Raw genomic sequence first — 52,477 nt, forward strand, 5'->3', positions numbered from 1 at the left:
CATTTATCAACATCATGTTATCTGTGCAAGAAAACATTTACAGCGGATAATCATAAAGTGCATGATCACGACCATCTGACTGGAAGCTACAGAGGTGCTGCATGTAACGCTTGTAACTTAAACTATAAAATTCCTACCTATATTCCAATTGTAATGCACAACTTAAGCGCTATGATGGACATTTATAATACCTGAATTAGGAAGGGACAATGGTAAAATTGATGTATTAGCCGTAACGATGGAACGGTTTATTAGTTTTTCAAAAAAGGTTGGTAAAATGAAACTCAGATTTCTTGACTCCTACAGATTTATGCCTTCTAGTCTTATGAAACTATCAGAAAATTTGACAAGAGAAAATTTAATAGAAACAAGTAAAATAGTAGACAACAACAAATTGGATTTAGTTCTTCGAAAAGGAGTCTTCCCTTATGATTACATCGATGGATTGCACAGATTTGACGAGACATCACTTCCTCCACCAGAAGCCTTTAGCAACAAGCTGAACAATTCAGAAATATCACCAGAAGATTACCAACATGCATGCAGAGTTTGGAACGAACTTGATATGGAAACATTAGGGGATTATTCAGATTTTTATGTTAAACTCGATGTAACTCTGCTTTGTGATGTGATGGAGGAATTCAGAAACACCTGTTTGGGAGCATACGGATTAGACCCTCTTCATTCTTACACCTCTCCAGGATTAGCTTGGCAGGCGATGTTAAAAGAAACCAATTGCAAACTTCAACTTTTAACAGATATTGATATGGTGCTGATGGTTGAGTCGGTGTCAGAGGAGGATTGACTCAAAGCGTTGTAAGACATGTAAAAGCCAACAATAAAGATCTGCCAAACTACAACCAGCAAGAGCCATCAGTTTATCTTGGGTATTTTGATGCAAACAATTTGTATGGATGGGCAATGTCCAACCCCCTTCCATACGATAACTTTAAATGGATCGACCCAGAGTCAATTGGAGATATAGTTCAAATCCAAAACATGGTGACACAGGATATATATTAGACTGCGATTTCGAATACCCAGAACATCTACACGACCTTCACTACGATCTTCCTCTTTTACCAAAAACAGAAATTTCACCAACTGGAAAACATCCCAAATTAATGATGAATTTAAATAAGCAAAGATATGTAGCGCACTTTTGGACTGTACAACAAGCACTTGAATTAGGACTTCGTCTAACTAAAGTACACAGAGTTTTGGAATTTTCTCAATCTTGCTGGCTGAAACCCTACATCGATTCCAACACTACAAGAAGAGCAGCAGCAACGTCAGCCTTCCAGAAGGACTTTTTTAAATTAATGAACAATGCGATATTCGGTAAAACTCTGGAAAATAAAAGGAAACACAAAAATGTAAAACTTGTAACAGATGCTAGGAAATTGGAGAAACTTGTACAGAAACCTAACTTTGGATCATCAGTAATCATTAATGAAAACCTTGTTGCCGTATCAATGAAGAAAACCAGTATAAAAATGGATCGACCTATGTATATAGGAATGTCAATATTAGATATATCGAAAACGCACATGTATGATTTTCACTACAACAAGATGGTTGCACATTATGGAAGAGAGAACATAGTTATAACTTACATGGATACAGATGCATTTATTTACAAGATAATTACTCAAGATATGTATAAAGATCTTCGCACATTTGTATATAAAGATGAATTTGATTTTTCTGACTATCCTAAAGATCATCCGAACTACGATCAAGACAGAAACAAGAAAGTATTAGGGAAATTTAAAGATGAGGCTAACGGAGTGTTACTTGAAGAAATCGTAGCACTTATATCAAAATTGTATGCTGTGAAACTACATGATGACACGTTATAAAAAAGGCAAAAGGTGTAAAGAATTTGTATTTGAAGAAAAATGTACTTTTTGAAGACTACAAGCAAGTGTTGTATGAAGATAAAGTTATAACTGCACACTTCAACACAATCAGGAGTTATAACCATCAACTGTACAGCGTGACAGAAGTTAAGAAGGCGCTCTCCTGCAACGATGACAAACGACACATCCTACCAGACCGGATCCACACACTTCCATTTGGTCACTATTCCCTTAACCCTATCGACTAATTACCTTTTCATCGTCCTACACCACTTATCCTTTCTCCTTTCCGTAAAATTGGGGGAACACAGCATTGTCCGCTGTGTTCCCCCTTTTTTACACAAGGTTAGAATGACCTTGACCTATATAAGGAGATGCAAGAAAAAATGAAAATCATTACTTTGCCAACATTGACAGTGAAAACAACATAATGGCTTTTAAAGAAAACATTGTAAATGAGCTACACAAACCTGCAAGAGTAAACTTTCCAAGAAGAAATACAACTGTTAAAGGAATAAATGATTTGTATCAAGCAGATTTGATTGAAATGCGACCATATAGTAAAATAAATAAAGGACATCATTATATACTTACAGTGATTAACTGTTTTACCAAAGTTGCAGATGCATTACCATTAAAGGATAAAACTGGTAAAAGCGTAACACAAGCCATGGAAATCGCTATAAAGAGAGATAAAACAAAATGAAACATTTACAAACTGATGATGGCAAAGAATACTTTAATAAAAGTTTTTCAAAGTTAATGGAAAAATACAACATAAACCACTACTCAACCAAATCTGAAAAAAAAGCGGCTATAATTGAAAGATTTAATAGAACGTTAAAAGGAGCGATGTATAAAATGTTTTCAAACAGAGGAACCTACTTATGGATTGATATTTTACCAAAGTTAATAAGTGATTACAACAACAGGTTTCACAGAACTATTGGGATGACACCAAATGAAGTAAACAGTAAAAATGCTAAACTTGTATTAAAAAGAATAAAGCACAATACAAAACCTAAGGTTGAAATAAAGAAGCCTAGAAAATTCAATGTAATGATAAAGTTCGAATAAGTAAGTATAAAACGATATTTACTAAAAAATATCTACCTAATTGGACAAATGAAGTATTTACCATATACAAAGTGCAACCAACTATACCAGAAACATACATATTAAAGGATAATAAAGGCAATTTGTTACAAGGTGCGTTCTACGGACATGAACTATTAAAATCTACAGTAGGTGATGTATATCTTGTTGAAAAAGTGTTACAAAGGAAAAAAGACCAAGTTAAAGTACGATGGTTAGGTTTTAACAAAACAGAAGATTCTTGGATACCTATAAAAGACCTAATTTAACGGGAACAGCTCATTGTACTATTGGACTTCGAATAAGATGGAGATTGTTTGTCATAAAGATCAATTCAACATTAGTAATATTGATGATTACACTGTTGATAACGACACAATCAACACTGGCAAACATGGAAGTTTACTTCCAAACACAGTCAGATGTATTATAAGTGGTCCTTCAAACTGTGGAAAAACTAATGTCGTATTTAATTTGATTACAAATCCTAAAGGATTGAGGTTTAATAACTTATATATTTTTTCAAAGTCACTACATCAGCCAAAGTATCAATTGTTGGAGAAAATCATATCGAAGGTGTCAGGTGTTAACCTTTATAAATTTAACGCCAGTGATAAAGTTTTGCAACCAAACCAAGCTAAACCATATTCAGTATTTCTATTTGATGACGTTTCGTGTGAAAATCATGATACTATTAGGAACTATTTCGCCATGGGAAGACATAATAATATCGACAGCATATATATAGGACAAACATACAGTAAAATTCCAAAGCAGCTTATCAGAGATAATGCAAATGTTATAATTTTGTTCAAACAAGATGAAACCAACCTGAAACACGTATATAACGATCATGTAAATGCTGATATGTCATTTGATAAGTTTAAACAAATTTGTGGAAAAGCATGGGCAGAAAAGTATGGATTTTTGGTCATTATGAAAGAACAAGCCATAAAAGACGGACGATATAGAATAGGGTTTGATAAATACGTTCTGCTTCACTAAATATCACTATTTCAAATCAACACTTCGTACTGTAAACATGGCAAGTCAAGAAAAGCTCTTAAAAGAAATAAAATCACTTAGTGATTCTATTAGACATAAAAACAGAGCTCTGAAGTTAGGTATAAGTGAAAGAGAAAAGTTTATAGAATCAACGTTTAAACCCGTTACTGATCCTTTAAACAGATTAGTTAAAAATATTGAAAAACCTTTCGAAGGAGATGCTATTCTACCGATTTCTAAGTATGAAAAAGAATCAAGAGATTATGAACAATACAAACAATTTCAATCAACTGAAGAAAGTGGTGAAAGTGAAGAAACAGAAGAAACTGAAGAAACTGAAGATTCAAGAGAAAAAGAAGGATTTTCCGCAGGTCAAGAAGAAGGATCTACTAATCCTACAAATCTAAGTACATTAAGCACAAACATAGCATTCAAAGGGAATTTGGGCAGAAAATATTTATTAAAGATGTTACATTCAACACAGGCTAATCGAAGATATCATATTTATGGAGCTAGACTAGAAGACAATGGTATTATGATTGGAGACAGTAATTTGGATATTGATGAAAACGATAACATCCTTATTGGTAACCAAAAATATAAAGGTACAACAGGACTGTTTGAACTTATTTTTAAAAACAAACCTGGTAAATATACCAAAAAAGACCTATCAGTGTTTAAAAATATACTAAATGATACAAATGCACATAAAAAGCAGTATTCCAAAGATTTGCCCATTTATCGAAATCGATCAATAAAATACACAAGTGTCATAGCTGATCTTTTTCCAACACAAGTGAAAAAATCTCAACTTAAAAGAAGAGCTATATCTACAGCTGAATTAAATGTGTTACACAAAAGACCAAGAACCAACGAACCTACATCTTCAGGGAAAGGATTATTAAAAAGTCTATACAATACCAACATAATATATTATAATGATGTCAATAAGCTGGTTGATCGAATGAGATTATTATATGAAGCCATGGAAGCCGGTCATACCGGATTGGACAATGAATGGGTAGCTTTAATCGATGAACTACGAAATCGAAGGATTATTGCTTAATCATCGCATATAAAAGGAGGACAAGAATCGAGGGAACTCAGTTGAATCATGAGCGTGGACAAGTTTGGAAGGTATTCCAATTTTGGAGAAAAACCAAAACCCAATGGTAAAAGATATAGTTTACCATTAACAGCTGAAGGAGATTATAACATAAGCAGCAAACGATTGAAGTTTGTAAAAGATCCAGAAGATGATAATGATGCAATAAATTTGAAAACTTTAAAAAGTGAAAAATTGTTGAGCTTACAACTTCAAAACGACTCTTATAATGCCAAGTCTCATAGAATAACAAATGTTGGTGAACCAATAGAAAACTCCGATTCCGTCACCAAAGATTATTTACTTTCAAAACTGTCAAATACTTTACAAGTTAATAATGAAGTTTACGATGTTAAAAACAGAAGAGTTACAAACTTAGCTGATCCTGTCGATAGTCAAGATTCAGTCAATAAAGGATATTTACATTCTATAATCCCTGAAAGAAAAGAAGATAGATTCTCTTTTTATAACTTTGTTATAAATGATATAGGATACCCTAAAGAAGATTCGGACGCAGTTAACCTCAAATATGTTAAAGATAATTGTATTATTCACGATAGTGAACAAATTGATTGCAAAGGTAAAATATTACATAAGGTTAAAGAAGGATTAAAACCAACAGATGCTGCCACTGTAAGTCAAATCATGTTACAAAAGAATGGAAATTGGCATGCTGAGAACAAAAAGATAACTAATGTAAAAGGTGGAGTAAATCCTGAAGATGTGGTAGTTTTTAAACAAGTTCCTGTAATAACCGATGAATATAAACATAATAATATAAAGACCACCACTTTTGATTGTAAAAACTTACCATTAGCAAATGTTCATAATGCAGTTTTACCTCACGAAGCGGTAACTTTGGATCAGATGAAAGATCATATAAAAAGCCAGTGTATAATAAAAGATGAACAAAATGAAGAAATATACACATGTAATAATAAAAGAATTACAAATCTTGAAGATCCACAACAAATGGATAATGCTGTCAATGTAAACTATCTTGCTAGACTTTTGGGTACTGTAATGTTTGATTTTCACAATATGATACCAGCATATCCAGGACATAACAAAGTGCATCCAGATCAAAGAGATCAATGGATTGATAGGGTTATTATGAAGCAATATTTTATGTCTAGCAGAACAAAGATGCTTAGAACTAAACCTGTAGAAAGATTTCACCATTAGAAAAATGTTTACAATGCAGTTTTACCTCACGAAGCGGTGACTTTGGATTAGATGAAAGATAATATAAAAAAGCAAGTGTTAATAAAAGATGAACAAAATGAAGAAGTACACACATGACGTAATGATACAACATATTCAAAATATAACAAAGAAGATGAAAATACAAAAAAGTATAATATGGATTGATAAAGGTACATAATAAGAAATCAATTCGTAAATGAAACATTCATTGTCAAACACTTGAGGAGTGAAGCCGATGTGGGTACATTCCCCTATAAATAGAGATGTTAAAGGTTAAGCACATCAGTCGTGATATAGAGAGCTTGAAGAGAGGAAGAGGATTGACATCATCAGCAGTTTCTCTATTATCTAAACCAATTGGAGCAATTGTTAACAAAACAATAGATTTACTACCAGTAGAACTGCATTTGCCTGGAGGATATCAATACTGTGGACCTGGAACAAAATTGAAAAAACGTCTGGAAAGAGGAGATTCTGGAATAAATAAACTAGATCAAGCTTGCAAACAGCACGATATAGCATATTCAAAGTTTGCAGATACAAAAAATAGATCCATAGCGGATAGAGCGCTTGCTGAAAAGGCTTGGCAAAGAGTAAAATCTAGTGACGCAAGTTTTGGTGAAAAAGCAGCAGCTTTGGCAGTAACAGCAGCAATGAAGACAAAAACTACGTTTGGAGGAGGAAAGAGGAGGAAAGGCCGAAAACGAACGGTTAAAAAGCAAGGAGGTAGTATTAAAAGGAAAAGAAGGAATAATCAAAATAAAAAAAACAAGAAACCAACAATATGGTCAATGATAAAAAAAGGAGGAGGATTATACTTAAGACCATACCGTGTGTATTAAACAAGAAAAAACAAATACTAATTCCAAACAAAGAGTTGACAAATAAAGAATTAATTATATACGCTTCTTGTATGAAAATACCATTTTTTAGAGGAGTGTTTATGAAAGATGCATTGCCCGGTAAAATATGGAAAAATGAGACTGGAATAGTTAATTTAGAAAACAGTGAAGGTCCTGGCACTCATTGGATATGTTATAAAAAACTTGATCGAATTATTTATTATTTCGATAGTTACGGTAATATGCCACCACCTAAAGAGCTTCAACGTTACTTTCGCACAGCAAAACAAGTATTTTACAACTATAACAGAGAACAACCTGACAATACAACAATTTGCGGACACTTATGTTTAGATTTTTTAGCTAGAAGCGTTAGTCAACTTTAAGATGTCTTCCTATACGGTCTCATTGACCGGCACTTCATCAACTCTGCGCAGTATTCTATTTCCAGCTCTACGATTGCAAAAAGGAAGATTATGGGAAGCTGCATTATTGGATTTAACAACATACAATTCTATTCCAAATATTTCTGAAGGAGTCAATAACAAATTACACTATTACAAAAGCAAAAATAATTTGGGAGAATTAACACCAATGAAAGAAATTAGTTTACCGACAGGATCTTACGAAATAGACCATATTAACGAATTTATACAAAAACAAATGAAAAACGAAGAACTTAACGAACTTGTTCAAAAGGAATCAGAAAAAGAATATATAACAATAAGAGGAAATAACAATACCATGAAAGCTGAAATAACTTCTTCCTATTATATTGATTTTACTCAAAAACATTCAATTGGAGGATTATTGGGATTTTCTGAAACAACTCCAATACTAGAACCTAAAAAGACCTATTCTGGTGATAAAACTGTAACAATACTGAAAGTTAATACGATAGACATTACATGTAACATTATACAAGGATCATACAGAGATGGAGAGAATAGTCATATATTGCACACATTCTATCCGACAGTCGCCCCAGGTTTTAAGATTGTGGAAAAGCCACAAAACTTGGTGTACCTTCCCTTAAACACCAGTGTGGTTTCAGACATCGTGTTGAACATACTAGATCAAGACGGAAACCTCATAGACTTCAGAGAAGAACGTATTACGATCAGGATTCACATAAAAGCATCAACCTAAACCATGGGATTGTCATTCAAGAAGAGAGAGTTGTCGGGTAAACACCTAACTAGCTCATCATCTGCAAAAGGATTAACTACTGAAAACATTCGGTTTTTACAGGATATTGGATTAAAACTCATTGAAAATGGAAATACTGGATATAGCACAAGGACCGACATTCGACGAGACTTTATGGGAAAAGGAGTATCACACGCACAACCCCTACGCTTCGTCAAAATTGAATAATAATGATGAAATTAGAATTCCTATACAACAACAGGATATTTACACTCTTCCGTGTGAAAGTTATCTATATATTGAAGGAAGAGTAACAAAAAAAGATGGAACAGTTGGAACCACCGTTCCTTTTATCAATAATCCAATGGCATTTTTATTTGATGAAATTAGATATGAAATATCGGGAGTAACTGTGGATTCTACAAAGAAAGTAGGTTTAACAAGCACATTAAAAGGATTAGCATCTTTGACACAAAACGAGAAGAATTTGTTAAGAATTGGAGGATGGGTTGCACCCGATGAAGACACAATCACCCCTGATTCTGCAGGGAACTTTGATTTCTACATACCATTGAAATTATTTCTAGGCTTTGCTGAAGATTACAGAAGAGTAATAATAAATGTGAAACAGGAATTAGTATTATTAAGATCATCAAATGATAAGGATACTATTTGTGCAGCAGCTGGAACCACTGATGCAAATTTAGACTGGAATTTAACTTTGGACAAAATCGTTTGGAGAGTACCACATGTGCGATTAAATGATGAACATAGAATAACACTGTTGAGACAACTGAAATCAGATAGAGATATTGTAATACCATTCAGAAGTTGGGAATTTCATGAATATCCAGTTTTACCTAAAACACAAAGACACACATGGACTGTAAAAACATCTACTCATTTGGAAAAAGCAAGATATGTAATATTTGCACTACAAACAAAAAAAGGAATAATATACTAGCTAATGCCAGTCATTTCGATCATTGCAAACTAACAAATTGTAAAGTGTTTCTTAATTCACAATTTTTCCCTTACGACAACTTTAATATTTCTTTCACTAAGAAGAGGTACACCGTTTTGTATGATATGTACGCTAGATTCCAAAGTTCATACTACGGGAAAACAAACACCCCGATACTGTCTCCCGAGCAGTACAAATCAAAAGCTCCAATAATTGTAATAGATTGTTCAAAACAAAACGAATCTGTAAAGTCATCAAGTGTGGATATAAAAATAGAAATGGAGTTTGAAGAGAACGTTCCTGATGCAACATCTGCATATTGTTTAATTTTGCATGATAAAATTGTAACGTACACACCATTGACGGGATTAGTCAAAACAGTGTTGTAAATGAGTTTCACCACAACCACCAGTCGGCTATAAAAGGAGGAGCTTCGCACACCACCAATCAGTCTTTGCTCGTTCGTTGAATGGGTAACATCCTACACTACATCATGAGTAAAATGAGTTCTCCATCAGTCGTACAAAAGGATGCAGAGGAAGCAGCATTATTGGAAGAAGAAAACCATGAAGAAATCGTAAATGAAATAGAAGAATTTTTAAAGTTTCGAAAACAAGAAGACAAAGAAGACAAGGAAGAAAAAGAAGAAAAAACTAAAAAAAATGGCACTAAGAGGAAGCGGAAAGATGAAGATACAATACCAATTAATATTTTGAAAGAAGTTTTCCTACGCATTTACTATCCTATCTCACTATGTTTGGGTAAAAGTGTAACAGCTGGACTAATGAAATCATCGGAATATACACCCACAGTAATCTTGCAGCATGGTACAAAAATGGTTTTATTTTCTGAAACGGCATGGGAATCTTTTCTAAAACATTTAAATCTAATTGAATGTTACTTAAATACTAATGTTTGCGGAAGGAAAACTAATATTCGACTTTTGGATTCTGACAATGAAATTGACATAGTAAAGAATCGTGGAACACTACAAGTACGATTTAGAGATTTAACTCAACATGAAAGTAAAATTTTACTCTCACGTGAAGAATTCTACATTTTAATGCATGCAACGTCTCCTATCTCTAGATATATGAAACAACTTGTATTCTCAAGTTCAATCATCAAGGAGTATTTAATTGATACACTGGAAAAACAACCGGAAAGCACCATATTATACGGACACGTGGATACATCTATTTTTAATAGATTGCCTCATGAAGTTGGTATGTGGAGACAGTTAAGGAACTTCGAATCAATTGTTGAAGAAGCGATAGAAGCTGTTGAAGAATATGAAACTATAAACCAAGAAGAACCAGCAACCCAAGAAGTGTAATTAAAGAAAAACAGTATAAAAGAGTGACCAAGGCGCGGTGTGAATTCAGTTGAACACTATACATGGTGGTGTGTAGATAGGGTTAAACATTATGGATATAAAACCCTGTGTAATAGAATTTCAAGCATTTCGTGATAACAAAGATGAATTTGTGATAAAAGAATTAGTGATTTTAGATTTGATTACACATGTCGTATACCCGTTTATATTTGAAGCTCCATTTTCAGTAAACCAATTGAATGACAAAGCAAGAAGAACAAACAAATGGATAACCAAACATTTTCACCATATTCAGTGGAACGAAGGATTGATAAGCTATAAGCACTTGAACAATATCATGTATCATTTTTCTAACAAGTTTTCCCATATTTATACAAGAGGATCGGAAAAAAGACAATGGATACAACAATACACATATCACGATGTTTTCGACATAAGAATGGACAAGGATCATCAAATTAATTATGGACCTATTTGTACTTTAACAGATCACTCTTATCGCACAGTAACACAATGTGCACTACAAAACGCATACCGATTAGCTAATTTTCTAGTTCTTCACTATTGGGACAAAAATAAATTCAAACAGCAACAGTGGAAGTATTACGAAGGAAATAGCAGTGGAGGGGGGGAACGTGTGCTATAAATACAGTGGACAGTCTCAGGATCCTCATCAGTATTACTCCAGACATCGCAGAGGCAACATCTCACAGGGTAGTCCTAATCAAGAAAATGGCTTCACAACAGTTTCTCCAGTCTTTGGTGGATCAGTTCAACACCCAGTCCAAATCCAGCATTCTAAGTACTAAGAAATGTCACGAATTGAAGGAACACAAACACTACATCGTTCACGAGCTGAAGAAGACAGAAACTTCACATGGAGACGCAATTTTAGCATCACTGAGCGAGGCACCGTTTTCACCAGGCGATGAACCAAAATTTCAAGTTTATCTTCCAAGACGATTTGTGCAGCAGCTACAAAACGAAGACCTGCGAGGTATTCAACCAGGATCCCTATATTTGGTATCACACGGAGTTTGCGGAAACAATTCCACTGAACTATCTCTACACATCACCCATCAATGTTAGTTTTAAGTTTTTTTCTGTAAATAACCGCCTATGTACATATGTTTGTAAAATGTTTATGTCATTAAAAAAATAAATAAATTAATAAATAAATTAAAAGAGGAAACAACATATCAGCATATAATTAATTCTATATGCTGATATGTTGTTTCTTTTTTTAAAATTCAAACAAATGACCTTGAACTTTTTTACTATAAATAACAGGTCTTACACGCAGTTGCTCTCAGTCTTGTTTCAACAATTCACCGAGCATCATGTCACAGCGTAAATATAATTTACCTTTTGTTTACAAATCCAAATACGATTTGGATAACTATTGTTGTAATTTAAAATGTTTTAGAAAGCCTGAAAGTAAAGTTGATGGAAAAGCTTGTAAAAAATGTGAGTCTGTTGGCTATTGCAAATGTAGGTGTAAAACATATCAAGACAAGCATCAAAATTACATACACGATCTAACACAAATGGTTAACCTACTATGGAAAAATGTAGACTAACTTGTGGCAGATGCATGAGAGCTGCTGACTCTTGCACTATAAATAGCAGCTCACAACACATTGCTTTTCATTCTTGTTTTAGAATTCAGTCGAGCAACATGTCACAGTGTAATTCAAATTCATCTTTTGATCCCAAATCGGAATACGATTTAAAATACTATTGTTGTAATCTAAAGTGTTTCAAAACACCTGAATGTCAAGTAGATGGAATGGCTTGTAAAAAATGTGAATCGTTCTCCTATTGTCAATGTAATTGTAAAACGTATCAAGAAAAACGGAAACATCACTCACAAGACAAGGGACGTAGAATCAAAATACTTTTAAAACGGATGGAATGATACCCTCATGATGCTCTCCCCCACCTCTACTACTTTCCCCCACCCCTACTGCTTTAGCTCCGCCCACTTCGTCAGGGACCTGCACTTCTTTACACGCAACAGTCATTTCGCATCCAGCTCTTCACCAGTCAACTCAACCTTTCTCCTTTACTTTGCACAAGATGGCCAACCTACAACAACAACAACGACAGTGGACAAGCGATATTGAAGACTCTGACCTACACCAAGCATGCATCGAAGCAGAAGAGCAAGAGCGAAAACGAAAGGAAAAAAAACTACTTCAACTGCTAGAGGAGGAGAAAGAGATTCGCCGCAAATTTGATCGTGTTTGGTGCGCTCAGCCTCGAGACAACATCGAATGGGCCGAGCACAATGCAGACATGGCAAGATGGAAAGAGCTCCATAATACAATAGAGGAGTTGAAGAAGTAAACATCCAAATACACAAGCGTCGCCGAGCTACACAAAACGGCCTTTATAAAGGCCACCAATAAACTCATTCGTTTTACACTTTAGCAGACGCTCACTCTAGATACGTACGTTCGCACATGTTTTCCTTATTATTTGTAATAGTATGTAAGTTATTGTCATTCCTCATGTTTATTACAAATAAACAATAAACAGAACAAGGAAGCTATCCTACACTACAACTGTAGGCTAGCTTCCTTTTTTAAAAACACAAACAAATGACCTTGGACATCATATGATCATCCATCGTGACGTCACCTCAAATCCAACGCCATTTCCGGATTTTTACGTCATTTCCTCCGAATGCCCTTTAAACTAATTAACTTTGTAACATCTGCCCGACAGCTGTTGGCGATAGGACCGCTAATACAGCACTACTGAGTTACAACATTTTTTTAAATCTAGTTTCAATCTTTTGCCATATTTATAGTTAGTTTTAAATTGTTAATGGTTTTATTTTATTTTTTATTTTTACAATGGTAGGCTATTACTATTACTCTTTGTAAGACCGAGATAAAGAAGAGATAAATATACATGTTTTATATTTATAACCAGACTCCTGGTTGTACGAGTTCCCAAATTATAGAGCAAATTTTACATGTTTAATTTTGAAATGCCTATCATATCTCTAAGTATTATACAACGCTCCAGTCTAGGATTGTTTTTACACATTACTTTAGGTTGCGGTGTTATCATTTAGATCAAATCCATTGGTGATTGGCAAGATCTAAACCCGGGGTGCTCATAGATCAACTCGCTCCCCAATCTATGTGACAGTAAATATAGCAAAGAATTAAGTTTTTTTGTCGTATCCGACAACTGCCTATTGATATTTTCTAGCACATTTTTTTGTTTATTATCATTAGTCTTGTAAATGAAAAAATCACTACCCCTCAAGGAAAACATTTTGCCTTTCAGAATTTGGGAAATAAGAATCATCGATTAAGAACAACGAAATCCTCAACAAACTTTCAATTAGTAACCAGCTCGTCACAAACAAATATATGATGGGAAATTTCGGGCAGAAATTTCATAGAAACTGGTTGTATGACAAAAACAGCACCGGATGATTTTGGACATCCGGAGAAAAAGTTTAAAAAGACCGTAATAGAAAAATTAGTAAGAAAAAAATAACAGGCAATCATCTGATACTGATACGTCAGTGAAATTTAATTCTTTGTCTATAAAATTTAATATAAATAGTCGACTAATAGTCTTCTCTTTGATTTTGAAACTCCCTGTATATATACATGATGTAAAAGGTAGGATTATGTGAAAGCTAGTAGTTTTCAGCTAAAATTTCCAATCCACTCTCAACTCTAAGGCTGAAGCGGAGTGGCATGAGTTTGAAAGGACTTGGAGCTCTAATGCCGTTAAAACCGACTGTATAATGAGTTCGTAGTGAACATGCCTTTGAAATCTCTATCTCATCACTTAACACTCTGCTGCGCTTAGGCAATTTTATATTTAACGATAGGTTTTGACATTTTTATTCGCGCTTCTTTAAATTGTTTAAGAAAGCCAGTGGACTAAACGAGTGGTGTTTTTTTATTCCGAGAATAATTATTTGTTTACAAACAATATCCAATTTTTTCGGGAGTTGATTTTTAAATAGAATTTAAAAGAACAACAGGAAATCGTTTGAGCTTCATTAGGAGCTGATGGATAACATTTTGTTCTTTGATATTTTGGAACTTTTTACAATAATTTGTCCTCGTCATTAGGATGGACTGTTGAGATAAAACGTAAGTAACTTTTGACAGTCAGATAAATTCGCTTAAACATATTATGTGTATTGCATCGATTGGGGATGTAGCTTTGGAAACTGTTGGTAGATATGTAGTTTACTGAAAGATAGTCATTAAATAAATTCCTTTTTCATAAAATATTGAATTAATGCATAACGGTACAATACTACAAAATATATTCTTTCACGTGAAAGGTTCCAAAAATCTTAGCAATCAAAGCATATCGAACAACGAAACAAAAACAAATTTTGTTCGGTTGTAGCTCCTATATACTTTACATGAGAAATACTTATGTAAAGCAAAATTAGAATATTTCCAGAGTCTCTTGTGATAAGGGTAGTGAAAGTGGATAAAAATGTCTCAAGAAATGTGATGTCGTGTTTAGTAGAACTAGGAAAACCATCTCATTAAACACACGTGTGGATGGAAATGATACATTCTTTGGTAGAATGGGAAAAATGTGAAGCTAGTGACTGTGCCGTTATAAGTTTTGATGAAACACAGACGGAAGAAATTGAAATGGAACAAAACAAGAAAACGCAATGAATCGTGTTGGAACCGGAAAAGAATTATTACTCATTAATAGATAAATCACTAGAATATAGGAATCTTCCCCTAGGCTGCAAAATGGAGTAACCTATCCACCCCAACCTTGGCTTGGGAAGTATTTCAACAACCAAGACCTATCTCGATTTTGAATCTCTAAGATTTGGTAGGAAAATCAGATATCCGTTTATATGAAACGTATAGATATTCTATTGAAAAAACAAACTGAAAAGTAAATGATAGTTAATGCACTGCCCTGGTGAAATAATAGATGCAAAAGATTATTGAGGATGTAACTTGCTTGTGCTATTAGATAATTCACAGGCTGAGTCGATAGTCATAGCGCTCACAAACCTAAGTACTCATTAAAACTAATGTTATTTTTAAAAGGAAATAAATCTCACTATTTTAGGTGAATGTTTTTGTGAAAATCTAACCAAGTAAATGGAAATTCACTTAGTGTGCAGATTTGCTGCGGTGGGGGTATTTTATTATAGTATATTTTTATTCGTGTTATAAAAATACTTATAGGTATAGGTTATCTATTTAAGATTTAAGATGGCAAAGGACGATACATAAGATAGGGAATGCAGAAGTTTGTGGGTGTTGTGGGGGGGGGGGGTGTAAGAGAGGTTGCTAGTGGGATCACGCTCAATTGCAACCCTCTAGGGACCAGTAATATCTGAGCTGTCAACTCGGAGATAGCGTTAGTGTTTTGCAAATTCCTCAAGGAGTGCTAAATAAGTTAATCCTACTTATTGGTTAAGTAATTAACTATATGGTACACTGTGATTAATTTTGCTGTTATAATACAATTTCCTGTGATAATAACGGAATAAGCTATTGTCATATGTCTAAAAGGAAGACCTAGACCAGAGACTTTACGTTTTGATATTCCTAGAGACCAAAAACGCACTTAATTCAAACTCAAATTGTTCTATACCATGTTTGTTGAACCCAGGACTAGGCCTCAACATAGAAATATGGAACGGAGTTTTACGGGGATAGGAGGGGGTAAAAACGAGTTTTTATTACGGTTAACTCCCTAAACATGAAACTGTCCGATTTCTTTCCAAACAATTATGTAGAGCTTAAAAATGAATCAAATAGTATATCGCGAAGTATTTTCGTACGCTTGGTTGAGGAGGAATTCCAAAAAACTGTAAATACAAAACAACCATTTTATTCTTATAGAGGATAATAAACGTTTGTAGATTGATTGTTCATAGCCATATTTTGATTAAAATCATTTATTCCATTCCAAGCTTTTAACATTGAATTAAAACAAAAATGTTATTACCTTCTTGTAGAAGCAAACCTAAGTACCTAACTAATCAAATGTAATTTAAATTGGGAATGAATCTAACATGCTTAATGTAATATTTTAGTAAAAATTCAATCAGCCAAATGGAAATTCGTTAGTCTGCAGGTTTGCTACGGAGGTGTTTTTCTATCGAAATGGTTCTTTTATTATTAAACTGAATATGATTGAAAGCAACACAACACAATATTATTAACTTTTCGCCAAAAAAAAACTTATTTACTTTTACAAGATATTTCCACACGGATTTGGACGTAGTGGCTCATACATTGAAAGCCATTATAAGTGAATGAACGTAAACAAATAAAATAAATAGATGTAAAAGAATAAAAATGAAAATTCCCAAAAATAATACCCTTATTGTCTAAAAGTTTTAAAGAATTTAATATGAAATTCAGAGTAAGACTTTAGTCAGCAAAATCATTGTTATCCTGTAATAGAGCCCGAAACTGCTCAATTTATACTCCATTTACAGTCGTCTAAATTTAAATTTTCATCAGTAACAGAAATCATGCAGTTATTTCAATTTATTTTGCTTCAAAATTTAGGTTTGATAAAGTAATACATGCTTCATTGTCATATCTGAATTTGTAGTTATTTTTTCTTCGTTATCAATAATTATCGCTTAGCAATCATAGAGATGGTGACACCTATGTGCTTATGTTTACCCAAAACATGAGTGAAGGAAGAGTGTATAATGGCCTTCATTTGCTTTGTTACTGACTAAGAACAGCTGTTTCATTAGTCAGGATCATTCATCATTAGTCAGGAACCATCAAAAAGCTAATGACTTTTCTCAGGATCGACCCGACAATTTTTTTGCTTGCTAGGTGATCACTATAACTATTCAGCTACCAATCGCTGCACGTCGGCTTCTTGTTTCCAAAATTTTAAAATTCAATAAAGATTTGTAAATGTCAAATATTTTATTGATTTGCACCTTCGTTTCTTAATTTATAGCAGATTTACTAAGTGCAGAGTCTGCCATATAAAGACATTTGGGTTTACTGAACGGCAATACCTAAATATCAGACTCCATTGATTTATTGATTATTATAATCGTTAAAAACATGGCTTTTGGTTAGACTAAGTTAGTTATGAGTTGAATTAATTACCTATGTTTGATGGTAAAAAAATACATTCTATGTACCTTAATCTGCTTATTGTTTCAACGAGATTCTAGTTATTCTTCGATAACTTGGGAAAAAAACAATGTTCTTTATAACAATAATACTACAACGTCTCTCGTCCCGTAGTGGACTAAAAGTCTAATAATATTTTTCTAAGTTTATTGTATTAAATGTCACTTTTAATTAATACAAAGTCGATAGTAATTGAAATAAAATGAACACCAATAAAAATTGTGCAAATATGTCCACGACAATTCAACTGTTGTACACAATTGTTGAGCGAAACACTGATACTAAAATACTGTACATGATTATAAAACTGAGTCAATATTTGCTTTTTGGGTAATTGCCTCTTTAGTTTATTACAGAGGTGTTTAGTAAGTAAACACTTACTCTAACGATCTAATTATATTACGATTGTATGGACAGTTTATGTTTTCATGTACGATACAAATTAGTGGTCAATATCGTATTAATATATCGGCAGTAATTAACTATACAATAAATAATTCTAGCATGCGGCAACCTGCCAAAACAAAATATATTATAAATGATATAAAGGAAAAATCGTTTTACCTGCGACCGTTTTTTTAAAGTAGCCATTTCAGTTCAGTTCTTAGAATTGAAAAGTTTCACTTGACAGCTGTTTACTTTCATATTAGCATAGTTTCATTTCATATCAGCATAGTTTCATTTCATATCAGCATAGTTTTTCTCATATCAACACAGGTAACGGACCATAGAGGTTCAAGTATTGAGAGAAAAGAATTAAAATTGTAATGCTTCGAACGTCAACTAATCAGCAGATCAGCTGATCAGTTGACAATTTTAATTGTTGATCTTACTTGTTCCTGTTGATACTCGCGTATTCTTAACCTAAGTTGGTGGAAGTATACTAGGAAGGTAGACTAAACTGTTTTAAAAATGTCATATAGTGAAAGTGAAGTTGACGAGATGGAAATGAGAGCACAAACTGCTTATAATATTCTATAATATTCGATGCTGAGATCTAACTCTTTCACTATAATCATTCAGCTGTCCAAAAAAAAATTAAATGTAATATTTCCCTAATTGTACCTGATACAGTATTTATGGTAAGAGTACTGCTAGCAGAACCTATTGCCTGAAAAAGGTAACTTATTATTTAACGAAGTTTTACAAACACGTGATTACATGAAATCAGCTGATTATACAATAAGTCGTTGCATCACTTTCAGTTGCACTGACAATAAACGAAAACATAACCTCTCTAAAAAGTTATCAGTAGTGATTGTTAGTAATTAAATCCAGATTGATAGTAATTAAAAAACGGTGGTAGGTAAAGTAGTGTACGCAACTCGCGTTAATAGTCTTTACGACACTCGTAGAAGTTTTTAATGCACTCACCAAAGCTCGTGCCTTAAATTTTCTACTCGCGTCGTAAAGACTCACTTAACGCAATCGTTGCGTAAACTACTATTACCTAACAGCCTTATTTTACTCTGTTACCAATTAGTTTTTTTTTCAATTAATATTTTAGTTAATGAAAGAATATTTAGTTGATGTATCAAATTAAAAAACAGACGGATAAGTAGAACATACCTACTGTTAAAACCAAAATGTGTTCAACATGTTTATGGCCCCTGGACTTAAGACGGAAACAAATGTTACTATTTATCCGTCAAATAATCCAACATTTTGTAATCTCGCAGCTTCGACTACACATAATTAACTTGTGCATGTTTGTGTACGCTGTGAAAGTGTTGACAAAATATATGTTTAGGACAGTTGCTTTCGCAATACACCTCGTAAACTGAATCTACTGCATTGTTAGACTAGAAGTAAACCCTGTTTAGGTCAAATAATATTACCATGTTTGAACTATTAAAATTACATTATATGATAAGCAAGTTACCTAAAATATGGAACGGTTTGTGAATACAAATAAGTATACAATCAAACGATTAAAATTTATAAAAAACCAAAAGAATACGAATTTAAGGTTTCTGAAAATCCTGTTCCCCTGTGGAAGTTGTTTTGTTGGTTTGGCTGGATTGAGGGATAGGAATGTTAAAGGTAATATACACATTGCTAAAGCTACACTTTTATGATAAATGAACCTTTTATGATAAATGATTGAATGAGTTAAATGAACAACAAGAAAAAATTTGGTTTAGGTATACAGTAGATGTTTTTTTATTGACACAAAATCAAATTGTTTTATAAAAGAGTATAAGAGAAACACAAATGTATTGCATTAGCTATTATCAGGTTATCGGGTAGGTTTTTATTGTTTGTTGTAATAAATATAATACAAAATTACACTACAAAATTAATTATTCATATTAAATCTTGCAATTTAAAAAAGAGTCCGATATAAAAGTGATCTTTATAGAAGGATCTTATAGAATGTAATTTATACTAGTTTTAGCGAATTTCCCATATAATAAGCTATAACCGTAGGTCTCATGGTAAGACCTAGACCCGGGACCGATTTACTTTTTCGTTTTGAGGTCCCCAGAGGCCAAAGACACCATCCGTTCAAATTCACATATATTATAAATAATAATAATAATAAATCATAAATTTATATTACTAAGTAAATCATAGTAGCCCTCATTGATGTATACAATAACAATATATATATATATATATATATATATATATATATATTTATTTATTTATTTATGTGTCCATTAGCGCGATAACTCGAGCAAAAATGATCCGATTTTGATGAAATTTGGTACAAACGTGTAAACCTACGTTTATTCGAACGAGTTCGCGAACCAGCATAATCGGACCATGAGAATAGCGGTTTATGGCGGTTTTATGGGGTAAAAATGGGTTTTTCCCATGTTTTAACCTAAAAACAAAAAATTTTGTATTTTCTTTCTCAACCATTTTGTAGAGCTTAAAAAAAATAAATAATTTAGTATATTGAAGCACTGTTGTATGCCTAACAGTCACAGAGAAAATTCAAAAAAAGTGCAATTTAAAATTCCCATGTTATTCTTATGGAGAAAATTAAAACTGTTGTAATTTACTTGTTTATGGATATAATGTTGATAAAATTTGGTAAATTTATTTATTTCATCCAATACTAATGACATATTGTCAAAAACACTTTTAACCTTCCCCGTAGCAGCAAACCTAAGCACTCGTTAAATCTAATGTTATTTTAATTGGAAATATATAACTGATGTTTTATTTATGGAAATATTTTGGTAAAAATGTAATCAGACAAGTTGAAATTCGCTTAGTCTGCAGGTTTTCTGCGGCGGGGGTATTTATAATTCAAGTAAAGTGAGTAAACACATCTGAGCCAATATAGATTTTTTTAGAGGTCGAAGAGAAAATCTCTGCAAACTCAGGTGATGCTTTGCAAGTGCAGTTGTTGGATGTTGGCAACGTCATACCGGTTGAGAGATCAAGGCACTAATGCCTGACATAGTCATTAAAGCTGGCTCAGTAATGAGAACTCTTATACGCCCTTGTGCAAGGGAAGTTGGTTTTCGAACATCTTTATATAAACATTTATAATCTAACACAAGGAATTGACGTTTGAAAAATCCAACGTTAGTTTCTTTTTGATTTTTTAAACAGAGCGCGAGTAGAATTTTGGTAATCTCTGAAAGTATGATATTTTAGATATATCTTTTTAAATTAAAAATTTAGCAATTAATGATTAGATTAGTTTAAGAACAATGATGATAAAAACATAAAAATGTTATTCAGTGGCAAATAATATTATGGACGTTTCTTTTTGCGACCAGCCAATAAACAGTTTAGCATATTCCCTCCAAGTTTTGCCAAGGGTTTACCCAGTTTAACACTTCAACAATTCGACGTAGGCTAATACTTAATAGAAATTAAAATCATGCATTTTAAAACTGATTGCTACAAATGTGTAAATAAGTTTGACTTTGGTTTTAATTAAATGTCGTTAATGTCAATCGAGTTCATCTATTCATCTATTAAACTATCTATTAAACTATTATCTATTAAAGGCCCGATGTGTAACTAACTCACAGACTGACTGATCAGGTATACGAATGTTTACCCACTTCTAGAATAGCTAACGATCTGAAATTTCATACAATTATAGGTATTGGTCCTAAACCACCCAGAACCTTAAGTGACATTGTAAAATGTTAACCCCCACCAAAAAAACAAAATTAAAAATGGCGGATAAAAAAGATGGATTTAAAAAGACACGTATTCATAAAACTGCTATAGCTCAAAAACGGCAAGAGCTAGCAAAGATTTGAAGACAATCTTTTCATGGTCAAGAATTAAATTTTCTACAAAACCACTTGGGCGTTTTCAGAAAATTAGACCCCTTCATCCCCAAAAAGGCCCTACTTTTAAAATTTGTAAATGTCTTTAGATTGTTATCAGGTTAATTAATTACAGCAAAATGGTGTTTCGAGTTGGGACTTTTCCCCTTGGACCCACATTGAGACGTCTACAGATTGCCGTTGAACAGCTACACAGGAATTGCCACTTAAAAAAACTCTTCCACTACAAATGCATGGTGCTCAGCTGCCCACAGCTCCATGGCTAAAATGTCCCCACGTCCGCTTTGGATCACCCCTATCCCCAACACCCTCCGCCACTCACTCGCTCCGGGCGGCAAAGAAAATCGTCAGATAATTTTGCCACTCCCTGTATGAGGACACAACTTAGATGTACCAACGCATAGTATAATAGTACATACACTATACATACACTATAATGAAAACATAATATTCACATACCTTCGGTTTTGAGACTCCTAATCTGCGTTTCTAGTGGGCGGAATGCATTTAGGGGGAGGTTCTCCAGGTAGTTTCTGCTGAGATCTAACAATCGGAGCTTCTTTAATGGTTTGAATGATTCGACAGCAACAAAAGATATCCAGTTGCCGTAAATGTGGAGTTCTGCTAAATTCAGCAAATGTTTGAGTGTCCCTTTTGATATTCTTGTGATTTGGTTATACGATAAATCCAACACTTGCAATGACCTAAGATCACTCGGGAAGTCTTCAAGATCTCTTAATCGGTTATGGCTCAAGTTAAACAGCCTTAAATGACTCAAACCCTGCAGTCTCTCTTGTGGTATGAGCTCTAGCTCGTTTATTCCTAGGTCAAGGGTCAGTAGATTCGGTAGAGACTTGAATGCTCCCGGAGAAACCCTAGATATCCGGTTTTTCCTAAGGTATAGATGAAGTAAAGAAGGAAATGATTCAAAGTCCTTACTGGTAACTATAGTAAGGTTGGTACCACTTATGTGAATCTCTTCTAGCGATGGGTAAAGACGCGCGGAAGACAGATCGTGGACTTGTGTTAAAGGATTCTGCGTCAGGTTCAGCCAAGCTAATGCAGGTAGGTTTTGCTCCGAGAGAGCAGTTGTAGGAATCTGTCTAAATTTGTTTTGAGATAGGTCTAATCTTCTTACTGTTGAACCAAAATGTAAAAAATTTGCAGGTAATGCTGAAAGACTGTTTTTGCTCAGATCCATAGACACAAGATAACTCCAATTGGCTGCTGCGAAGCCAGTGAGCGATCCTATACGATTTTCTTGAAACTGGATTTCTCTAATTTTAGTTAGTCCAGTAAGTTTAGAGACGTCAACTGTTGATAGCTCATTGCTTGATATAACCAGGATTTCAAGAGCATTGCTTCCGTTTATCGCTACATATGGAACCTCACTGAAAACGTTTTCGTTTAAACGTAATTCTCTTAGGTATTTTAGAGACGTAAAAATATTATCTGGAAGGTTTTGCAAGTGGTTACCTGCCAAAGATATACGCACTAGATCTTTGTTAAAGTCAAATACATCCCATGGCAAGTTAAAGATCGAGTTAGTGTCTAAAGATAAATACTGCAAAAGAGGTAGCCCTCTCAACGTGTTAACGTTAATGTCTGATAGGTTGTTTCCAGAAACTTTAAAAACCTTTAATCCTGGTATGTCTAAAAACCTTAAAGAGTTAGCATCCAATCGGTTGTTCTCTAAGTTTAGTTCGTTTAAGTTATTTAATCCTCTAAACGCACCCTTGTCAACTTTTGAAACTGAACAATTTTTTAGGTTTAATACTCTAATTGGCAATCCCTCTTGGAAAATATGTTCGTGTAGAACAATTATCTCATTTTCAGACAGGTCCAGGATCCTAAGTTTTTTTAATGATGTCAAGGCTCTAGCTTCGATATGTCTTATCCCGTTGTTTGACAAATATAATTCTTCGAGCTCATGAAGATCCCAAAATATTTTAACGGATATATATTTCAATTTATTAAGACTTAAATCCAAAAATAACAGTGCTTGCATGGGTGCAAATGTGCCGTCTTCTATTTGCGATATGCTATTGTTAGTTAAATAGACGCGCTGGATAAGCAATAAGTCTCTGAACAAAGTTCGGTCTAGCTTAGTTAGCTTATTGTGTCCTAACCACATAATCTGCACACTCGACTGTCCTTGCAGAGAGTCGTTGTGAAGCCAAGTCAATCCGTTTGAATCAAGTTGAATAGAAACCAACGACGGTGTTTCATGAAGAAATACGTCTCCTAGAGTAGTGAGCAAATTTCCCTGTAAATTTACATGCTGAAGACTTTGCAAGCTGTGAAAAGCACCTGCTTCTATCCTCGTTATCAGATTATTGTGCAGATGAAGCTCTAACAGATTTGGCAGTGGTTCGAAAACACCGCGCTCAATCTTAGCAATCCGATTATTCTGGAGACGAAGCTCTTTAAGCTCATTCACCTTCTGAAATGTGCCTGGTTCCAAACTGTGGATCCAATTACTATCAAGGCTTAGCGAGAATAGCTGAGTACTTCCGTTTAACAGATTACGGGGAAAGTATTCAATGAAATTATCGCTTAAGAACAGTTGGGTTAGGGACGTCAAAGATGTCAAAGCCTCTTCGTCTATCCTCCTAATTGCATTTTGTTGAAGATATATTACTGTCAACATTATGGAGTTTGTAAACGCATCTTTCGGTATTTCTAAAATATTATTTTCTGATAGGAAAATTTCTCTTAGATCCGGGAGGTTTTCAAATACCCCGTTAATATAGTGAATATGATTGTGGCTTAAATCTATAGTCTTAAGTCTTTTGTTTGTTTTGAAAGTAGAAGCATCAAGAAACACCACTCGATTGTGACTCAGATCAATTGACTCGAGGCTCTGTAAAGAAACAAAAGCTTCCTTGTCAATACTTTCTATACCATTGTAATAAAGCGACAGTGTCTTTAATGACGGTAAAGGACGAAATGCGTCGCTGTTAATGGCTTCAAAGTTATTTGAGCTCAGATCCAGGAAAGTCAACCCTTGTAGTTTTGAATAACCGTCATCGGGAATAGACCCAATTTCATTCCAAGCTAACCTGAGAGTTCTTAGATGCTCCAGTCTCCTAAGTGAAGCCATTGGGAAAAAATTTAATTTATTCTCTGATAGATCCAATTCTGTTAGTGTCGCTTCGAGCCCTGCAAAGGCGTACTCAGAAGTTCTCTGTAACATATTTCCCTTCATGTTTAACTTCGTAAGATGGAGACCGTAAAAGCTATAGCTTGGCAAATCGGTTATCTCGTTAGATTCCAAGTCCAAACTTCTCAGCACCGTAAGTCCAGTAAGGGATTTTTGAGGAATCTGCTCCAACTTTCCCGCTATTATGCTTAACGAATCCAAGCTTACTTTAATAGTAGAGAAGGCATCCTCTTGCAGCACTTTCAGGCTGCTCTGGGATATCTGTAGTTGGTTTATTCGAGTAAAACTGGGGAAGAAGTCCCCCGACAACACTGTCACCGATTTATCAAGGTCATAGATGCTGAGGGATTGAATCGGTGATGTGATGAGCTCGAGTATGCGTTGGACAGTTTCCTTGTTTGGTCCTGGGCATTCCAGGAAGATGCCATTCTCGAAGTTGTAGCACGGGCAGCTGGGATTGACCGAAAGCTTGGGACAGGTCGGGTTCGGTTCCGACCAAACTCCGAGAATGACCAATAGCAGAAGCCACGGCCGTAGGGTCACACAGGCATTGAACAGTTTCATCTCACCACCATCATGAAGCTGGAGCTGACTCAAGCCACTGATCTGAAACAGTAAACGAATTACGATATATGGTTTGTAAAATATTCCAATTATCTGTATGGATCTTTCATGTATGTGTGAATATATTGAATAGTCTTAAAAGGCATATTAATTTATCATATCCGTATATATCACGAACATGGAAAAAGCCCTACGGGAGTGCAGTTTTATCATTCGCAGCATAAACCAGGGACAAAGCAGTAGTACGCGGAACCTTTTCATTTCTTCCCCATGCATACTCAGCAATGTTGTGTGTCGTATGATAGTTTACCCCACCTCGTTTTCCTCTAAATATCTTCCTAAAATGGTTTTTCAGTTTATGGTCATTGTTATTAATATTTCACAGTTTTAACAAGAATGGCCAGCAATTTATTTGAATTAAAGAAAACTTGATTTTCATTGGCTTTGAATTTAGCTTTCAGTGTCGAAATAATTCTTCGAACATTTCAAGGTCGTTTGTTACCATCTCAACTTTTTCTACTTTGCTGTGTAGGTATGAAAGACTATGGTATGGTCAGCATATATCAAGTTAATAGAGAGACGCTGAAGGAAAAAAATTATGGGGCTCAAAACCCCTCCTTGAGGGCTGCCAGTTTGCAAATCAAGCACATCACTCAAAACACTATTAACTTCCATAGCCTGCTTTCTTCCTTTACAAAAATATTGCGACCACTCCAAAGCTCTACTATAATAAAGCGAACACTACTACTATACCACTACTACTCTACTACTGTACTGTATACTACTGTGTACTATGGCGATTGAAAGCTCTACTCTATGCCATATTTTCTAAATTTTGAAAACAGTACATTATGATCCAAAACATAGAATGCTTTTTGAAAATCCAATTACACAGACAATGTATATATACGTTTGTCAATGGCATCAGTGACAGTACTGACATGTCTTTCTAAAGCAAGATCTTTGCCTTTACCTGGCAAAAACCCCATATTGATTTTGAGAGAAAATAGATCTGTTAAAAATTTTCCAACAGCCTTTTCCAAAGTCCAAAGTCCCAAAAACTTGAGCTACGGTACTTATAACGGATATAGGCATTTATGACGAAATTTTAGATAAACTTCCAGACTTATGAATCGGTACTACCGATGCTATCTTAAACCTGCCTGGGTAGACACCTTGATACTAAGAAATTATAGTAATTTTACATAACAATGGGGTGAATAAGTCTAAGTTATCCTCAATTATAAAAATATTAATACCATCTATTCCAGCACTAGCCTTATTTTTTTAAGATTTAACTATATCTACAATGTCTGAGTCTGACTCAATAAATACAAAATCTTGAATAAAAATATCATCAGTAATATAATCTTCTACAAACATATCACAGCCAAAGTTCTCATGCTTTAATTCAGGTACAATTTGTGTAAATATGCATACAATTTATTTGTAATAACTTTCTCATTACCAGCACATTCAATGAGGACATCATCTTATCCATCTCAAAAGTAGATGAATTACTTTTAATAATTCTAATTATCTTTTAATAGCACTTCAATAAACCATTGAATCCCCATCAGACTAGAGTAGCAATTTGTCTTAGTTAATCTAGTTTTTCTCGTCACCAGCACGAAAATGTTTTTATATTGCATTTTCAACCGAACATTATTTTTATCTTTTGAAAGCATATTATTAAGTTTATTTTTATTATTTATTAAGTCATGAGTTCATTGTTCATCCACTCATTTTTTTTGTGTTCAGTTTTTTTAATGACAAGAACATTTTTGAAAAATATAATACAAATTTTCTACACCTTTATTCACATTAGCTTCATCATGTGTGTGTGTACAATATTGATATGTATGACAATTCAAATACACCTTGTATTTAAGACAGTACACTAGTATACTGATCGGTATTTTAGGAATATTGCTGTATAAAATCATAGATAGAAAAGAATAAGATATTGTGTTCTAAGTTGGCCCTTCATTAGAGGACTTAGTAAGGGTCGTAAGAGGATTCAGTGTCTGACAGAATTATATAGCCAGAAGTTTTCCGCTTCCAGTTAAGTATTGAGAGACGATGTTGATACGAAGAATTTTACTTTGTTGTTATTTTAATGGGACATTACCATCATAATAAGTTTTCTCTTAATTGTAATTGCTTATTGGGAAAAAGTAGGAAAAGTTATTGATACAGTACAGTTGTAAATATGTGAACAACTTTAAAATTATTCTACATAATTACTAAAATAATATTCGGTAACGTTTGAACCGCGCTTTTAGTGACATTCTTTCCAGGTGTATAATTTATTATTGTACATGAACTGTGGCCAATTAAAAATCTGTTTACAACTGCAAGTAGTGTAATTATTTATAGTGTTCGTAGTATACAGACGTTGAGCCCGTACTAGGCTCTCTGGGCAATGGGAAGTAGGGGGATATATTAGGGGTAGAGAGAGGAGAATTGAGATGTTTGGTTTCAAATTACAGGATGGTTTTTTTACAAATGTATTACAAATAATTTAATAAAATATAAAGGTATAATAATTATACAGTGTTATTGAGCGAAACTCTTATACTACACTCCTGGTTTTTATTCACAAATACTTCTCCTGAACGGCTGAAACGATCCGCATGAAATTTTGCAAGGTCATAGTAACCGATTATGGGTCAGGTTAGGTTAGGTTATTTATAGGTATAAATCTGCAATTGTAGGAAGACTTAAGGAAAATTTGTTTAACACGAGATTTGTGGATTCATTGGTCGCCATAGTGGTTTTGCAAAATAAGAACAAAATCGTAAACCAAAGAGTCGTAATATATGCCTAAAACTACATCTATACAAGCCAATTACGAATCCATAATAAAAGAAAAGTACAATTGGGTCAATACCGTTGAGCATACAAGTAAAAAACTAATTGGACCTTTTGGGAATTCATAGCAAAAGATTTTAAATTAAATGCTGTGAACACTTTAACTTCATTTATTTAAGAATAATTCTGTCTATGCGTTTTAAGCAAATTCCCTAGATTTATGTACGTACATAGGCGGACCTAAAAATCAAGAAATTTGTACATGTTAAAATAGCAGGCCTAAACTTAGCTATTTTACTGTATTTTTATGTCAAACTACAATTGACGGATAACCAGCAACACAAAGGTTTTTTGAAACAGTAATTTTAAGTTAGTTTTTTCACACACAGTGTTTATAACACAAAGTATACACCTAACCTAACTTAACCTAAAATATGATGAGTTATCAAAATAATTGTATTACATTGGCTGTGCTATGATACAAAGAGAATGGTGTCAACAGACGTATAAAATTACATGACAAGATGCATATGTTAGGTTGAGTAATAAACCGAAATAAAACACGTTTTAAATTACAGATAAGGGGTATATTGAGGGACCTTTCTCTTGATAAAATAGTAAAGTACGTTTAAAAAGTTTTTAAACTCAAAGTTATAATATTTTTGAAACAACCCACTACAATTACAATTTTTTGTTTGTTAACATATTATTTAAATTTAATTCCTAGATTTTCTCACACACTTTTATATAATAATTATTTTACGTGTTATAAGACGTTTCTTTTATTTACTTTCCGTAATAATTATCAAATATGGCGAGTTTTTATATTTTATTAGCGAATTTCCCTATAGGGAAGTAGCTATTACCGTAGGTGGCACGGTAAGACCTAGACCCGGGACCGATTTACTTTTTCATTTTGATGTCCCCTGAGGCCAAAAACACCATTTGTTCAAATTTTTATATATATTATATATATTATATATATATATATATACGTCCGTGAACGCGATAACTTGAGTAATTTTTGTCCGATTTTGATGAAATTTGGTTTAAAGGTGTAAAGCGGGATAAACTTGAATGAGTTCGCGAACCAGCACGATCGGATCATGGGAACGGGGCTTTACGGGGGGTTTTATGGGGTAAAAATTGGTTTTTCTCACTTTTGACCCTCAAAACACAAAATTTCCCGATTTATCTTTAGACCTTTTTAAAGAGCTTAAAAAAACAAATAATTTAGTATATAAAAGTATTTTTGTTCGATTATTAGTAACGGAGAAAATTAAAAAAATTGTAAATTTAAAATTCCCATGTTATTCTTATGGAGAATATTGTCAAATGTTGTAGTTTGCTTGTTTATGGATATATTTTGATCAAACTTGGCAAATTTATTTATTTTCTACTAAGCTATCAATATTTTACTCAAAAACACACTTTATTCGTTTCCTTGTAGCAGCAAACCTAGGTACTCGTTAAACCTAATGTTATTAAAATATATTTAACTGAAAATCAATTCAGACAAATGGAAATTCGCTTAGTCGGCAGGTTTGCTGCGGCGGGGGTATTTTATTTATTTTAACGGTCATAGCCAATTTGTACAAGTATTACCGCAGTTTAGTATAACAGATTACAAGCTATACATATACATTTTATTTAAATATAAATTGTCAAAAATTGCAATGAGTTGAGTGTATTTATGAACTTAAGCTACTCATGTGATTTTTAAAAACTGGTTGGGTACACCAGGCCAAACTAGGCAATCCAAAGCACCCCCCCCCCCTCCTGGCACTTCCAGGGCAAACGCCGCCCCACCCCATATGCGCGCTTAAGTTTGCCTTATTTAGGCATTTGTGGATGGTAGGTCGGCCCCTAAATGCGAATTTGAAGCTGCACCAAGTATTCCGAAGTTAGGCTGGATTAGGAAGGCAAAGTTCAAGCTACGAGCATAGATAAAAGGAGTATAGACTCCTTTAATCTATGCTACGAGGAACCGAACTGCCAGTCTGCTCCCCCTCCATGTACAACCAAAACACCATTTCAATAATGTTTAATTCTCGAAATTGCAGCCCCCAGTGCTTCAACTGTACCAAAACAGTCTGGGTGCAAAACAAACCCACAACTGGACCTGTTTAGCGTGATCATAATTTTAGATTTTTTACATGGACATCTGTGGAATAACCTAATAATCTTGCCACTATAAATCTTATACGAATTATAGATACAAACATCAAACTTTATTTATAAACTCCACAAACCTTATAAAAATGCATTATCATAGTCAATAAAATACCATTGTCCAATGTTTATTAAACGTACATCAGGGAGATTCACTGAGTACATCGACTTTTAAACGCTGCAGTAGACCAGTTCTTGGCATTGGTTCAAATCCTGATTCACTTCTTGCCTTTGGATAGGCAACGTAGTTTGTAAACTGAATTGTGTTACAGCTCTCGTTGTAAAACGTCAGGACAAAAACAATAACCTACTCGATTTAACAAATTATAAGGTTTATTTACTACTAGGGGAAGGTAAATTGCATTTATCTTAAACAAGTCGGAATAAAAACGGTTCGAAATCAGATTTTGAGTAGTGTGGTAATAATATATTTTATATTACTGAGCAAAAACTTGACCAATCCCCCTTACGATAAAGAATATTCACATTCAAATATCTGCTTCAAGCAAAACTAACATCTCGTATTTGACAGTAAGAAAGAGGCAGTGATGTTATGATTTATGATATTATGTTATGATGATTTTACGTTCTGGTACCAACACTTAAAGTTTATCAATTAAATTCATTTTATTATTTACATGTCAACAATCCATTTACCATCAACCATTTACACTATTCGGCTTATGGTAACACACTACCAATTATAACAGATATATAAAATACGTTTCAAATGATATTCTATACAAGATGAACATTCGAAACACCTTGATCTGAACAACAACAATCGGTGTTTACTCACCAAGCATGACAATCACTAAATAATCTCAACCAACAAGCAGTTACTTTCAACACCACATTCATCAAGCTAAGAGGAACTGACAAAATTGCTAATGAAACTAACATTTAAATACACAACAATCCAATAACACTGTGACAATTTCTTCTAATGCTAAAACATATTTAGACCGAAAAAAGTCAAACTTAAGTGAAACCATTATCCCATTTCCCAGCGAACGAGGTATAATAGTAGGGTAGCGATACGTACCAATTTTATATGAACATTTTTTAAGTGCTCTTAAGACCTAGTTTGTACAGGAACTTAAACATCCACCAGACTGAGAAGTTCAAAACAGTAGAATAAGTTCTACCATTACGGAGTTCGTATATACGGCGTCATCCTTGATTTCAACAGGGCTGACAATCATCTCCTAACATAGGGCGCTACCCCGCTTTTCCATCCAAATGATATTCACCTTTATAACAATGTTGTCTAATAAAATGGACACAAGTTCGCTAATTGTTTTCAACTCTATCTGCTTGATACGAGGTTAGTCCCAAAAAATACATCTTTTACACTTTGAAGTGTTACATAGTTAATTGAAAAAGTTAAATTGGCGGCAGCACAGCTATCACGTTAGACCGTTTCATTACTTTTCTTCTCCTCGCTGTGAATGAATAAGGTCTGCACTTTAATCCTAACGAATACCAGATACAGTTCTATGATGACAACATTCATCGAGTATGGTTCAATGTTTAGGCCTTCTCTAATAAAACCATAGTGTCCTTATTTTATTTATTTTTTCTTATTTTATTTTACATACCTATGGACATCTCAAATTTTATAGACTAGATATAAATATACTTTTATTTCAAATGACTGTAATATAAATTGCACGTACATTTTTATTCAACAATATATACATATACAGGGTGTCCCACGTAAGGTGTCTCAAATTGATTACGGAGAAACAACTTAACTTACGAATGTAAAAAAAAAAAAAAAACAATACACAACGTTTCGGGATCTGGAATCTGATCCCGTCCTCAGGTGAAAAAACTTAACTAACACATTACAACTAACAATACACAAACGCCCAACCTAAGTTGGAATACACTACAGAAGGTAGCAGTCAAAAAATATGCACTGTATAAGCAGTCAAGTCATGATATAACATGCAAATAATAACCAATCACAAAACACTATAATCTATAAAAGGTTTATAACACTATAATCTATCTAAAAATCAGGGGGATCAGTTCCGTTGTGAAGCTAGTATTTTACTAAAGAAAATTCCCATTCCTAAACCTAATCTTAGTAAAGAGGAAACCAAAGCAGTATCAGTCCTTGGGAAAGACGGTACTGTAAAGATTTTGCCCGCGGATAAAGGGAATGCCACGGTAGTTCTGGATACTGTGACATACGAAGAAAAAATGTTAGAAACTTTGCAATCTGGCAAATACACCCAATTGAAAAAAGACCCCACAGAAACTTTCGAGCGTAAAATCGCTAGTACTCTAAGAAAACACAAAAAGTATTTTAGCGACAAACAAAGGACTCGGTTAACACCACACCATTCCAAAATTCCACACATGTACGGGTTACCTAAGATCCATAAACCTAACGTTCCACTGAGACCAATAGTTAGCTCCCGTGATTCTGCTTGTAGGGAATTGTCTAAAGTCCTTCTGGACATTTTAAAGCCTTTAGTAGGAAACACTGATCCGTTTATCAAAAACTCTAAAGATTTTGTAGAAAAGTCTAAATCTATCGTACTGGCTGATACTGACAAGCTGGTCAGCTTCGATGTTGAAAGTCTGTTTACGAATGTCCCTGTTTCGGAAACCCTAAAAATAATTGAGACTCGTCTCACAAACGACGATACTTTAGCAAACAGAACTAAACTCCCTGTTAACGTCATAATGGAACTTTTGGAGTTGTGTACTCAGTGTAACTATTTTCAATTAGAGGGTAAATTATACCGTCAAGATGAGGGTATGGCCATGGGGTCACCATTGTCACCTATCTTTGCCAACATCTTTATGGAGGAGTTTGAGCAAAAAGCTTTGGCTTCAGCTCGGCTCAAACCGAAGATATGGTGGAGATATGTCGATGACACTTTCGTGGTTTTCCCTCATGGAGATGATAAATTGAATGAGTTTTTAGAGCACCTTAATAGCGTTTCATCTTCCATAAAACTAACCATGGAGGTGGAATCACAAAACAAACTCCCCTTTTTGGATGTGTGCGTAGAAAAGCATTTGAACAGTCTCAGGACATCTGTTTATAGAAAGACGACACACACAGGACAGTATTTAAACTTTCAATCAAACCACCAAATTTCTGTCAAGGAGGGGGTTGCTTACTCTCTGTTTGACAGGGCTAAGAGCATTTGCTCCAATCAGGATGAGTTGAAGGACGAAATAAAGAAAGTAGAACAGGATTTGGCTAGTAACGGATACCCTCGATCCATTATAAACAAATGCAAGAAAGATAGGGCTACGCGTGAACCTTTACAAAATCACAAGGAAAAGCTCGTCCACATGTCAATCCCGTATGTGTCAGGGCTGTCGGAAAAAATCAGAAGGGTTGCTAGGAAATTTAATGTACAAACAGCGTTTAGGACACAGAACACACTTAGGCAGAGTCTCGTCAAAACAAAACCCAAAAATGACACTCATGATACTAAAAACTGTGTTTACAGAATAAATTGCAATGATTGTTCCAGGCCTTACTATGGCGAGACAAAAAGACCGTTGAACATTAGAATCAAAGAACACAGGGAAAACACCAAAAAAGGTTTAGTGGAAAAATCTAAGATCGCTCATCATTGCTGGTCCGAAAATCATCGTATGAATTTTGAAGAGGCAAAAATTGTCCATAGGGAATCTCATTTTTTTCAAACGTAAACTCATTGAAGCCTCATACATTAAATTAGCAGACCAACCAATCAGTCAGTCATCGGTTGAAATCAGGCCACTTTGGCTACCCATTTTGAACAAGGAACTAAAGGATAGGGAACTTAATTGTTCAATAAACAGGGAAATAACGAGTTCTCCTCAAAATTCGCACGTTATGTTAACTCGTAGTAAAACTCGTGATAGGAATAAACAGAATTAACTCCCATCTTGCGGCATCGTACATCACTCCGCCATTTTGTTGGTTTTAATTTTCCAGGGACCGGAAGCCATTACTGTTGTCTCCGTGTTTCCGATTGGTTGGCCATGTTGCTTCAGTCTAATTGGTGGAGTCGTTGCGTACGGTGCTATTAGTGTTCCATTGTGTGAGCTTTTTAAGTTACACCTTTTATAGATTATAGTGTTTTGTGATTGGTTATTATTTGCATGTTATATCATGACTTGACTGCTTATACAGTGCATATTTTTTGACTGCTACCTTCTGTAGTGTATTCCAACTTAGGTTGGGCGTTTGTGTATTGTTTAGTTGTAATGTGTTAGTTAAGTTTTTTCACCTGAGGACGGGATCAGATTCCAGATCCCGAAACGTTGTGTATTGTTTTTTTTTTTTTTTTACATTCGTGATGGAAAATGTCCGCAATAAACCTTTGAACAACATTTACTCACCATCACCAACAATGAACTTCAAACAAAGAACTTAACTTACATGGATGAATTAAATTTAAAAAATAAAATGATTTTTAACTTTTTCCGATACAGGATGTGCCAAAATCTGAGGGCTACTACTTCCAAATCTCGTAATTTTCAAAAGTAAGCATATGTCATGTTATACATAATTTTAAAGGTATTTAATAGATAAACATTTTGGCGAAAACAGTATAGTATACCTATGGTACACCGTAAATTTAAAGAAGCAAAATTTATCAAAATGTGTCCTCCCCCATTGCAAATGTAAAGCTTGAGTATAGCTGCAATAAGCATTTTAAATATTTATATGCCAACCCCGTACGAAGGACGGGTACTCTGCTAGTCAAAACATGAAATTTCCCTACGTTTCTATATAAACCATTTTGAAGAGCTAAAAAAAATATTTTGTATATTGAGGTGTTTTTTTTTTCAATTATTGGTTAAGGAGAAAATAAAAACTGTAAATTTAAAATTCCTTTGTTAATCTTATATAAATTAAGTAAACTGTTATAGTTTGCTTGTTTATGGATATGTTGATCAAATTTATTTTTTTCATCTTACACTATTAACATACGGTGGAAAAACACTTTTTACCTAACCCATTTCAGTAAACCTACGTACTCGTTAAATCTAATGATATTTAAAAGAGAAATAAATATGTTTGTTAATGAAAATGTTTTAGTATGAATCCAATTAGGCAAATTGAGTTTCTCTTAGTCTGCAGGTTTGCTGTGGTGGGGGAATTATATTACGTGTCGCTTACTGCATCGGAAGTTTTAAAACTTTACACAAATATTATAAATAAATTCTAAAAATATTTTATGATAATTTCAACTTCCTAACATTAGTAGATACTTGAAAGAGACAATTAATTGAACATTTTGCTGATTTGATTCCAATACAAATTACTTCCTAATATTTATTAAATGATTTGTACAGTACTGCGTTGCAGTTTTGATACTTGTTGTTGAACAGCTGTGTGATATAAATTCATCAGACCCAATAAGAATTATACATCTAGTAAGTGGCGATTGATCCCGATTAGACACTCCAATCATCATCAAACCCGATAAGAATTATACAACTAGTATGTGGAAATCGAACCCGATTAGACACTCCAATCATCAGACCCAATAAGAATTATACAACTAGTAAGTGGCGATCGATCCCGATTAGACACTCCAATCATCATCAAACCCGATAAGAATTATACAACTAGTAAGTGGCGATCGATCCCGATTAGACACTCCAATCATCATCAGACCCGATAAGAATTATACAACTAGTAAGTGGCGATTGATCCCGATTAGACACTCCAATCATCAGACCCAATAAGAATTATACAACTAGTAAGTGGCGATCGATCCCGATTAGACACTCCAATCATCATCAGACCCAATAAGAATTATACAACTAGTAAGTGGCGATCGATCCCGATTAGACACTCCAATCATCATCAGACCCGATAAGAATTATACAACTAGTAAGTGGCGATTGATCCCGATTAGACACTCCAATCATCAGACCCAATAAGAATTATACAACTAGTAAGTGGAAATCGAACCCGATTAGACACTCCAATCATCAGACCCAATAAGAATTATACAACTTGTAAGTGGAAATCGAACCCGATCAGACACTCCAATCATCTTTAGACCCGATAAGAATTATACAACTAGTAAGTGGCGATTGATCCTGATTAGACACTCCAATCATCAGACTCAATAAGAATTATACAACTTGTTAGTGGAAATCGAACCCGATTAGACACTCCAATCATCATCAGACCAAATAAGAATAATTATACAACTAGTAAGTAGCAATTGATCCCGATTAGACACTCAAACTATCATCAGACCCAATAAGAATTATACAACTAGTAAGTGGTGATCGATCCCGATTAGACACTCTAATCATCATCAGACCCAATAAGAATTATACAACTAGTAAGTAGCGATTGATCCTGATTAGACACTCTAATCATCATCAGACCCAATAAGAATTATACAACTAGTAAGTGGTGATTGATCCCGATTAGACACTCTAATCATCATCAGACCCAATAAGAATTATACAACTGGTAAGTGGTGATCGATCCCAAATAGACACTCAAATCATCATCAGACCCAATAAGAATTATACAACTAGTAAGTGGTGATCGATCCCAAATAGACACTCAAATCATCATCAGACCCAATAAGAATTATACAACTAGTAAGTGGCGATCGATCCCGATTAGACACTCCAATCATCATCAGACCCGATAAGAATTATACAACTAGTAAGTGGCGATTGATCCCGATTAGACACTCCAATCATCAGACCCAATAAGAATTATACAACTAGTAAGTGGAAATCGAACCCGATTAGACACTCCAATCATCAGACCCAATAAGAATTATACAACTTGTAAGTGGAAATCGAACCCGATCAGACACTCCAATCATCTTTAGACCCGATAAGAATTATACAACTAGTAAGTGGCGATTGGTCCTGATTAGACACTCCAATCATCAGACTCAATAAGAATTATACAACTTGTTAGTGGAAATCGAACCCGATTAGACACTCCAATCATCAGACCCAATAAGAATTATACAACTTGTTAGTGGAAATCGAACCCGATTAGACACTCCAATCATCTTTAGACCCGATAAGCGTCAAGCGAATTACAAGAACCTCGATGTTTGACGTTTCCATAGGTACAACCAGAGTCAAAATATACTTGTTCCTTAACTAGCTAATTTCAACTTTTCCATTTCCCTTAAAATATACAATTCCTTCCAAGCATCTATCACATTACCTTTCTAACAATTCTTTAAAATACACACAACAAAGTTTTGGGAAAGTTCTTCAATTTTCCCAAATGAGTGGCTATTTTTTATTAAGTATTGTGTGACATTTAATCTTTCCGGTTTGTTGTTTCTCAATGCAGATATGTGGTTTTTGAACGCTTAACAAAGTTTACAGTTTGTCCATTGTAAAAGCTATCACAATCGTTACAATTTATTTATTTAATTCGATGATTTGGGTGTGTACAAAATAAGTTATTTAGCTCACTTTATAAACTATTTGAAAGAATAAAGCTACTACAAAAGAAAAAGACTATCAAAAACAACTTTGTGGTTTGTTTGTGAAACAGAAGTAAATTAATGGTTAAGTTGCGTTGCAGTATGTTTATTTGTAGTAACTAAGTTAAAGTCTATTGCCATTCTTTAACCTACATTAAATAAAAATAACTGTATCATGAAAGCCTAATATCCATTTAACCTAGAACACCTTCAACGTTCTTTTGTTGCAATTTTAGGAATTCATTGAAAGTGGGGCTAAGAAACGGAAGATATTGAAGGAAGCTAAGGCACAAAAACTCCATCCGATATCGGAAATTTCTTCCCTCGCCATTAACCAGCCCTCAAATGCGGTCCCACCCCCGTTCAACCCACAACTTCATCGCCCCCCTCACCCCCCCACCACCACCACGGACCACGGACTGTCAATATTCATGGGTTGTCATCTCAATGGTGTTTGCCGCACGTCTTTGCACCGCGCGCTCCCCTACCCTTTAATTTATTAGCCCTGTTCTTTTATTTTCTAAAGATATTTTATGTAGTCACTTTTATCCCATCCTATGAGTTACTTTTTTATAAAGGTACCTAGTTTTATAAACTATGCAACATCATGTGATAGCCACACTGCTTCCTACTTCTTCTCAAATTATCTGGTTTATAAACAACTTTATGTGACCCCAGTAGACTCTTGAGAACTAGCGATTGTGTGATCAGGATCCCGCGCCTGGTACTCTCTGAGCAGCTATCACATTCCCTTTCCACAAATTATAAATAAAATGCATTTTCAAGTAATCCCGAATCGAATGAGACATGGTTGATTGTCTATTTGTGAATGACTGAAAGTGTATTTTTTAAAGGTCTGTCTTTGTTATCTAATTTTTAACTAAGCTCTTATTATTATTATTGTAATATCTGAATCTATCAAATAGGCGTATGAAATCAAAGTATGATTCCAGTACGGTAGTTAGTTTGAACCTTACAAGTTCATCAAAAACTTAAACTCAAAAATAGCCAAAAACAATCATTTGCACAAAAATTTGCATCAAATATTCTTCTTCTTGGTAAATGTACCAGTTGGGCATCCGGCGTCGCATCCGATAAAAATGACCTTTAGCCCTGTTTCAAACCAGCGCAGTGCGGGACCGTACCGCACCGGACGAAGCTGTTTAGACTATTGGATCACATGAGATCTTTCACACCAGTGCAGTGCGGGACCGTCCCGCACCGGACGAAGCTGTTTAGACTATTGGATCACATGAGATCTTTCACACCAGTGCAGTGCGGGACCGACCCGCACCGGACGAAGCTGTTTAGACTATTGGATCACATGAGATCTTTCACACCAGTTCAGTGCGGGACCGTCCCTCACCGGGCGAAGCTGTTTAGACTATTGGATAACATGATTGGACCTAAACCTCTGTCCGGGCTGAAAAATCCCCCGCACGAACCTAAACATCCAATGCGGGACGGGACCGGATGGCTAGTTTTTATCATGGGCTCTTATGTACGCTTTCATACTTGCGCGGGACAGGCTGGGTTGGTTTCGCCCGCACATGTAAATAATTTGTTGGAATATAGAGATAATTCATTCATTCATTCATTTATAAATCAGTAGCTTTAACAGTCTGTGATTTTTTTTTAAGAAAGGAGGTTGGCGGCCTCTTAACCTTGCATTGCCCGTCCACATAGACTAAGCGCCCGTGCGTGGATCGTTTACAGCAAAGCAAGGAGTGAGCCGGTACAGTACAAAGGTGATCTGTACTGATAAATGTTAGTAGCAGTGACCAGGATCTGAACCCACGACATCGCTGCCTTGGCCCGAAGTCCGCGACGCTACCGACTGAGCCACCGACTCACAATTATTTATTAGTCCGGACTTCAAAATTTCTGGATTTGTAAAGTTATTAATAATTTTTCCATCAAACAAAGTGTATAAAAGGATGCCTTGATACTTTTCACTACACTACTATGGGTTGAGCTGTTTATAACCTGCGAAACATCATATTTTCAACAGCTGTCTATTGTTTACTACCGAAAGTAACATTGTTTACAACCGAAACTGTTCCACTGTCAACAACTTCAAATATTTGTTATTGTTTTATCCACTGATTCAATTTTCAACAACCAAAGTAAATATTAACCTTAAATTGAAGGCATAACCCAAAAACATCTATGAGTTTTGTAATGAAAAAAATAATTATTCTTTGTAGTGTAGCAAAAAAGTTACGTTCAAAACACGAGTGAAAGTGGGTCTATACATATTCTTGACCATTTACTTTAAACATGGTCTCAAATATGTAATGACTCACTTTCTACTCTTCTTATGAAATATACTAATTATCATTATTGGTACGCTCAAAGTACCCATACGTCAGAAAAAAAACATAATCATCAGTCATTTCCACTAAAAAACTATTCAGGAACTAGTTAGTATTAAAAAATGTTTGTGTTAAACTACTAAGTATTATTATATAGTGACAAATGGTACCTATCTAGGTTTCCATATCCTTACAGTTAGGGAATAACAGAGAAAATACGATTTTTTTTAAAACAGTTGTCCTTGATTGGATAAAATGGCCATGAGTGCACTAAACTTTGGTTTTCTAGAAGTTATTGTAATTTTCAGAACCCTTATTAAATTTCCAATAATATTAGTGCAGATACATAGGGATAAAACACCCGTATAAGCCCTTATTCTGCGATGGAAGTTTAAATTTGTGATTATGATAAATATTTAATAACATAGTTATTTTTTTCTATGTAACACTTGACTGTGGAGAATGTCAAATATTGTTAGAAACCTATTCTATGAATAACCTTAAATTTTATATCGAAACACCTAACGTTTCTCTGATATTTCATTCTAAAATTTAAAAGTTTCTGTTTAAAAACACGGAACTGCTAAAATTAGATTTCCTGTAAAATAACATGTGCAGTACTTGTTTAAATAACATGGCAATATCTGCACCAAAAATAATGTTTGAATGGTTTATATTGCAATTTTTATAATCCTTATGCAAATCCTTATAAGAATAATAAGGAATTATTAGGATCAACCTAACCTAATATAACGTCCTAACGGGCGTATGTTTGGTAAAATTGTTGAATCTATATTATTAAGACGCTACATGAAACTTTGTGAACAATAAGGATTTTTTGCTTTAAGATTTAATCCCACATATTATATACCAAATGTTCGTATAGGTCTGTAGATTTGCAAACTGACCTTACATTTTTTTAAGTCCCTTGGGCTCTGCCCTTATGAAGGACATGTTTGTTTACATTATGATCAGCTGCATAATTTAATTGCTCTTAATATTTTAGTTACAATTAATTTAAGCAAACGTGTGCTACAAACATTTACTGACTTGGTTGAAATTAAATATTTACTATTTATTACAATGGAAAAAAAACGAGAAAGCCTAGACAATTTGATATACTAAAAAGAAAACTGAATTAACAGTGTGCTGCATTTCTTAAGTAATCATTGAAAGAGCCGATTTGCAAACTAGGGAAACATAAGAAAGTCATAGAACATCACCAAATAGAAGTAATGTTTTTTTTTTTTTAATCGTTAGTATGGGCAACATAATGCGGCTATGAGTGGGAAACATGTGTATAAAACACTAAAAATAAGATAAGCTTTTGAAAAATTATAAGATACTAGCTGTTGTACCCGTGCTTTGCAACGGGAAGAGGACACAAAATAGAAACATTTTAATCTTTACATCTGTTGCATATAATAGTTACACATCCGCAAACGCTTATGGAAACAAAATTAAACTTTATAGCCTTAGAAACGTTTAAGTTATGTTATGACTTTTAAATCTGGTAAGTAATGGATACCATTATTTTGGTTTTGATTAATTTGAAATCTTGTGTAGGCTGATATGAGAAAAACTGACCAAATCTTCGAATAAAACTTTGACATACATGATTTACCTTCATCTTCCTTAATTGCATATCTTTTAATTTATTATTGACATTTTAAATTTCAATTTTGAAGTTGTGAAAATACTAATTATTAAATTTAAATGAACATTTTTTTAAATTTCACTCTTCTTTATATTAAATCACAAATCCTTTCATCTTCAGTTTCTTCACTCACAATAAATCATTAGCAAAACTAAGTCAGCTGTTATAAACTTTAGAATTATAATATTGCTGTGCCTTATCAATACAGTCTTTTGAAATATTGAAGAAACTATATCTATAGGTACTATAAAAAATTTTTAACAAATAATTTAGCATTAAAGAGCAGACAAAACTAATATAATCAGATTATCATAGCATCAAGGACTAAAAAATGTAATAGCAATTACAGTATATGTTTCATTGCATCTCAGATTCTACTCTACAAAAATATCAACAAACCACTTAATATAAAAACCAGTTCTTTTAATCAGTTCCATCGTCCATTGCTTTTACATTTTCACACTTACCATTAAATAAACATAGTAACAGATATTTCATTGATAGAAACAACAGGACACTGTGTACTGTTTAGTTTTATGATATTTTCCTTGGTTTAAATTAATCAGTGGTGTGGCAAAACACAAATAATAAATGTATCAAATAAAGTAAATGTGAACTGAAAGCTATGTTAAGATAAAATAAGAGTATTTTGTATTACCATTTGATAATTAAATATAGTTACACATATACAACAGATTTTAGAAAACAAAAATCAACGACATACAATTTAGTTATTGATGATATTCTTTAGTTTAATTGAAGCATAGGTTTAGCAAAACACAATAACTTATTTTACCTAAATATACATATAAAAAACAATGTGATGTGCAAGTTATTTTAAGTTAATCTAACATATGTTTTAAGCAGTTATAATTTATTTAAAATAGCCTCCAAATTCATACAAAACATCTATACATAGTAATTTTCATACTGTTTCCATGAAAACATAATAACATTATCTTCATAACTTAGACGCTTTAAAAATCCAAAGCAGGGCCGGAGTTGATACAACAACGGTTATAGAATCTTTTTTTCTATAATCATTGACATAGGCATAGTTTTAGAATAAATAATCCATGATAAAAGGTTAGATTAAAATAAACCTACCTCATAGTTATGGAAAAATATTATATTTGATTTCTTTGTATCAGCTGTCTGAAATTTTGAAATATGCAGTTTAGCAGTTCTTGTTGTTTACATTTAAATGTCAAAGCAAATGCAAACAAACATTGTTAGTGTTCTTATCGCAGCCATGGAGACCAATCAATATTTACTTTTAAAATGTTCACCTCAGAACTTTTAAAGCCAAAGGGGCAAAGCCTACGGTCAGTATCGAAATGTCAATAGTCCTATAATGGTCCTTGGTATGGTAACTATATTTTTGTAAAATTTAAGCCCAGTTGGTGCAGTAGTTTTTGCACCTATTAGTAACACACATACAGACAGACACCATTAGATTTTTATATAATAGTATAGATTTACAAAATATTTTGATTATATCGCCTTTTATGTACATCCACAATGAATACATCCATGTTTTGGGTATTTCTATAATCTTTGTTTTAACAGCGATATTCTGCCATGAGCCTACTTCATTACGTTGATTATTTTATATAATGTACATATATATTATATTATATTTATTATGTTTGAGTCATAACCATCAGTATTATTTTACAGTTGTTAGGAAAAGGTTCTTGTTATTGTAATTGATTTAATTATTAATTGTCATTCTAATATTTAATTTTTATTGTTGAGGACTGACACTCGTGAAGACGGACATTTCCCCTAATTATATTTGTATTATATTTTGATTACTCTTGAAAACACTTTTTGCATGCTTTGCTACAATGTAATTGGCATTTGCTGTTTTGTAGCATCGTTGTAAAATATATAAATAAATACTCGTACTATATGTGTGTCCGTTAGCAAGCTAAATTGGATGAAAATCATCCCATTTTAATCAAATTTAGTACAAACCTGTAAACCTACATTTGTTCAAACAAGTTTGAAAACATGATCGACCATGTGACACATAAAAGATTGCAATTTCTTTCCAAACAAACAGTTAATTTCGTATATTAAAGCGTTGTTGTACGCCTAATGGAATGTGCTTAATGGTTAAGGAGAAAATTCCAACAAACGGTAAATTTTATAAATTACCATGCTATTTTATGGTGAATAAGTAAAATGTTGTAGTTTGCTTTATTTCAAGATCTCAAAGTATTGACTCTTACATCCGTCGTCATTCTGGAATCTACTTTATTAGTATTGACATTTCCTGAAATATTCAAGAGGAACAAAGAAGTACATAGTTACAACACAAGAAGTAAACCCGATTTACACCCAAACAGTCATAGAACTACTTTGATTCAATCAGGAGTTCAATACTTGGCCACTAAGGTTTTTAATAGATTACCAGATGAAATAAGGAGTTGCTGTGAACAGAAGGCATTTAAGAAAAAATTGAAGACACATTTAATGGAAAAGGCCTATTACTTTATGGATGAATTGTGGAAAGATGAAGACATGGCGTAGGCCTACCCAATCTATCCAATCCGAACTGACGAACACGGCTGAAATGCTACAAGGGGGATACCTTCAAGTATGCAAAACGACGATTGTGCCGCAATAAGTCAAAGTTATGTATTCCCAAATTCCAAATTTAAAGGTTGCTTGACTTTAAGGCCCTGATGGGGGCATATTACCATTCTGTCCCAAGTCTATTAAAATGCTAATGTTGATGTGCAAGTTCTTCACAGAACTGTAGGGCGGAAATGCTTAACAGAGCGTGACGATCATAAATAACTTTGTTGGGTCGCACACACAAAAAAAAAACACACACACACACACACAAAAACACACACATACATAAATACATATATGTGTTATATACATGTGTATTTATAAATCCAAACTAATAGTGTTTTGGTATGTGGTGAAATGAAAACGAAAATGTAAATCGGTAGCGGGTCTAGCTCTTACCTAGACAACTATAACAGCTGATAAGCTATTCTTCCCTATAGGAGAAATTTTCTCAACATTAACAGTTATTTAACTATTTCAATTATAAAAAAATACACTTTCTTAGTTTCCTTGTAACAGCAAACCCTAATGTTATTTCAGTAGATTTATTTGAAAATCATATCAGACAAATGGAAATTCGTCAGCAGGTTTGCAGCGGCGGGGGTTTTTAAAAGTTATATGATAATATAATTTTATTAAAATATGCCAGTTTTATTATTAATGCCAGTAGCATTATTAAAAACATATAAAACAATTAAAATTATTTTATCCAACGGTATTAGGCCTACAATTTTCCTACGAATAAAAACATAAAATAAGTTACTGTTGTTTTTTTTGTTTTTTTTTTCAAAAATGTAACGTAAATGTTTATTGGCTCTTGACTCAAAAACGTAACGGAAAAATTGTAACGCAAATGTGCGATTCACAGGACTGTGCTTCTTTTCAAGAACAGAAGCAAGCTCATGAGGTTTTTTTGCAAAATTCATAGGACGAATTGAATCTTAACCCGGATTCTTTTTTAAAATGCACATATAAAGTTAAATAAATAATAAAAAAGTTATTATATTATTTGTCGAAATAAGGTGTCCTAATGTAAAAAACAAACAGCAAATTACTATGAAGCTGTTTAAAGCTGTTTATGGTGTGTTTATTTAGTTGCACAGGCGAATCGTTCTCGACAGGTCTTTCCCTTTTCCTTTTATGTCAATCATCATTCGCCTATTGGGTCTGATGATGATTGGAGTGTCCAATCGAAATCGATCACCAATTACCTTTTTTTTATATTTACTGTCTTGTGAGTAACACTATAAGCGTAAATATATGTTTTAAGTGTTATAAGACGTATCTTTTATTTACTTTCCGTGTTTTTATTCGTGTGTCGTGACATATGTTCAAAATAATTTCAGCCTAAGAGAAACCTTACACTATTTGCTGATTATGCGATAACTAATAGAGCCCCTTTGGGAAATTTGCTCGAGCTGTCTACATGAGTGCAAATTGTAGCCATGTTTAATAGTCGCTCTCATATATGTGCTTTTTGTAATACTTACACTGAGTTCAAAACGAATTAAAGGTTGTATAGATGGCTTGTTAATGAACTTAAAATGCTATGATTCCTTTTTTATTTTGTGTCAAGGAAAAAATTGCCAAATGGCATCACATAAGGCCTATATTAAATTTTGGAAACTTTGAACTTATATTGTAGCAAAAATATATTTTCATGAAACTGGTTAGAACTTATTTTTGAGACAGAACTTAGCTATACTGTAAGTATAAAGACGTTTCTTGATGCCGATTTCGATATCGAATTACAAATATACAAACTCATATATCTATATAAATAAAAATGAATCCATTTTTTTTTTTTGTATTCCATAATTTGAGAATGAGTGCACTGAATTGGATGATTCTTTTTTTGTTGTGTTCCTTAGTGCCAGGGGAAGGTTTTTATGTAAGAAAATTTATAATTTAATGTTTATTTTTTTACTCACCATATGTAGAAAACTGACCTGATTTTAGATTTTTTTACTATTAAAAAAACCTACACTATCAATATAATGGGTATAATACAATCGAATGTTTCTGTTATTTTTAGGGTCATTGAATATAATTAGTTTGAATAAATTGAATGACCACTAGATGATTAATGATGACTAGTTTTCTCATTGATTCACAGTATAGGTTCGAACTTGGAAAGTCTACCACAATCCCCCACATTATGTTTAATTATTTTGAAAACAGAAAAGCTGTTAACGCTAAACGCTATAAACCTAAAACGCGACAAGATTTTAAGATTACAGTCTATTGACATTTCAATTATTAGCACCAGGGGACCGAGCTTTGCTCGGGTAAAATTATTAGTGTATCTGAGAGCATTCTTTGGTCGATGTAATTTATCCAAACCTTTTGTAGTCTATCTTTTATCTGTAAAATTGTAAATTGTAGTTGATACTTTGATAAACACAGCAATACATATTTAACAGATCTTAAGACCAATTTAACACGTATTTTTAACACAAAGAAAGGCCTTGATTAGAAAGAGTATTATAGTGTTTTACCTATGTTTTAAACAACGGAATGTTTCGTTAAGAGGTGTAATAACTCCAATAAACTCGTGGATATAACTGTACTTCTGGCAGGTGATTTGAAACAAATTATTTCCTGAATCATAGGGAATGAACACGGTAACTCCAGCATTATGTACAGTACGTATTTTATGCCATTGGCAGTTTACCCTGGCTTTATAAATATCAAGAATAATAAATAACTTTACTCATATTATAATATAGGATGGATGTAAATCTACTTTCGTATTTGCGAGAAAGATGGCAAAATGTAGGTATTTAATGCATGTTTCAAGCTTTTTACAGCTCATATTCAGCAGCATTCATATACAGTATGTAAATTAAGTATTGAAACAAATCTGTATTTTTAAAACCGAAATATATAGAAATATGCTGTTTGTGGAAATAATTGTTAACAAAGGTACCGCATTTTTTTACATAAAAAAATATTTTTTAACCCCCCTAACAGGGTAGGGGGTAGGGGGTGACTAATCTTTTCAAATAGCAACCCCTATTGAGTGACCCCTCATTTTGAAGGGTTTAACAAAAGAAACACAATGACGCAAATCCGAGTTGAATATCTCACCCCTAGCTAAAATGGGTGCTTTTTTACAAAAATTAAATTTTGGAATACCCGCCATTTAGGCTAGGGTGAAATTTCTACCTCGGGTTTGCGTCATTGTTTTTCTTTTAAGAAACCCTTCAAAATGAGGGGTCACTCAATAGGGGTTGATATTGAAAAAAGTCACCCCCACACCCTTCCCTGTCAAAGGGGTTGAAAAAATATTGTTGATGGAAAAAAATGTGGAACCTATGTTAAAAATCAATTCCACAAACAGAATATTTCTATCTATTTCGGTTTTAAAAATACAGATTCATTTCCATTATTTGTGAAATTCGTGCTTTTTCACATACAAATCAAATTTTGGAATGCCTGCCATTTTGGCTAGGGTGATATTTCTACCTCGGGTTTGCGTCATTGTTTTTCTTTTAAGAAACCCTTCAAAATGAGTGGTCGCTCAATAGGGGCTGTTATTGAAAAAAGTCACCCCCACACCCTTCCCTGTCAAAGGGGTTGAAAAAATATTGTTGATGGAAAAAAATGTGGAACCTATGTTAACAATCAATTCCACAAACAGAATATTTCTATCTATTTCGGTTTTAAAAATACAGATTTCTTTCCATTATTTGTGAAATTGGTGCTTTTTCACATACAGTAAATCAAATTTTGGAATGCCTGCCATTTTGGCTAGGGGTGAGATATCCACCTCGGGTTTGCTTCATTGTGTTTATTTTGACAAATCCTTCAAAATGAGGGGTCACTCAATACGGGTTGCTATTTGAAAAAAATGAGTCACCCCCTACCTACTACCCTGTTAGGGGGGTTAAAAAATATTTTTGATGTCAAAAATTTCGGAACGTTTGTTAACAATTATAGCCACAAATAGAATATCTCTATCTATTTCGGTTTTAAAAATACAGATTTGTTTCAATACTTAATTTACACACTGTATTTAATATAAATTCGATCGAGCTATGTCTGTCAAGTATTTAGAGTCACTTATTAAACACACAGAAATACACCTCGAGCTTTTATTTTTACCGGTATTTACACATTTTTGGATACGCACGCGAGGATCTATCAAAACCAAACCACTTTCGCAGACCTTACGACACAGCTGACTTGTTCGTATTTCCACTTTCGTTATAATTCACAAAACAGCTGATAAGTGATTTTGTTCAAATATATCTAACACAGTGTTATCACCGAATACCTTTCATAGATTGTAGATCAATAATTCCTCGTATACTTAAGATTTATTTTTCTGGCTACAACTTTTCAAAATACTCAATGATATGATTTTCGAAATTAATGTACGTCTTGAATCTATACTAATTCGACTATGGAGTGGTCTATACGACAACATAAACGGCGTATTACATTTCGTAATTATATCATTGTTACATGACGAGTTGACCAAAAATATAAAATTAACCTTTCGCTATTGTATAGTAACTAATTACGATGATAACTGGTTTCCCATCGAAAATTAAACTTTGAATGTATTTTAAATTATTATGAAGTACTTTCCTGCAAATAAATTAGTGTACACGGATGGTTATTTTAAACATAAAAATGTAGTTTTTACGTTCGTTGGAACAAAATACTATGCTGTCAAGAATAATATACACAGGACCCGGGACCGATTTATTTTTTCGTTTTGAGGTCCCTAGAGGCAAAAAAAACACCATCCGTTCAAATTCATATGTATGAATATATATATTTATATATGTATTTATATATTTATTTATATATTGTATTTATATATTTATATACTGTATTTATATACATATATATATGTGTGTGTGTCCATTAGCACGATAACTCGAGCAAAAATGATCCGATTTTGATGAAATTTGGTATAAACGTGTAAACCTACATTTATTTGAACGAGTTCGCGAACCAGCATGGGAACGGGGGGTTTATGGGGGGTTTTATGGGATAAAAATAGGTTTTTCCCATTTTTGACCCTAAAAACTAAAAAATTTTAAAAAATTTTCCAAACCATTTTGTAGAACTTAAAAAACAAATATCACTGTTCACGTTCGATTATTTTGTATTATTTTATTTCATTAATAATCTATATACCTAATTAATTTGGTAATAGTTAAATTTTCTAACAAACATTTTCAATTTAACATGTACGCATTAATTTGTTTACAATAAGTAGTTGCATTCTGTTGTCTCGTGGAACAATATCAACAGAAACGTTTTGGAGTTGTGGTTATAGTAAAATTACCGATAGTTTGTACTCTACTCATGTTAAAATAACAATGGCAATTTATGTAAATTCTTAAAAAGTTATTGGAAATTTGCTTTACGTGCTAATTTGTACATCTAACGCGAATGTCTCGACAAACCTTTCACAAAACACCCAGCACATGTAAAACCAAATCGATAAACCCGTAAATCCTAGACTGGATACTAATGGGATACAATAAAGCCCCATTACACAATTCACAGTAGGTTCGGTTTTACAACCGAAAGGACATCCTAATATCTTTCACTTTACTTACCACAACAATATAAATGTTTAATCCACATTGGAGATAACAGACTGTTCCCTTGGCAACACTACACTCACAGCCTCTTGTACAGTACTGATCTGCTGCCTCCACTCTGGAGCCCCACACATGCGCAAACTCACCCCTCGCCCCTCACCCTCCCCATTGGTGCATCGGTATGCGTATTTTTACTATTTGTATGTTTTCACTTCATTGAATAGGTTCTGTTATTGCTTAGGGATAAACACAAGTAATAGCTGATGTTGACTCAAGATGGAGTGATACTAAAAATATTCCGGTTGTAAATATCTGCGTTTGAGAGAGAACGGTTAAATTATTTCGTAACTGTGACGTGTCTACTATCTACTCCTATCTTACTAGCATACTATCTTACTAGCTGCTTTCGCATGGCTGAACTTTTGAACAGTAAAATAATTTCATCGACTGTGAAATATAACAGAAGAAAGGGGAATCGTCATCGGGTGGTGGAAGTAAACTACCAACTATTGTGTACTTTTGCAGTTTGATCGTGCATCAAAGTAGGCACCCTTTTAACTTTTGGGTTTAGTACTCTGTGTTTATTAGCTCAAAGTTTGTTTTGTTCCGTATTTGAGAATCATCCTCCTCACTAAAAATGTTTGCCATTGTCTGAGTTGGATCCAGTTGAGTACTTGTAATACTGATTATTGCTGTATATCATTTTTCCTACAGTCACCCGACAAAGTTGGCTTCCTTGTACTGTTTATAGTACAGAAAGCTGCTAATTGCTGCATATTTATACTTTGCCGTACGGTTTATACTTTGCCGCACATCAGGATTCCAACGAAACAACACAAAACAGCGTGGTTCTATTTATGCACGTAATCCGTGTACGCTTGGAAATAGGTTGGCAACACTTAAAGATAATAATACTATGAGCAGCTGATTGACTATTATAACTACGATTTAACCTGTCATTTCGTGTTTATAGTTTAGGTATTTCTGAACTTTCTGGACTTTTCATTTAAACGTTTTTAAAACATTCCTTCGATCTTAATAAACAAGAAAATACCTTTAAAGCATTCTTTTAGGCGTGGAAACCACTTCAAATTACAAAAACATACGGAACTATAGTCTCAAAACGCGGAGCACATTTCTTGTCGAGGAAAAATAGCGGAGTGATACAGACCGCGGGTACTACTTTCTCTAGGGCACATATTTGTGTTGCCAGGTGAACCTAAAAACGTGTTGTATAGTGTTTGAAAGACTAATTATTTATATGCTTTATAGTGACTGTAGGAAAAATATAATGTGTAACACGAGTGAAAAAGGCCTTTGCTGCACTCGAGATCATTCCGCATTGCTCTCGTGTGCAGCAAAGTGCCACTTTCACCACTAGTTACACAAATAACTATTGCAAATACTATTCATGAGTTTTCTTTGACCTGCCGACCTTTCAACAATATATGTAGGGGCTATGATAATTAACGGGTTGTTAATTGGCTAATATAGATCAAAGTGGCCACTGCTGACATTACCACTGAACTTAACCACTGGTATATTCATTGGTGCTTCCTGTTCTACAAATTAATAAAATAATTTGCCAATCGTAAACACTTTGAACCAGCAGCCAAACTATTCAGAAGCAGCAACCAATTTGCAGGCTAGGCAGTGTGTCATTACATTGAGCGTTTCATGCTAGTAATGGTCAGTTTGTAGAAATATAGCTGTTTATTTATTTATCTATTCATTCATTACAGAACTTCAAGACCAGTGGTGATATATTGTAGGGTCCCACACCCTTGATGGTGTCAAGTGAATTCAGCTCAGCTCAGCCTCCACCTCCGAGCAGCTAACATAACATGACGAGATTGAGGTGATTGCATTAAGTTCATAATTTGGTGGGGAGATTGCTTGATGACTAGCAGCAGCTCCATTCTAAAAGGTAGAGAGGGCAGTTTCTTGGTAGGATTCACATAACTCCAGAAGGCACGAATATTGGCTTTGATTGAAGAATCAATAGTCTGGATGTATGCTGAGTAGCAATCCCCCGTCATCCTCTTGCATATTGTACGGACACCGCAAAACTGAAGATTAGTTAGATCATCCAGAGTCTGCTTGAAGTGCCTATGTAGTTTCTTTTTCTTGATAATCATCAATTCGACTTCTGGAGAGAACCATATGGGAAAGGAATTTTTACCTATATATTTTGAGGGACAAATATTTCTTATG

At 33.8% G+C, this 52,477-nt stretch overlaps 1 protein-coding gene across 1 annotated transcript; it reads right to left on the reverse strand.

Annotated features, from left to right (window-relative positions):
• Window positions 1-22,422: 22,422 nt before the first annotated feature.
• On the reverse strand, window positions 22,423-50,331 carry LOC128998132 (protein artichoke-like). Its single transcript, XM_054424131.1, has 2 exons — window positions 50,279-50,331; window positions 22,423-25,740 (listed from the first exon to the last, which is right to left on the reverse strand). Exon 2 carries the CDS (start codon window positions 25,696-25,698, stop codon window positions 22,423-22,425), a length of 3,276 nt encoding a protein of 1,091 aa, XP_054280106.1. The 5' UTR covers window positions 25,699-25,740; window positions 50,279-50,331.
• Between the last annotated feature and the right edge of the window lie 2,146 nt (window positions 50,332-52,477).

Source organism: Macrosteles quadrilineatus, unplaced genomic scaffold (genome assembly GCF_028750875.1).
Source record: "Macrosteles quadrilineatus isolate MER2022 unplaced genomic scaffold, UCM_ALF_1.0 Scaffold_7__1_contigs__length_78375512, whole genome shotgun sequence".
NCBI classification, from domain to species: Eukaryota; Metazoa; Arthropoda; class Insecta; order Hemiptera; family Cicadellidae; genus Macrosteles; species Macrosteles quadrilineatus.

What these genes read in the sequence shown, in the direction of transcription:
- LOC128998132 (XM_054424131.1), bottom strand. Translation starts at nt 25,698, where the DNA reads ATGAAACTGTTCAATGCCTGTGTGACCCTACGGCCGTGGCTTCTGCTA.